At 37.2% G+C, this 72089-nt stretch overlaps 2 protein-coding genes and 2 non-coding genes across 4 annotated transcripts; 1 reads left to right on the top strand and 3 right to left on the bottom strand.

Annotated features, from left to right (window-relative positions):
• Positions 1-18372: 18372 nt before the first annotated feature.
• On the top strand, positions 18373-18479 carry LOC113738302 (small nucleolar RNA R71). The gene has a single exon (XR_003460088.1). It is a non-coding gene; the product is annotated as a small nucleolar RNA R71 (small nucleolar RNA).
• A 2352-nt stretch (positions 18480-20831) lies between these two features.
• On the bottom strand, positions 20832-21550 carry LOC140038352 (uncharacterized). Its single transcript, XM_072083685.1, has 2 exons — positions 21461-21550; positions 20832-21089 (listed from the first exon to the last, which is right to left on the bottom strand). Exons 1-2 carry the CDS (start codon positions 21494-21496, stop codon positions 20832-20834), a joined length of 294 nt encoding a protein of 97 aa, XP_071939786.1. The 5' UTR covers positions 21497-21550.
• Positions 21551-39710: 18160 nt separating this feature from the next.
• Positions 39711-40824, bottom strand: LOC113736198 (uncharacterized). The gene is made up of 2 exons (XM_027263049.2): positions 40676-40824; positions 39711-40304 (listed from the first exon to the last, which is right to left on the bottom strand). The coding sequence occupies exons 1-2, from the start codon at positions 40709-40711 to the stop codon at positions 40011-40013; spliced, it is 330 nt and encodes a 109-aa protein (XP_027118850.1). The 5' UTR covers positions 40712-40824; the 3' UTR covers positions 39711-40010.
• A 27663-nt stretch (positions 40825-68487) lies between these two features.
• Positions 68488-68594, bottom strand: LOC113738301 (small nucleolar RNA R71). The gene has a single exon (XR_003460087.1). It is a non-coding gene; the product is annotated as a small nucleolar RNA R71 (small nucleolar RNA).
• Between the last annotated feature and the right edge of the window lie 3495 nt (positions 68595-72089).

Genomic DNA, 72089 nt, shown 5'->3' with positions numbered 1-72089 from the left:
AGTTCTAATCTTGAGGTTGATAGTTGGGGATGGGAAGGGGTGTAAAGAGTGGAGGGTGATAGGGTATGTAATTGCTATTAAATTTATGAATATTTTCCTTTAATTTTGACCAAATATTGTAATAATTGATGGATTCTATTTATATTTGAGAATTGATGCTAATTTTAGGAATAGGCCAAGAAAAGGAGTAAAAAGTATATTTGGCAATTGATGCTAATTTCAGGAATATGGCAAGAAAAGGAGTAAAAATTGGTTTAATGAAGATTCTTGGTGTGTTCTGTGTGACCGCACCTAATTCTAGCCTCGGGTTCGAAGAGATCGAGATTTGGCGCGCGTGGCAATTTTCCAATTCAAATTGAAGTTCTGTGAAGTGGTTTCCTTTTCCAAAATAATTGGTTTTCGTTTTGTATTTAGAAACAAGTAACTTACCTTTTGTTAAATTATGGGTATATTTCTCTCGGAGAAAAATTAGAGGAGATTAGATGTATTAGTGGTAGTAGTAATAGCAGGAAACGTTGGTGACGTGAGTAGGAGGGATTCTTGGCCTTCGTGATTTTAAGACTTTGTTTCGGGTACCGAGAGACTATTAGTCTAGGCACCAAGCATAAACCAAACGAAGAGCTTTTCTCTCCGCCTTTTCCTGTTTTTTGCTTTTGTTGAATATTCATGCAACATTTATCAATAAAATTGCTTGGATTATTCGTAGTGATAAGTGGCTAAATTTTCTTTTTCTAGTCAAGGAGTAACGAAGGATTCATCGGCAACTATGAGATCTAATTGTTTTTATCTATTTCTTTTATTCGTTAGTATTCGTATGTTTTTTTATTTAATTTCTCATGATTGTTTGATTGTTTGAATGTCATGAGTGTTTGATATTTAATTCAACTTAACAATCTAATGATAGTTAGGATAGTTAAATTCTTAATTGTTTAATTGTCTTAAATTAGTGGTGACTAATGTGATTGGTTTCATGTTAGAGAAACATATGATCTAATTTAAATAAACTCCAATAGTGTGTTTATTGATTAAAACATTACTTTTCTAGTTTTTAATGCAATCAATAAATTAAATTATACGGACGTACCTAGAGTTGTTTCTTGATTAGGAAAGTAGTTAATGAATGTACATTAACTATCGAGATATTAAGGAAAAGTTGGTTATCATCACATGTTTGGCAACTTTAACCTGTTTATTAACAAATAAATGAAATAATTATTGCATTAATGAGCAGGTGTATGAATCACTTCCGAAATTATATCCTTGACTAGAGCTTGTTTATCAGTTAATCTTTTTTTTTTTTTTTCAGGTTTGGATTCATTTTAAGTAAAACTTAACTAGTTATTAGACTTCATAACTAGTCATGAATATAGTACCTAGTTGACACACAAAACTCAGGGATTGAAAATTGCTTGCAAGTAACAGAGGAACAAAATACACAGATACAAATTCAAACACAGACTGCTGTTTTTATTTATTTAATGGTGCATTTTACTCGTATAAGTGCAGCTTTGACATACTTGTACAAGGACACAAACTCAAACACTAATAAGAATGGAAATAGATATTTGTAACTGGTGACTATCGAAAACTTGCGACTATCGAAAACTTGGTCGCAGAGGACCAGACTCCTTGTATTTATGGGCCTAAAAATGTGATTCTGTACCCCATAAAGTAATTTGTGATGATGTAGGACCGAATCACAAAAATCATGGTCCACCAGCATGGAACACGTTTTTACACGTCCATGATGAGGTCGGCGTGAAAATATACACCAACGTAACCTTAATTACTATAGCTAAGCCTGTAATTTTATCGTATTATTTTACCATCCTTCCCACTTTTGGCTTGATGCAACTAGGCAAGATTGGTCCAATGGCTAAGAGCTACCAGGTTTATAGTTTGAATCCTGAAGTTGACAGTTGGGGATGGGATGGAGTGTGGAGAAGGGAGGGAGGGTTAAAATAAATAAAAAAAAAACTTTCAGCTTGAATATGCATTTTGTATTTGATTTCATGTATTTCTTAATGAGTTGATGTAAAAGAAGATGATTAACAATTACACCAAAAGAGCAAGTCATTTTCTTAATTGGTTATTAAATTTTTAAATGGAAATTCCATTGGTTTGTAATCATTTTTACACAATAAAAGCAAGAGAACGTCAAGAAGTTGTGTTTCAATGCCAAATTGCAAAACTTTGTTGCCAACAATCAAAAAATGTATTGAACCGAATGAAAGAAAGCAGCTTTCTCATTTTGGAAATACGACAATCTATTGTGAAGATAATGTAGATTCGAATGTTCAAAAACAGCCATTATGCATGCCAATTAACGAAACTACGCTACTCATTCTATAAGAACCATGCCAGAAGTATAAAAAGTGTTCGTTTCTGATATAAGCTCAAGTTGTGGATATTTCTGTAGGTGCTTTATATTGTTTTTGAGTCAATTTGTGAAGTTAAATGGTGCAAGTTGCTTATTTTAGTCTTTGATTTGCACCTTAAGTTGATAGATGAATTAACTATGATTTTGTCATTTTACTCGCAAAATCTCTTTGTTTTGTAGGGTAAAATGAACAAGATCAATTGGAAGTGAAATGGTGGACTAACAAAGCGATGATTAGAAACTTGAGAAATTACAACAGTAGTTAAAAGATGTGGTGCAACTCAAGAACTTGAAAGGATGAAAGAAGAAAAGAATCTAAAATTGGGGTTTATGTTGTAATCTAGGAATCTGCATATAGGGTAATGCATAATTTATTGAAGATTGAACTATTTGAGTGCGTACGAATAGGAAATTATTTGGAATAATATTTTGGAATAACATCGTAACACTCTTTGTGATATGATAGATATGAGATTAAAAAGGTGGCTAGAAAGATAAAAAGATAATTAGAAAACGGATTTATGATGCAATTAATTTTTTTTTTTTATTGTTGCAAATAACTTCATATCCAAACAAAGATGTTTTCCTGATCCTTGTGTCCTTTTTATTTGTCTATGCTTTTAGTAACTCGGCATATACTCTCCTTGTTAGAGTTCTTTTTCTGGTAAATCTTGCAATAGGACTTCAGTAATTTATTTTCTTCAAAGAGGGAATCTTTAGTTCACTAATTTATGAATTTATAATTTTTTACTTCTTTAAATTTTTATAGTAAACTCATAATAAATAATAACAACATTTATAATGTTCAAAATAAGGAGGATAACCAAAGATTTTAATATATTCTTTATCGTTTTATTGATAGACTTAAGCTAAACTCAAAATCATATATTTGTAAAACCTCTACAGGCTTAGCTGCAGTGATATTACATTGAGTTTAGAAGGTAACTATACGGACTTTTGGGGCTTTTCACCAACCGTGTTGGGGACATTTAGGAACTTTTTGGAATTGTGTTGGCCAAAATTTATATTGAGAAAGCAAAATCATATACAGACTATGAATGAGGATGCAAGTTGAGGAGAGCTTTTATAAGGATAAATCGAGAGTCAAATGGTTGAAAGAGGGTGATGCCAACACTGCATTTTGATCAATGAATTCCTGTAAGCACATAGGATCGATTGTAGTAATAAATTACCTGTAGTATTCCAAAATAGAATCTAGATGAACGAGTTAATTTTCTCTACTTTAATTATTCTAGACAAATAATAAAATTCAAATTCATAGGGGTTTCAATCTATAACTAAAAAAAATGAACAAATAATCAAGGCAAATTAAATAGAGTTGAGAAAATGGTTTGCAAGAGTCTAGGGTTTTAGATTTTTATGCAAAATTTAAATTAATCATCCCATTATTTTTCCCAACATGCCAACAATGTATTACACGCAAATACCTTAGATTATCTCTAGATATACCTAAGTTATGCTTAATTAAATCGCATGTCTCTCTCGAGATCATAAGTATTTAATTAAACCCTTTAAGATCTTAGGTGATATAATTGCGTCATACAACTGCTAACTTACTCTCATAATTAGATTAAATATGTTTATTTATCTAGTGCACGGTTGTATATCTCTTTTTAGTTTAATACAAGCACTAAGGGCATGTCTATAGTGGCCAATCACAAACATGCAATCACAAATTTTACCTAGAAAATTTAGTGTCATTTAATTAATTTAAATGTTCAATTTTTATTATGAAACAGTCTAAATATATTAAGATATGATTCCATTAATATGAAGTACTGATAGTCAAATTACAGACATCAAAATTACATGTTTAATGTTCTTTCCAGGTTTGCTGGGTTTTGGGGACATTAAATGTTAAAATATCCAAAATTAAAAGTTAAAATATCCTCAAAGCCCATTACATCCACCTGCATTGAGAACCAAAGGGAAATTACCAGGTGGTCTTTAATTTTTAATTTGGGGTTTTAAGCTGGATGCCTAAGAAATGCAGCCTGAGCTTGGACAGAAGTTAACGGGTCGAGTGAGAGTAACCAAAAATTATGAATGGGTCGTAGTCAAGCTTTCATTGACTAAAAAGACGTTTACATAACCCTACCAAACCCATTAATTAAATGGGGTTTTATGGTCCACCTATCTGCACCTGGTACCTAATTAAATTCAGGCAACCACTTGACCCGCCCATTTGGACTGCCCTCATCCACAAAATAGTGATCTTACTTTCAGGATAAAGAAGGCTGCATACTTTATATCTCAAGAAAAATGCTTTTTAAAAAAATATATATATCTACCACGTTATCATTATATACATTAGTAGATTTAATTTGGATACATGGCACATCATCCTAATTTAAATTTGAATGTAGCCTCGTTAACACACACACACACACATATATATATATATACTAGGGGAAAAATTTTTATTTAGTATTAAGTAAAGATAGTTAATAATTATTATTTAGTATTTTGTAGCATAAGAATTGAAGTATGACAATTTTATTATGTGATATTAAATAGAAAAATCATAAATTACATATTGAGTGAAAAAAATAATATGCAACAAAATATAATTATAAAATACGATTAATCACTTTGCGTCTAATCTAATAGAATAAAAGATCTACTTATATCTACTCATGCATTTTAGGGATGTTAAATTTTGTCGTTAAGTTTGAATTTGATCTTGATTTGAGGGCAGTCTACCTCATTATCTTGTCATATAAGTGAGATTTGAAAAATTAGCATACTTGAAGAAATCATTGCTAGTGGAATTTCGGTTCTTGCAAGCCAAATTCTTGGATTTATATTGATTCCAATGACATATCATCATGAAAGCTCCACATTGACAAATCAATTAATTATGATTTATTGTATGATTTAGGACATATAGCAAAGCATCTCTTTCTCGATAGGGGTTACAATCACAAAACATCAGTTTTTGACCTAGTTGCAAAGATATACAATAACTAACACGCTAATCTAGATGAATAATTACCTCAAAAAAGTACTAAAACATCTTAACCCACTCAATTCAAGAAAAAAATTAAAAGTAATGAAGTACATACTTTAGATTTGCAGCCAAATAGTTTTAAAGTAGATAGTTAAACATATTGGCAAATCAAATGAAGTGAAAAATTGCCTAAATGGAATCATAAAAAAAGTAGCAAATGATTTGAAAATTATCGTAACTAATAGTTAAAACAACAAAAGAAGTAGATGCAATCTATTAATGAAAAAATTTATGATGACAAACTTATTCTAAACCACAAATAACAATTAATAAATGTGATCTCCTCCCTATCAAGCCAATCTAACATGGGCAATTGAATTAAAACACTAAAAAAATTATTGCACATACAACTTACAAGATTGCAAATTTCTTACAACCAAAAAAGTAGATTAGCTAAAGAAAACAAACCTATTGAGAAAGATGTTGCAAAATGGGAAAGAGTAGTAGCTAATATAGCAACATCTGAATTCAATAGACTACATGATTGTAGTGGAACAAAGTTATAGGTAAATGAAATGAATTTGGATAGATGGGGGTTACTATGGTAACGGCCAAGAAACCAAACTTGTGTCTTAACATCTATATATCATAAGTTTGCAAATAATTGTTGAGAAAGGCTTTAAGAAATTAAGAGACGTAGATGTTAATACAATTAAATGATTAAAAGGATTTTTATGTAATTTCACTAAAACACAAGCTGAATTCAATTGTACCGAATAATTAATTGAATATCGAATACTGTCACATGTTAAACTTACTCATAGCTTTAAATGTCTGAGAGGACATTTAAGTAATTATAAAAAAAAACCAAATCAGTTATAATGATTCATATTAAATATTCCAATTTCACCTCAAATACTCTCATATTTCCAAAATAGCCCCATCCTTGGGATTGAAATCTTTGCCCTAAATTCATTCTTATATAGTATAAGGATATATACATATGTTTTTTTTAGTGTAAGTAGGAGGACTCGAACCCGAGACCTTCGCTTGCACTTCTTTCCCCTGTATCACCCAACCCATCCCTCTCCCCTATACGTATGTATATATATGCATGTGTGTATATATATGTATGTATGTATGTATGTGTGTGTGCAACAATCCAACCCTTTCTTTCTTCTTTTTTTCCCTTCTTTTTCTTCTTCTGCTTCGTAATTATCATTAGGCACAAATCATACGAGTAATCAACCATGTTTTTTCTAAATCCAATTTTATTCTTGTTGATAATCGTAGTCCCCTTTTTAATCTTTATATTCTTGTCCAGAACATCCATCCTGCATATCGTGAACAATTGGTGGCGGAGTTTAGCTGACAAATTTTACGTGTACCAGTTGTACAGAGATCCAAAAACGGAAATTTAGCTATGGCCTGCATATGAATTCCCAGTGACACTTTTGATCACTCGTCGTCTTGCCACATTCAACCGCTGATGGGTCAAGAAACAACTTTTTGTTAACTCGCTGGCCTGAACAGTCTTCATATTTATGAAGAACATCCAAAATATACTTCAAAGAAGAACCAAAACGTCATCGGCTTGTGTTACTCCCAATGTATCAACTAATCTTTCATTTCTTTTTAAGGTTTGGATTCATCTTAAGTAATACTTAACTAGTTATCAGACTTCATAACTAGTCATGAATATAGTACCTAGCTGACATGCAAAACTCAGGGATTGATAGTTGCTTGCAGGTAACAGAGAAACAAAATACACAGATACAAACTCAAACTCGTACAGCTGTTTCTATTTATTTAATGGTGCATTTTTGTTCGTACAAGTGCGCCTTTGACATATTAGTACAAGGACACGTACTCAAATACAGACGGATTTTTTTATTTAACGGTGCATTTTTGTTGGTAGAAGTGCACCTTACATTACACACTAGTACAACAGTGGGAGGATGTTTGCATGCCAGCAGTACATCATCCATGCATAAACTGAAAACCACACCATAAACACTAGATAATTAAAGTACTTAAAATCGTCGATCCTCACTCCTCAGCTGATCAAGAGTAGTGCTTGATTAATTATTGTTATGATTGTACCAGATGAGGTCATAAGTGTGACCACCGCTCACTGACGGGATATTTTGTATCAATGCAAGTTTAATTCCGATTTTACACCCGTTGGACTGCAAGTATACAGGTCGCAATTGTAGTACAAGATGTATATCGGGTCGATCCCACGAGGAGCAATTCAAACAATTACTAAGCCCTTATTTTCTCTATTATTTAGACTAACAATTAATTTGAGCAGAGAAAATCTAATGCTGTAATCTACAAATCTGATATACAAATCTAGTTTAACAAATGCTGAATGCAAATAGAGAAATTTCACTTAAGGAAGATTCTAGGGATGTAGATTCCACTTATGGCATAAACAACACAAATGAATGGATTTACTTCTTGCTATTATTCTTGCTTAACCAGAGATTCATTTCCAAAGTTTCCAAGACTCATTTTCATGATGAAATGGCCTAAAGCAATATAGATTTCCCTATTTTCATGGTGAAATACTACTACTACTCTGTTTTATTTCATGAAATGCTAAGTAATCCACCTAAGTGTATCTCTATTTTCATGAACATACAACTCAAGCTCTACTCATGTGTTTCCATTGTTATTACCAATTCTCATTGAACAATAACAACTATAACCAAACTATTGGTGATCAATCAATAGCAAGTAATCACAGCTACACAAGTAGACAAGTTAATACAAGATATAACAAGTGTAAATCACATTCAATTTATACTATTTAGCCATAAGTTTCATCTACTCCCTAGATGAAGAAAGTTAGCTACTCATGTATGATTCAACAATCAGAATCACAAGTTTATTGCTGCAAAACATCATACAGTACAAGTATAAGAAAGATGAAAGAAAGCTTAGCCAACTGAAGGTGAAGCTCTCTAATTCCTGCTATGCTCTTGCACAATCTGATTACAAGTGAAAAACTCCAAAGACAAAATGCTTCTCCAAGACTCCTAACTAGAGAGAAACTTGTTACAAAATGAAAAACTAGCTACGTATGGTAATCCCCTGCTTCTCCTCTGTGTTTCTGCATAAAAGGTGGAAGAAATTCCATTCCTCTCACTTCATAATTTCCTCCACTCAGATTTTGTAAAAAGAAGTCAAAGATATGATATTTCCTTTTGTCCATACTCATTTGGTCTTTTCTTTTGTTGCAGAAGCATGTGCCACCGATTTCTGTCCCTCAAAATAGCTGGAAAGTTGTGAAAAAGGTAAAGAAAAACGGCTGTTGCACTTGCTGAGGAGAGAGACAGATCCGAGCCTCGGATCCGAGGAGTGAAAATGGATCCGAGCTCGGATCCGAGGGATCCGAGGGATTTCGTAATGGATCCGAGGTCGGATCGTCCTGACCTCGGATGCTCTCCGCCAGAAGTACAGACGAGGGTTCGGATCCATCTTGTGCACACGGATCCGAGCTCGGATCCGTGTTGACCAATTTCCAGTTTTTCACTTCTTCTCTTTTTTCTACATTTTTGCTCCTAATTTCTTGTGTACTTTGTCCTCTGGATGACCCTTACATTTCTTTGAACTTGTGCATGAATTTCATACATCAATTACCTTCACAAATTCACAAGATTAACGCATTAATTCACTCATTTATCAATTTTTTGAAACCTTAATCAATATTTAAGCAATTATCACCAAAAGAGTTCAAATATGGCTTAATCTTCTCAGAACATACCAAAAATTAATGCCAAATTCATACAAAATGTACGTTAAATATTCACTTATCAAATTCCCCCACACTTGAATCATTGCTTGTCCTCAAGCAATTTTTTTTTTTTTTTTTTTTTTTTTACAACTTACTTCAACTATTTTAATAGATAAAACAATATACGTACTTTTGTCAAATTTAATTCCTCAAAAACCTAGAAACCAATCATTATGCCATTTCTCAGATTACACTAAATACTCATAATATTTAATTAAATAAAAATAATTATGCCTTAATTTCAACAAATTCAAATCAATTCTCTCATTCTATCCTAATTTCACAAATAAGTAAATCACATAGTCAATTTTATGGCCTTCCTTATCCCAAAACTTATCAATTTAGAGGGATTTATTCACATTTCTTCTTATTTAAATAATGAAAATGTCTTTTTACGCGAAAATCAACACTTTTAGGTGAAAATTCCCGGTTACTCAACATTTCACTTATTTAAATTGCTAAGCATACTCTTAATTCCAATACCTTTTTACGCGAATGTCGACATTTGTAAATGCCAACCCCCGGTTACTCAGTATATGAATCATTGGAGTAGAAAAATAATAATATTATTCTTGTTTTTTTTTTTTATGACATATAATTTCTTTTTCCCTCTAAGTATAATTAAAGGAAGAATTTGGCCTTGTTTTTGACTATATCAATCACTTACTTATAAAATTAAGTAAAAATGATAAATCTCATTAATTTTGCAAAATTCTAAGCATAATTTTTCTTATTTAACCAAATATACTTTCTAAAATGTAAATATCCTAATTGCATAATAATTCATTCCAGGCCAAATAAGAACTAAACTTTTCCAAAATACACATAGCATTTTATCCAATGGAAGAATTAGACACTTAAAATTTTAACATTTTGGCCATTTTTATGGAAGAATTGTAATGAAATCCTCATGACTATCTCCACATATAATTCCAACATTTTTAAGCCATAAACAACTAAAATCATGCATTTCAACACACAATCACCCATAAGATAAGTAATGCCTCCCCCACACTTAAAATCTACAATGTCCTCATTGTAGAGGAAGGTAAAAGAACTGAAACTTCCCTCAAAATAGGTGGTGATGCCGTTTGAATCTTTTAATCATCACGCTCATCCATTTTCTGTCCAAAATGAGAGAACAAGGGTACCAAATACCATAAGTAGCACAAAATGATTTAAATTAAAGAAAAATAAAAGCTACAAAGTTTGTCTTAACAAAAGAAAAGAAAAATAAAGAAATAAAAGGTCTAATGCGCTAAAAAGCATCATGGCTGCTGGGAACGAGGGTCTACTGCCTCCTCGGCTCCATGAGGACCCTGTGAGGTACCAATATGGCCCTCCTCCTGATGAGGTGTCGGTGTAGGGGACCGTCGAATATGAAAATGATCCTCGATCGCACGAAGACGGCGATCATGTCGGTCGAGTCGCTCAGTCATCATCCGTTCCGTCTGGTCAATGCGCTCGACGACTCGCGTCTCCATACAGCAAATAGCATTGAGAAGCTCTTGCCACTTGGAGCGCGATTGAGGAGGTGGTCGTGGAACCGGAGGAGGAAGAGTCTGCTGTGCCTCCGTCTCTTGAGTTTCCGCTTGTGGTTCAGTGTGAGGCGGAGGCTGAGTGGAAGTCGATGCTTCTCCTGTGTCCCGGACCAAAGTAGCTCCAAAATCAGTAGAAATACCCAAGGATTTGAGTAACGAATCATTTACCTCGTCGGCCGACCTAGTTACCACAGCTCTCTGGGTTCCAATGGGAATCTTGAGCTTCTCAAAGATGAGGGATAGCAGCCGAGGAAATCCAAAACAAGTCTCGCCGGCCCTCATACGAGCTGTGGTTCGCATATAGCTGATGATAATGCTGGGTAGAGGAATACCAGTCAACTGCCTACCCACTCCATGTATCATTTTATCCAGAAAATAGAGATCGCTATTTCGGATCTCCCGTTTGCCACTCTTTTTCGGTACCACATTGAAGGCAAAAAGGTAGAAAATCAGGTGGTACCGATGCTCGAAGGAGTCGGCATATACCGTGAGTTTTTTCGAACTTCCTCGCTCACGGTATTGACCCTTTAGCCGTCCCACGGCCTCTCCCACTTCCCAAGGGTCTCGAGCTTTGAACTCCTTGGTCAATTTGACATCTTCGCCTTCATCTTTGAGTTTGGTGAATTGTCTCAATGTATCGCGATTGAGAGCCACTCTTCTTCCTCGAACCCACGAGACGATGAGGTTGCCACTGTGACTTTGTTTATTTTCTACATTGGCGTAGAATTCCCTGACCAGATTGGGATAGTAATGTTTTGGCAAATTTAGTATAGTCTCCCATCCGAGTCGCTTAAATACCGTGGAGATGTGGTAGTGTGCATCCACCTCCGGTGCCAAATGTTTTTCAACGATAATCTCTTTGTCCAAACCAGCCTCGTACCACTGTTGATTCTCGAGCGAGGTGAAACGAGTGGTATCATAGTCAGGAATTGGCTCGTCACGGCTAGTGGATGCAGTTTTCCGGCGAGATCGAGGTGGTGATTCAGGCGAAGGGGATTCTTCCTCAGGCGACTCCTCATGCACAGAAGGTGTATGTTCTTCACTTGACGATGGTGTAGGAGTACGAATACGAGCCCTCCTTGTACGAGCCATAGCACCTATAAACAAGATGAGTATTTATTAGAGACGATAGAAACTCTCTCATACATGTTAAATAAGAATTTAAGAAAATTTCGGCAGAGTTTCCCCTTGAAAAAGGGCTAAACTCCCTGCCAAAATGTACCCAAAATTAAACAAATAAACTTTCTAACAATTGTCAAATCCAATTCCCACACTCAGAAAGGATATTAGCAGTAAAGAAATCATTTCATGCATATTAAGTGCAAACAATTTTAAATTATATCCATTTGCAAGAATGAACACTCAAACACTTGAGAATATCTCCAATCCATTTCATAACACTCGTTAACACTTAAGTTAACGACATATGAGTCCCAATTAATCCAAATACTAATTATTTCAAGTAAAAGTGGTTCAATGTGCTTAACTTGATCGGGAACACACACTTTTACCCAATGGGCTATTGCTCTAGCATATCATTTTCAATTGGTATAACAGTGATTTATACCTCTCTGAACAAGTTCATATATTCACAGAAAGCAAAATTCACAAGTTTAAACCACTAACATGCTCAAGCCCAAAAATTGAGAAGGAAATCTCAAAACTATCACCAAATCCATAATTCTCACACAAATAAGCATGAAAATAATTATAGCAACTGATTTGAGCACAATGTATCACAATTATATCACGAATTTGCAACAATTAAGCTATTAGCAAAATATATTGAAAAACTAAAAATATACAAAAATGAGAGATATAAAATGTCACAGAAATTCGAAATGTGTTACCTCAAATAGATGGAGTGATGATGGAGGATGATAATGATGCAAAAATGGAGAACAACCAAGCCCAAACGCGACCTCAAATTGCAAGATTTCAATTCGGCCCTAATTTGCGTTTTGAAGATCAAAACCCCTCAATTTGATGTTTTTGATTTCAAATTGTTAAGGGTTAATGCTCAGAAGAGGTTAGTGAAGGTTTTTGTTGTGAAAAATTGGGAATGTTATGGATGAAATGGAAGATTGGAGGAAAGGGAATAGGGTTTCGAAGAGAGAAAAAAAAGGGAAATCTGGAAAAATGAGGAACCGAGGCCTCGTTTCCTTTCTTATCGTGAAAGGATCCGAGGTCGGATCCTTTCTGGAAGGGCTCGGATCCGATAGGGCTCGGATCAGCCCCAACAGAAACACAGACGAGCCCTCGGATCTGTCTGGGTTGGAATGGATCCGAGCTCGGATCTATGGATCCGCGGTCGGATCTGTCTGGGCTTTTAGGATCCGAGCTCGGATCCTTGTGTCTCTGCAACAAATTGCAGAAACTGCAATTTTTTTCAAACTTTTTCTCCCTTTTTCGGCCAATTCCAAATTACACATTGGACATCCCTTTTCTCAATTCCAACGTCCCATGCACATGTAATATACCATAAACATAATATCCAACCTCTCAAAACACAACAAACACATCTACATTGAAAATCGAGGGGTGAGGTTCTTTGATCATTTTTGCATTTTTACACTAAAATGGCATTTTTGAGCATTAAATGTATATCAAATGAGTCCATGAGCCTTTATAACCATGATATCACCAAAACTCACTTAAATATACTTGAAATGCACAATGTATGTATATGCATGGGAATTTTGAGCACTTAAAACACAATTTGATAAGAAAAACTCCCTTTTACACATATTCTTCAAGTGCACCTCCGAGATGGATGATAAAACTCCCGTACCTCCTACAAACAAGTGAAATACATCTAATTAGTCAATTAAATCACGCCAAAATGTAAGAAACACCTAAAAACACACAAATACACTATTATTATTGGGTTGCCTCCCAACAAGCGCTTTTGTTTATAGTCGTTGGCTCGACAATCCTATAACTTCTTTAATTCTCCTTTGCATTTCCTAAGGAGTAAATTACCCCTTTAGGAACTTTTTCTCCTGCCAAATAGAGCTTCAATCTTTGGCCATTTACTTTGAATGGAGCACCATTTTCTCCTTTTATTTCCACTGCTCCATAAGGAAACATGCGAACCACTTCAAATGGACCGGACCATCGAGACTTAAGCTTTCCAGGAAATAATTTAAGCCTTGAGTTAAACATCAAAACCTTTTGCCCTTCTTCAAAATGCTTAGGGAGGATATGTTTATCATGCCAAAATTTCACTTTTTCTTTGTAAATCTTGACATTCTCATACGAAGTCAACCTCAATTCCTCCAATTCGCTTAACTCAAGCATTCTCTTTTCACCTGCAGATTTAAAATCAAAGTTAATTGCTTTAACAGCCCAATAAGCTCTATGTTCTATTTCCACAGGTAAATGACATGCTTTCCCATAAACAAGCTTATATGGAGACATTCCCAACGGCGTTTTAAATGCCGTTCTATACGCCCATAAAGCATCTTCAAGCTTGTTTGACCAATCCTTTCTTGATCGGTTTACTGTTTTTTCCAAAATGATTTTAATTTCCCGGTTGGCCAACTCCGCTTGTCCATTAGCTTGAGGATGATAGGGGAGTGACTTTTTATGCCTGCACCCATATTTAAACAACAAAGTGTCAATAGCTTTATTACAAAAATGCTTACCTTCGTCGCTTATTATTGCCTTTGGGACTCCAAACCTACAAAATATGTTCCGTTTCAGGAACTTAAGCACAACTTTAGCCTCATTAGTTTGTGAAGGAATGGCCTCCACCCATTTAGAGACATAATCAACTGCTAAAAGGATGTACTTGTTATTATATGAGCTAGGAAATGGTCCCATAAAATCAATGCCCCAAACATCAAATAACTCAACTTCCAAATATGTAGTCAAAGGCATTTCATTCCTTCTTGAGATATTACCGGTTCTTTGGCATTGATCACAACTTTTCACCCAATTTCTAGTATCTTGGTGCATAGTAGGCCAATAAAATCCAGATTGCCATATCTTTGCTACAGTCTTAGTAGTACTAAAATGACCTCCCGTTTCAAGAGTATGACAATGCATTAAAATGCTATGTACCTCCTCCTCCGGAACACATCTTCTAATTATTCCATCTGCACAATGTTTGTAAAAGAATGGTTCCTCCCAAAAGTAATGTTTAGCATCATTTAAGAATTTTTTTCTTTGATGAGAATTCAAATCATTAGGTATCACTCCACTAGCTATAAAGTTAACTAGATCAGCATACCATGGTGACTTATAAATTGCCATTAAAAACTCATCTGGAAATTCTTCTTTAATGGACAAATGGTCATCTTGCTGCATGTTCTCCAGTCTAGAAAGATGATCTGCAACTAAATTCTCGGATCCTTTTTTATCTTTGATCTCCAAGTCAAATTCCTGCAACAATAAAATCCATCGAATTAATCGCGGTTTTGCATCTTTCTTATTTAACAAATACTTGAGTGCTGCATGATCAGTATAAACGATAACTTTAGATCCTACTAAGTATGATCTAAATTTATCCAATGCAAAAATCACTGCTAGCAACTCCTTCTCTGTTGTTGCATAGTTAACTTGAGCTTCATTTAACATTTTACTTGCATAATAAATGACATGAAGTCGCTTATTATGTTTTTGCCCAAGAACAGCCCCAACTGCAAAATCACTTGCGTCACACATTAATTCGAATGGCAAGCTCCAATCCGGTGATGCTATGATAGGTGCGGAGACAAGTTGCTTCTTTAACCTATTAAAAGCAAGTAAACACTCATCAGTAAATTGAAAAGGAACATCTTTTGCAAGTAATTCACATAAAGGTTTAGCAATCTTGGAAAAATCCTTAATAAACCGCCGATAGAATCCCACATGTCCAAGAAAGCTACGAATGCCTTTCACATTGGTTGGTGGAGGCATTCTCTCAATAACCTCTATTTTGGCTTGATCAACCTCAATACCTTCTGAGGAAATTTTGTGGCCTAACACAATACCTTCACAAACCATGAAGTGACATTTTTCCCAATTGAGTACAAGGTTTGTTTCTTCACATCTCTGCAAAATTAGATCTAAATTGTTAAGACAATCATCATAAGTAGATCCAAATACAGAAAAATCATCCATGAAGATTTCCATAATTTTCTCATTAAAATCAGAGAAAATTGCCATCATGCATCGTTGGAAAGTGGCCGGTGCATTGCACAATCCAAAAGGCATCCTTCGAAATGCAAAAGTACCGTAAGGACAAGTGAATGTAGTTTTCTCTTGATCTTCTGGTGCAATGACTATTTGATTGTATCCTGAAAAACCATCCAAGAAACAATAAAATTCATATCCGGCCAATCTTTCTACCATTTGATCAAGAAAAGGAAGAGGGAAATGATCCTTCCTAGTAGCTGCATTCAATTTTCTGTAATCAATACAGACTCGCCAACCAACCACAACTCTAGAGGGAATCATTTCATCATTTTTACCATGTACTATGGTTATCCCCCCTTTCTTTGGTACTACATGGATAGGAGAAATCCACACACTGTCAGAAATTGGAAAAATTATACCTGCATCCAACCATTTAAGGATTTCTACTCTTACCACTTCTTTCATGTTTGGATTTAACCTTCTTTGAGTCTCAACCACTGGTTTAGAATTTTCTTCCAATAAAATCCTGTGCATACAAATAGTTGGACTAATTCCTTTGATATCAGAAATTGTCCATCCTATAGCCTTTAAATGCTTCCTCAAAACACGTAAGAGCTTGTCTAATTGTTCCTCATTTAATGCTGAATTTACAATCACAGGCAGTGTCTCTTTTTCTCCAAGAAATGCATATTTGAGGTGCTTAGGCAGCGGCTTAAGCTCAAGCTGCGGTGCTTTCTCACATGATGGTGGAGGTAGCCCTTTGCTCAGTCCTAACGCCTCGTATGCATTTCTCCTTTTATAAGGAATTTGTGCCTGCAAAAATTCAGTCATTTCTTCAATCTGTTCCTCTTGTATACCTATACCATTAAGACAAAGTTCAAGAGAATCATTATCAAGATTTACTTGACTCATTTCTAATGCCAATTCATCACATATGTCAACCGAATAAACATGGTCGGTAAAAGAGGGATATTTCTCTACTTTACTCAAATCAAATTCCACTTCCTCTTCACCGATTTGAAACTTAAACTTACCTCGTTTGACGTCTATTATTGTACCTGCAGTGGCCAGAAATGGTCTACCAAGTATAATAGGTACATTTACATCTTCCTCCATATCTAAAACAACAAAATCGACAGGAATAATAAATTTCTGCACTTTAATGAGCACATTTTCCAATATGCCCATTGGATGTCTAATAGACCTGTCAGCCAATTGCAAGGAAATGTTAGTACGCTTCAACTCTTTCAACCCCAATTGCCTAGCCACAGTTAAAGGGATCAATGACACACTTGCACCAAGGTCACAAAGTGCTTTAGAAAATTCTACATTACCGATAGTGCAAGGAACTGTAAAACTCCCTGGATCTTTCAATTTGGGTGGCAATTTGTTTTGTATGATTGCACTACATTCTTCTGTTAATGCAATTGTCTCACTGTCTACCAACTTCCTTTTCCTGGTCATTATCTCCTTGAGAAACTTCGCGTACGAAGGAATCTGCAAAATAGCATCCACAAAAGGAATGTTAATATGTAATTGTTTAAAAATGTTGACAAATTTCTCAAATTCTTTGTCATTTCTTGAAGGCTTCAATCTTTGAGGGAATGGCACCGGTGGAGGAATTGGTGTTGCATCTTCCATTTGCAGTTCATTTTCCTCTATCTTTTCTTTCCCTTTTTCTTCCTTGCTTCCCTCTTTTAACTCACTCAATTTCTTATTCTCTCTTTTTTCAAACTCTCTTCCACTTCCAACTACTGGCGGCTCAACTAATTCCTTACCACTACGGAGGGTTATGGCCTTCACATGCTCCCTTGGGTTCACTTCAGTTTTGCTAGGTAAATCCCCTTGGTTGCGATTATTAACCGCATTGGCAATTTGGCCTAATTGGACCTCAACATTCCTGTACATATTGGTGAGTTGGTCCATTCTTCCCTCAATTCTTTCAAACCGTTGAGTAGTGGCACTAGCTAACTTTTCAATTTTATCATTTGATGCATTAGCTAGCTTTTCGATTGCCAATTCCCAAGCTGGTTTGGACTCATGCAGTGTTTGCTTTTGTTGAAAACCTGGTGGATTAACTGGTCTTTGTTGGTTCCCTTGATCTTTCCATCCAAAATTCGGGTGATTACGCCATCCTGGATTATAAGTATTGGAGTATGGATTGTTTTGGGGTGGACGGTTGTAATTGTTGAGATATTGAACCTGTTCACTGCTAGAACACATAAAATCATCATGATCTCCGCCGCAAATGGTACAACTTGCAACAACTACTCCTTGATTAGAACTAGAACCAACTTGCCTATTAAGCATCTTAACCACATTATCCATTTTTGCACTTAACATATTCAAGGTATCTACTTCAAGCATACCTGCGGTTCTCCTTGAATTACCTCGTTCGTTTGCCCATTGGTAGTTGTTAGCAGCCATTTCTTCGATCAATTGCTGAGCTTCCTCAGCTGTCTTTCCCATTAAAGCTCCTCCCGCTGCTGCATCTACATGTGTCTTTGTTGGATAGGTGAGACCATTGTAAAATGTTTGGACTACTAGCCAATCGGGTAGACCATGATGAGGGCATCTTCTTTGCAATTCCCGATAACGCTCCCAAGCTTCATACAATGTCTCTCCTTCCTGTTGAGAGAAACTTGTTATATCCATTCTCAATTTAGCAGTTTTTCCAGGTGGAAAGAATTTATTAAGAAAAGCCTTAGCTAATTCATCCCAAGTAGTAAAAGTATTTGGAGGATGAGATTGTAGCCAAACCTTAGCCTTGTCCCTTAGTGAAAATGGAAACAATCGAAGTTTAATCGCATCTTCACTAACACCATTAAACTTAATTGTATCACAAATTTCAAGAAATGTTGACAAGTGAGAATTTGGATCCTCAGTAGCATTACCTCCATATTGAGATTGTTGTACCATTTGAATCAGTGATGGTTTTATCTCAAAGTTATTAGCGTTTACCGTTGGTCTTACAATGCTAGTTTGAGATCCTTGTGCTCCCGGTAAAGCAAAATCTCGCAGAATTCTCCTATTTGATTCATTTTCTGCCATTTCTTCCTCAAATTGTAATTCTATCAAAATATCTTCTATTGGCTGCCAAACCTCTTGTTCCTCTTGATGTGATGTATTCCTCCTTTGTCTGCGTAATGTTCTTTCAATTTCCGGATCGAAATGTACAACTCCTCGATTTGATCGGTGCATACACTACAAACAAAAACAAGAGAAAATTTTTATACTTTTAATTCAACAACTTGAATAAAGATAATGAAATTTATCTAAATTAATAGAGATGATGAGGCCCTAATATTGCCGCTCCCCGGCAACGGCGCCAAAAACTTGACGGGATATTTTGTATCAATGCAAGTTTAATTCCGATTTTACACCCGTTGGACTGCAAGTATACAGGTCGCAATTGTAGTACAAGATGTATATCGGGTCGATCCCACGAGGAGCAATTCAAACAATTACTAAGCCCTTATTTTCTCTATTATTTAGACTAACAATTAATTTGAGCAGAGAAAATCTAATGCTGTAATCTACAAATCTGATATACAAATCTAGTTTAACAAATGCTGAATGCAAATAGAGAAATTTCACTTAAGGAAGATTCTAGGGATGTAGATTCCACTTATGGCATAAACAACACAAATGAATGGATTTACTTCTTGCTATTATTCTTGCTTAACCAGAGATTCATTTCCAAAGTTTCCAAGACTCATTTTCATGATGAAATGGCCTAAAGCAATATAGATTTCCCTATTTTCATGGTGAAATACTACTACTACTCTGTTTTATTTCATGAAATGCTAAGTAATCCACCTAAGTGTATCTCTATTTTCATGAACATACAACTCAAGCTCTACTCATGTGTTTCCATTGTTATTACCAATTCTCATTGAACAATAACAACTATAACCAAACTATTGGTGATCAATCAATAGCAAGTAATCACAGCTACACAAGTAGACAAGTTAATACAAGATATAACAAGTGTAAATCACATTCAATTTATACTATTTAGCCATAAGTTTCATCTACTCCCTAGATGAAGAAAGTTAGCTACTCATGTATGATTCAACAATCAGAATCACAAGTTTATTGCTGCAAAACATCATACAGTACAAGTATAAGAAAGATGAAAGAAAGCTTAGCCAACTGAAGGTGAAGCTCTCTAATTCCTGCTATGCTCTTGCACAATCTGATTACAAGTGAAAAACTCCAAAGACAAAATGCTTCTCCAAGACTCCTAACTAGAGAGAAACTTGTTACAAAATGAAAAACTAGCTACGTATGGTCATCCCCTGCTTCTCCTCTGTGTTTCTGCATAAAAGGTGGAAGAAATTCCATTCCTCTCACTTCATAATTTCCTCCACTCAGATTTTGTAAAAAGAAGTCAAAGATATGATATTTCCTTTTGTCCATACTCATTTGGTCTTTTCTTTTGTTGCAGAAGCATGTGCCACCGATTTCTGTCCCTCAAAATAGCTGGAAAGTTGTGAAAAAGGTAAAGAAAAACGGCTGTTGCACTTGCTGAGGAGAGAGACAGATCCGAGCCTCGGATCCGAGGAGTGAAAATGGATCCGAGCTCGGATCTTCAGGATCCGAGGGATTTCGTAATGGATCCGAGGTCGGATCGTCCTGACCTCGGATGCTCTCCGCCAGAAGTACAGACGAGGGTTCGGATCCATCTTGTGCACACGGATCCGAGCTCGGATCCGTGTTGACCAATTTCCAGTTTTTCACTTCTTCTCTTTTTTCTACATTTTTGCTCCTAATTTCTTGTGTACTTTGTCCTCTGGATGACCCTTACATTTCTTTGAACTTGTGCATGAATTTCATACATCAATTACCTTCACAAATTCACAAGATTAACGCATTAATTCACTCATTTATCAATTTTTTGAAACCTTAATCAATATTTAAGCAATTATCACCAAAAGAGTTCAAATATGGCTTAATCTTCTCAGAACATACCAAAAATTAATGCCAAATTCATACAAAATGTACGTTAAATATTCACTTATCACCGCTCTCCAGTATATCAGCAACCAACGCTACGTCGCAATATGTGCCCTTATCATCCTGAGCTTTAATGGCAAGCATGTAGTAAGTGGCACCAGAAATGCTCCACCAGAAGCCGAATTCCACATTGATGAAAACCAGATCGGTCCCGGCCTGCTTATTGTACGTTACAACTGCAAATTGTGCAATCTCAATCACCTTATCGTCTTTCGGTTTGACGGTTGACGCCACAGGAATAATAGGTTCGTCTTTCTGCAAACCCCAAACATTTTTCAGTAAGAAAACCCAACACAATTGAGTTCCCAAAATCAGTTAGAGTCCTTTCAAACAAAGGAGCAACCAGAAAACTAAATCCAACCAATCAATTCATAAGAAACGACATTGCTCGGAAGAAGCTTATTTATCAAACAATTCAAGAGACCGCAGCATGTAGACAACTAGAAACATAAAATATTGCTAATCAAGTCGACTCAAGAATGTTGAAATTACTTTAATTTGCAACTCCTCATACTTTTTCAAACGTTTCTATACGAGTTGTTTATAAGTTGACTCCGAAAACCATGCACACACAAACTTGAAAAACAAAGAAATCCAGTCTAGCAAGGCATACAGTCACTATTCACCTGTCCACTGCCAGTACCAGATTTGGCTGCAGCCATATTCTTCTTAAAGGACTAGCTAGCTAACTAATAAGAATGGAAATAGATATTTGTAACTGGTGACTGTCGAAAACTTGGTAGCAGAGAACCAGACTCCTTGTATTTATAGGCCTAAGAATGTGATACTCTACACCATAAATTAATTTGTGGTAATGCCGGACCTAATTACCAAAATCATGGTCCACCAGCATGGAACACGTTTTTACACGTCCTTGATGAGGTCAGTGTGAAAATATACACCAACTAGCCTAATTATTATAGCTCGGCCTATAATTTTATGTCATTATTTTATCATCATTCAAACTTTTGGCGGGCTTGATACCACTCTGTAGGGTTGGTCCAGTGGCTAAGAGCTATCAGGTTTATAGTTTGAATCATGAAGTTGACAGTTGGGGATGGGATGGAGGGTTGAAATAAAAAAAAAAACTTTCAGCTTGAATATGCTAATTTCAGTCATGTAATAACTTATGCATTTTGTATTTGATTTGATGTATTACTTAATGAGTTGATGTAAAAGAAGATGACTAACAATTACACCAAAAGAGCAAGTCATTTTCTTAATTGGTTATTAAATTTTTAAATGGAAATTCCATTGGTTTGTAATCATTTTTACACAATAAAAGCAAGAGAAAGTCAAGAAGTTGTGTTTCAATGCCAAATTGCAAAACTTTGTTGACAACAATCAAAAAATGTATTAAACCGAATGAAATAAAGCAGCTTTCTCATTTTGGAAATACGACAATCTATTGTGAAGATAATGTAGATTCGAATGTTCAAAAACAGCCATTATGCATGCCAATTAACAAAACTACGCTACTCATTCTATAAGAACCATGCCAGAAGTATAAAAAGTGTTCGTTTCTGATATAAGCTCAAGTTGTGGATATTTTTGTAGGTGCGTTATATTGTTTTTGAGTCAATTTGTGAAGTTAAATGGTGCAAGTTGCTTATTTTAGTCTTTGATTTGCACCTTAAGTTGATAGATGAATTAACTATGATTTTGTCATTTTACTCGCAAAATCTCTTTGTTTTGTAGGGTAAAATGAACAAGATCAATTGGAAGTGAAATGGTGGACTAACAAAGCGATGATTAGAAGCTTGAGAAATTACAGCAGTAGTTAAAAGATGTGGTGCAACTCAAGAACTTGAAAGGATGAAAGAAGGAAAGAATCTAAAACTAGGGTTTATGTTGTAATCTAGGAATCTGCATATAGGGTTATGCGTAATTTATTGAAGATTGAGCTATTTGAGTGCGTACGAATAGGAAATTATTTGGAATAATATTTTGAAATAACATCGTAACACTCTTTGTGATATGATAGATATGAGATTAAAAAGGTGGCTAGAAAGATAAAAAGATAATTAGAAAACGTATTTATGATGCAATTAATTTTTTTTATTTTTTTATTGTTGCAAATAACTTCATATCCAAACAAAGATGTTTTCCTGACCCTTGTGTCTTTTTTATTTGTCTATGCTTTTAGTAACTCGGCATATATATACTCTCCTTGTTAGAGTTCTTCTTCTGGTAAATCTTGCAATAGGACTTCAGTAATTTATTTTCTTCAAAGAGGGAATCTTTAGTTCACTAATTTAGGAATTTATAATTTTTTACTTCTTTAAATTTTTATAGTAAACTCATAATAAGTAATAACAACATTTATAATGTTCAAAATAAGGAGGATAAGCAAAGATTTTAAAATATTCTTTATCGTTTTATTGATAGACTTAAGCTAAACTCAAAATCATATATTTATAAAACCTCTACAGGCTTAGCTGCAGTGATATTACATCGAGTTTAGAAGGTAACTATAAGGACTTTTGGGGCTTTTCACCAACCGTGTTGGGGACATTTAGGAACTTTTTGGAATTGTGTTGGCCAAAATTTATATTGAGAAAGCAAAATCATATACAGACTATGAATGAGGATGCAAGCTGAGGAGAGCTTTTATAAGGATAAATCGAGAGTCAAATGGTTGGAAGAGGGTGATGCCAACACGGCATTTTGATCAATGAATTCCTGTAAACACATAGGATCGATTGTAGTAATAAATTACCTATAGTATTCCAAAATAGAATCTATACGGACGAGTTAATTTTCTCTACTTTAATTATTCTAGACAAATAATAAAATTCAAATTCATAGGGGTTTCAATCTATAACTAAAAAAAATGAACAAATAATCAAGGCAAATTAAATAGAGTTGAGAAAATGGTTGGCAAGAGTCTAGGGTTTTAGATTTTTATACAAAATTTAAATTAATCATCCCATTATTTTTCTCAACATGCCAACAATGTATTACACGCAAATACCTTAGATTATCTCTGGATATATCTAAGTTATGCTTAATGAACAGAGTCATAAAATAGGGTATCAAGTTGGCTAGATATATGGTGACATCACTCTAGGTTTTCTCTCTGGGTAAGTCCGTGCGCTTTGGTTGGCTGCCGTGCGTGCCGCCATGGCGGACACCGCTACCCTTCAGCCTCTTGCTGAAGGGAAGCTTCCAGATTCCTTCCCTTCTTTCCAAGCAAAATCTTTTTCTTCGCTCTTTTCGTCTAGGGAGCCTTCTTGCGTGAACGTGCGAGCAGACAAGACTACGAGGAGAGGGGAGCCTGCTGTAGTTTTCTCCTCGGCTGACATGGCTAGGGCTGCAGCGCCTTTTACCCTTGCTCTAATAGGGAAGTTCTCCAGGGGTAGGCCGGCCATGGAGGACATCCGAAAATTTTTTAACACGCTGGACTTGACGGCGGTTTCGGTAGGTTTGTTGGATCCTCGTCATATCATCATTCGCCTCCAAACTGAACGGGACTTTCACAGAATCTGGGGGCGGCACATCTGGTATATATTGGGTTATCCGATGCGGGTCTTCAAATGGACACCCTCTTTCCATGTCGATAAGGAGCCTTCGATTGTTCCTGTTTGGTTCTCCCTTCCCAAACTCCCGATACATTTGTTCAATAAGGAATGCCTTTTCCATATTGTTTCACCCCTGGGTCGGCCACTCTTCATGGATGCAGCAACGAGCTCTCTATCCCGTCCGAGCGTGGCCAGAGTATGTGTGGAGGTTGACTTGGTGAAATCACTGCCACGGAGAGTATGGGTAGGTTTTGGGCAGGGGGAGAGTGATGGTTTCTGGCAGGCCCTTGAGCCTGAGGGGATGCCGCAGTACTGTGGGTATTGTTTTCGACAGGGGCATAGCGAACACGAATGTAGAGTAAAGCACCCCGAGTTCCGCGAGGTGCCGCCAGCGGCAAAGGTTTCTGAAGTTTCCACAGGTGCGTGGCATGAGAGGAGGCCACGGCTGGAATTTCGTCCAAAGGTTACCCAGGAGGTTCCGCAAGATTCTGTGAAGGCAATGCCTTTGGAGGGGCCGGGGATAGCGGAGGAGCAGAAGGGGAAGGGGGGAGTGGTGCTTGGCGCTGCTGGGCAGATTTCGTCGCCGCTTGCTGGCGGGGAGGCAGGGTCGCTGGTAGTGACCGGCGCTGGGGAGTCGGTGGTGATGGATAGGTTGGCGGAGGGGCCCCAAGAATTAGCAGCTCCTTTGCGGGTGGAGGAACAGGGGGGAGAGGACCTTTGTGGCCAGCAGTCGGTTCTCCAACAGGAGCGGAATTTCGCTGGTGCGGTTGATAATCAGCTGGGAGATCAGGCTGTTGCTTCGACAGCTATGGCGGAGACAGGTTCGAGGATGGACATGTCAGAGGAGGGGAGCGAGGTCGGTGATGTGGGGTTGTCTGGTGCAGAAGTTAGTGCAGGGAGCTTATCGCCGCGCGGGCAACCATCAGGTAAGCAACAGGATGAGGGGTCTTTGGTGATTGACATTTTTAATCTTGATCCTATAATTCAGCAGGTACACGAACAGGTGAATAATGGGGAGGTTTTTAGTTTGGTAGATAAGCCTAAGCCGAGGGGTACTCGGCTCCAAATCCCGAGTGACCGTGCTTTACGTTCTAAATCGAAAGTCTCCTCTAACTCATTTGCATCCTTGTCTCATGATTAATCTGCTTTTTTGGAATATTCGGGGTATCTCGCGATCCCCAAATTTTCGTAGGTTAAAACGGTTAATTGATGAGTTTTCAATTCCTTTAGTGGCTATTTGTGAGCCTAAGGCGTTACCACGCGACATTCATTTGTTTAGTGCACGCCTCAGGATGGATAGATGGATCATGAATAACCAGGGGTCTATTTGGGTATTTTATAAAAATTCCTTTGACTGTTCTCTTGTGGGAGAATCCTCCCAGCACGTGTCTCTTAAAATCATTTCTCCGATTTTCCCAGTTCCAGTGTATTTTTCTTTTGTCCATGCAAAATGTAATGAGCAGGAGCGAGCTTTGCTGTGGTCAGCTCTGATAGCGGAAAACCTGGCGGAGCACCCTTGGATGTTGGCAGGTGATTTCAATGTTACTGTTAGCGCGGATGAAAAGAGGGGTGGATTGCCTTTTCGGGTTGACGAAGGGGTGGAGCTTAGAACGTTCATGTCGATGGCGGGTGTTTCGGATGTTGGTTTTCTGGGGTGCCCTTTCACTTGGTGTAATAATAGGGGGGGTCTGGCCCGTATCTGGAAGCGCCTGGACAGAATGTTTGTCAATCAAACGGCCTTTCTCTCTGGGGTGCAATTTCAGGTTCAACATCTAGGGAGGGAGCCTTCGGATCATGCCCCCCTTCTAATGTCTTCGTCGACGAGGCGAGATAACAAGCCTAAACCTTTTCGATTTTTGAATATTTGGACGACGAAGCCTGGGCTGTTGGATGTCATTAGGAGGAGTTGGGCAGTTCCTTGTTCTGGGCGCCCTTTGAGTCGTTTAACCGCTAAACTGAGGAATGTCAAACGGGACTTGCAAGTTTGGTCTCGTGAGCAGTTCGGTAACATTTTTGACGCGGTGAAGAGGGCGGAGGGCGAGGTAGCAGCTGCAGAGGACGCTTTTGGAAATGAGCCTTGTCAGTCGCATTGGTTGGCACTCCAGGAGGCTCGTGCTAGACTGAGAAATTCTCTGGTGAGAGAGGAAGGGTATTGGCGGCAAAAGGCAAGGGTCAAATGGCTTAAGGACGGGGACAAAAATTCTAAGTATTTCCATTCGATTGTGGCGGAGAGAAGAGCTAAGTCCATCATTCACCGAATTAAGAATGACCAGGGGGAGTGGGTATCGGATGAAGGTCAGGTGTCTGCCATGGGGGTGGAGTTCTTCAAATCCTTACTTTCGGAGGAGCCTGCCACTGGGTCATGGAGGATTTTGGATGTGATTCCTAAGGTTGTGTCCGATGTTCAAGTTGCTGATTTGGAGCGGTTTCCATCGCACGAGGAGATAAGGGAGGTGGTGTTTAACATGGATGGGGAGAGTGCGGGTGGGCCAGATGGTTTTACAGGAACTTTTTTCACCTTTGCGTGGGAGGTGGTGGGCAAGGATTTGTGCGACGCAGTGTTTAGTTTCTTTTGTGGGCATGAGTTGCCGCGGAGTGTTTCTTCGACGTGGATTGTGCTGATTCCCAAGGTAACCTCCCCGCAAGATTTTAGTCAATTTCGGCCGATAAGTCTTTGTAACTTTGTCAATAAGGTGATTTCAAAATTGTTGGCCAACCGTCTATCAAAGGTGCTGCCTGGTATTATCTCCCCGCAACAGAGTGGGTTTGTTCAGGGAAGGCAGATATCCGAAAATTTTTTATTGGCCCAGGAGTTGTTATCTGATATTCGGAAATCGAATCGTGGGGGTAACGTAGTTTTGAAGTTGGATATGGCCAAGGCCTACGACAGAGTTTCGTGGCCTTTTTTGTTACAGGTCTTGCGTAGGTTCGGGTTCGGAGAGCGGTGGATTGATATGATTTGGAGGTTGATTTCGAATGTCTGGTTCTCGGTCATGGTCAATGGTGCTCCTCAAGGTTTCTTCCAATCTAGTCGAGGGCTAAGGCAAGGGGACCTTATTTCTCCAGCTCTTTTTGTGATTGGTGCCGAGGTCCTATCTCGCCTCTTAAATTCTTTGCTTTCCTCCCCCCTCTTTTCACCGTTTAGTGTACCTCATGGATGCCCGAAGGTTACGCACCTGGCTTATGCCGATGATGTGGTTATCTTTTCAAGTGGGCTGAAGAGGTCAGTTCGTTTGGTTATGAAAGCTCTGGGAGATTACTCTTCGGTATCAGGTCAGCAGGTGAACCATCAAAAGAGTTGTTTTTTGCCCCATAGCAGGTTTCCCAGGGCGAGAAAACGTATGCTTGGAGAACTCACTGGGTTCCCCTCGCGGGAGTTTCCAGTCAAATACTTGGGTTGTCCCTTATATGTTGGGCGGAGGAAGAAAGGTTATTTTTCGGAAATTTGTGATTCCATACTAGCCAGGGTGCTATCGTGGAAGGGGAGGTTATTGTCGCACGGTGGTAGGCTGGTCCTGATCAGGAGTGTGCTATCTTCTATGCCTCTTCATATTCTTGCGGCATCCACTCCTCCCAAGGCCATCTTTGGGTTACTGGAGAAGACTTTTGCTAATTTTCTCTGGGGGGCCTCCGAAGGGGGGCTGCGTTTTCACTGGATCAAATGGGAGCAGTTGTGTCAGCCATATGACAGGGGAGGTGCAGGTTTGAGGTCGTTGAGGGATGTGTTCGACGCTTTCTCGATGAAACTTTGGTGGCAGTTTAGATTGCGGAAGTCTTTATGGGCTGAGTTTTTACATTGTAAATACTGCCCAAATTTCCACCCTTGCTCTGCGGACGTCTCGCCGGGGAGTTCTTGGACTTGGAAGAGATTGATATCTATTCAGGGGGTTGCTGAGCAGCAGATTCGCTGGGTCTTGTCCAATGGATCGGCAAGTTTTTGGCATGATGATTGGTTAGGACAAGGTCCTTTATGTCGCCAGGTCGACTCTTTCCAGGAATATGCAGTATCCGATTTCGTGGAGCATGGTCGGTGGAACGTGCAGAGGCTGTGCTCTGTGCTGCCCAGCTGGTGGGTGGGGCAGATCCTGCGTGTTGAACCTCCCGCTGAGACGCATTCGGACAGAATGGTCTGGTCTCCCAGTACCTCAGGCGATTTCTCCCTATCGTCGGCCTACCAAAGTGCTCGTGAGGTTGGTAACAGGTCTTGTCTATACTCCTCGCTCTGGGGTCAGGAATTGCCGAGTAATGTGTCCTTCTTTATGCTGCGTCTGCTGGGGGCTAGATTGCCAGTGATGGATAGGTTGCAAAAGCTTGGGGTTGTCGGGCCGTCTCGCTGTTTTTGTTGTTCCTTCCCATGTCAGGAGTCTCTGGATCATATTTTCTGCACTGGGGAGGTTCCACGGCAAATCTGGGAGTCTTTTGAAGTGGTGGTGGGAGGGTTTGGGGTTTCCTCGACAATACGACATAAGGTGATTGGTTGGTGGTTGAAGCCTACTCGGAACCCGTTTCTTCAGTTTCTTTTTCGTGTGCTGCCGTCTTTGATTTGTTGGCATTTGTGGAAAATGCGGAATAAGTTTGTGTTCGAGGGTCAGAGTTTGCCTGTTGCTATAGTCAGTGATAGAATTTTTTGTGATCTGCGAGACCTATTCCAGATTAGGTTTAAGAATACTGTTTCTTCTTGCCGCGGGTGGCCGAGTTTCTTTGAATCTGTGGCTGGTTTGGCACGTCGTTATCAGGTGCAAATTGTTCGTTGGCGGTGTCCGAAGCAGTCGGTGGTGAAGCTAAACTCTGACGGTTGCTCTAGAGGTAATCCTGGCATGAGTGGAGGGGGAGGCATCATTCGTAACTATGAGGGAAGGTTTCTGCTAGGGTTCTCATGTTTTTTTGGGGAGCTAACAAGTTTGCAGGCGGAATTGGAGGCGCTTCTTCATGGGATTCGGTTGGCCGTAGATCGGGGATACAGTGCTTTGCACATCGAATCAGATTCATTGGTGTTAGTTCAGATTATTCGGGGAACGGTGAGGTGTCCATGGCAGTTGCAACGAGGTTTACAGGAGGTGTTGAATGCTAAGGGGTTGTTTAGAGAGATTTCTCATTGCTTTCGGGAAGCGAATAGGCCTGCGGATAGATTGGCCAATGTGGGTGTGGACGCTGGGTTTAACTCAACATATGTTTCATTTTCTGAGTTGCCTTGCCTGGTGAGGGGTGATGTTAATCTTGATCGGTTAGGCGTTCCGAACATTCGTAGGAGTAGAGCTTCTTTAGCTTGTTAGGCAGTAGTTGGTTGCTGTCTCTCTTTGTACTCTTTTCAGTTCATAAATAAAGATTAAAGTGAAAAAAAAAAAAAAAAAGAAGTTATGCTTAATTAAATCGCATGTCTCTCTCGAGATCATAAGTATTTAATTAAACCCTTTAAGATCTTAGGTGATATAATTACGTCATACAACTGCTAACCTACTCTCATAATTAGATTAAATATGTTAATTTATCTAGTGCACGGTTGTATATCCCTTTTTAGTTTAATACAAGCATTAAGGGCATGTCTATAGTACGTGGCCAATCACAAACATGCAATTAAATCAAAAATAAATAAATCAAGACAAAAGTAAAGAATTTAACTAAGATAAGTAATCAAATCTCCTTCATAAAACTCTAAGCCTAGAAAATTGAGCTCAACATATTCATAATTAAAACCAAGAATTCAAAGAAAAGATACAAGCAAGAAGATAAAGTAAAGAAAACTTCTCAATTTTCTATGCTTTGGTCCCCGTCTTGATCTTCCTTTTTTATTCTTCCACGCTTCATCCTTGATCTATCAAGAAAAGAAGATGTAAAAAGGATGAACTAATGTAGCCTAATATTTTCTGACCTCCAAAAACGTCCTCGATAGCGCTTATTTATAGTTTCTTAAAGTAGTATCTCAAATGGAATAGGATTGGGTTTATTGGAACTAAAAAATAACATTTTCGTATATTTTTTCAATAAAGTCCAGCCCAAAGTTTGGCACCGAACATTAGGATTACAGGAAGCTCGGCCTGAAGACCGAATGCATAGTCGGCGTCGGTTATAACAGAGCCATGAATGGATCACTATAGATCTACATGTGGATCATATTTGAAGCCAAAAAAACTCGATCAAAGAGGCTGAATCAACTCTTGCAAACATGAAAGTTGTAGTCCTTTAAATTAGCTTTCCCATGCCATAACAATCATATCATTTGGAGATCTGGACACTAAGATATGTCTAAAATACTGAAAACTAATCAGAAGAGCATCATAGCAAAACTATATTTTAGTATTTTGGATTGTTTGTTATGAAAACATGAGAACTGGACTTTGATATCTCATAAAAGTTGTAGATCTTTCTCTTACTTCAAAGTGAATCAAGAATTATATCAATCCAATTTGTGTAACTCAAGTTATTGCCAAAATAATGAAACATGTCAATCCAGTCAAACCCCTTACTCTTCAAGTATTCTTCTTCCATTGCTTCTTCGCCATATTTTTGTCTATTTTCTGTCCAGTCAAGATTTTCACTTATTAGACCAATATAATAACAAAATAAAGTAGTTTCCATTCAAAATAAAGCTCAAATAACATAATTAACTAGCAACTTATACATATAAATACACTACATTTTATACCCTATCACATTTTTCCATAGAAAGTTGAAAATTTACCATTCTCACAACAAAATCTTAAGTCTCACAAACTCTGAGTATATAAGGCTTTACAGACTGTGAAAATGTGAAGAGGGAAGTAGTTGGATATTATTTGTAATCATTTTCTAAACATGGTTCCTTCTCTGAAACTATGGAGCATAGGTTATCCAAGATTATTAAAAATAGATTAACCAAAAAGCAAGGGGCAAAGTTGATTCAGAAAATTACTGACTTAGAGATTCAGCAAGCTTTATTCAGCATGAAAGAAGGTACTTCACCAGAGCCTGATGCTTTCACTGTGGATTTTTTCAATAAAAATTGATGACTATTAGGTGCTGGTTTGATTAATGCTATATAGTACTGTTTTCATACTCAGCATATGGCTATAGGATTGAATAGTACAATCATCACTTTGGTTCCCAAGATAGCTTCACCCGTGGGAATGAAGGAATATGGTCTTGTTGCTTGTTGCAACGCACTCTAAGAAATATATTCTAATTTCTAGGGTGCTTACTGAATTATTTAAACAAATTTTGGAAGGTCTGATATCTAAGAGGCAAAGTGCCTTTTTAAAAGGTTGAAATATTTCAGATAATGTCCTATTGATGCATGAGTTGGTGAGAAATTATCATAAGAAAGGGAGAAAAGCAAGATGTGTTCTGAAAGTTGACATCACGAAAGCATATGATACAGTTAGATGGCTGTTTCTTTTTCACGGTTCTCAAACTTATGAACTTCTCCTCTACCTTATTTATTGCGCAAAAAACTGTGCTATGACTACTAGATTCTCTCTCAACCTAAATGGCTTCCTTGTTGGCTAATTTGCAAGTTGTAGAGGGTTGAGGCAAGGACATTTTATATCTACTCACCTTTGTCTTGGTAGTAATGGAAGCGTTTTCTCAGATTATGGATGCAAACATTGAAGAGATGGGGTTTGAATACCACCCCAGATGTTCAGAGATGAAATCATACCATATTTCCTTTGTTGATGATTTGTTCATTATGGCTATTCCATCTCATAAATCCTTGACGAGATTTATACTTGCACTCTAATTTTTAAACCTAATTCCCTTGTTAACGGATCGTGTATTGTAGTACAAAGGAAATAAGGTCGAATCCCACGAGAATCACTCTCAACTACTAAGGTTTTTTGCTCACTTTATTATCTAAACTACTCAAGAATTTTAACTAAGTGAAACCATCAAAAGCTAAAATAATGCAAGGCAAATTAACAACTTGAAGAAACTCAACTAAAGACAAATGTCCTAGGGTATAGATTCCACTAAATGTACCTAACTATGGATGAAATAGCCAATTATCACTCATGGTTTTGTCTTGCTAAGGATGTATTTCACTCAAGTCTTCAGAACTCGTTCTCGCCAATGAACTGAACTTAGCCAACACTATACTTTCCTTACTCTCATGGTGAAATCTAAAGTGAAGACTTAATCTAGATCTAGAAATGCCAAAAATATCCACCTAAGTGTACCATTATTTTCGTGTGTCTACTCATTAGGTTTACCTATTCTATTTCATCATTGTTAATTATTCTCATAGATTAACAACAACTATCATGGTTTGTAAATGGTGATTAAGCATTTACAAGTGTTAAAGTAAAAATAAATGAACTAGCAAGTACAAGATATAACAATAATCAACTTTATTCAACCATAATCAAGGCACAAATAGCTTCATCTACCCCTAAAACAAGAAGATTTAGCTAGACATAGTAGATTTAATAATAAAACTCATGTCTTCAATGTAACTAAGAATTAATGGCACAACAAAGAGAGTAAAGAGAAAGAAATACTTATTCAAGTGAAGAAACAAGATCTTCAAGTTTCATCATTTTCATTGCAATAAAAAATACATTGTTCATCAAGAGTTCTTCAAGTTTTTGAAGATAAAAAGAAAATTAGATCTAAAACTATCAGTAAGCTAAAACTAAAAAAAAGAGAAGAAAAAGCTCTCTCTCTTGTCAAGAACTAATCTCCCTCTCCAATAACATGTTTCTTCCTTGTTAAGAGTCAACAAAAGAAACTCTTAGATCCTCCAAAAGTTGGTACAAAATGTCTTTTTGTGTCTTGTCCACAAAAAAAAAAAAAAGAAAGAAAAACCATGCAAGTTGGTGAGTTGCAGCTACCATGAATTCCTGGATCAAATCCCTCGAGGGATTCTCCCAGGGATTGTGCAGAACAAATGATTTGCTACAAAATGATTCACTGGCCACAAACTGTGGGAGAAACCGCAGGCGGATTCTCCCGCGGTTTCTCTCTAGTTTTTTTTCTTCTTTGTTTCCTTCTTTCTTTCTTCCAAGCTTCATGCTTTCCTTGCACCATTTCTTTTAGCCATTGTTGTGACTCCTCAAGCTTCTCATCCCAGCTCATTGCACGTCCAATTAAGCTTAATCATTTTTCCTACAAAACCAAAGAAATTTGCAAGTGAAATGATAAAATCACAACTAATCCATTAATCACTTAAGGTGCAAATTAGTGACATAAAATGGACAATTTATACCAATTAATCTTACAAATAGACTCAAAATCGATATGGGATTCAGGCCACTTTGAAAGAATTCTCTGAGATGTCGAGTCTTCAACCAAACCTGGCTAAATCAGAGATTTTTGCAGCCGGTGTATCTAACTAGCAATGTGTGAAGTTGAATGAAGCTGTGGGGATTCGCTTGGGACACTTTCTAGTTTGATACCTAAGTGTTCCTTTAATATCTACTAGGCTAAGTGCTATTGACTGCTAGCCTATTCTTGATAAAATAGGGGCTATAATTAAAAGTTGGGCAGCTTGGAAACTCTCTTATGGAGGAAGGCTCATTTTACTTGAATTTATACTTAATAGCCTTTTTGTTTATTTGTCCTCCCCAAGTTGTCTGTTGCAAAGGTGGAGAGTATTTTGAATGCCTTTCTATGGTCTGGAGTGGAGCTGAGGAGTGAGGACACATGCAAAAGTTATTTGGGCAGAAGTTTGTAAACCAAAGTATGAAGGAGGTCTGGGATTGACATATTTCAAACTATGGAATAGAGCTTGATGTGCATGGGGCATACAAAATTAAACTCAATACGTAGTCAAATTTTACATTTATAAATTTTTAAATACCCTACACAAGTTTTGACCGAGATAACTTTATTCCTTTGCAATCCTATAGATATGAGAAAGAGTAGCACTTTCCAAACATTAAGACTAACAATTTTTGGTCGCTTCATTACCAATCTGAATATATAGCTAGATCAAGTTAACTTTGGGCCAAAGCTTTTTAAATTCATTAGCTTTTGGATGTAGCATGAGTTTTTTGATGTCCTGTTGGATTCTTGGCAAGCTGATCCTGGAGTGTTAATAAATCCCATACAGCTTATCTGTTTTGAACTAAAACAGCTTATGGGTAAGCTTCAAGAGCTGAATAAAAGAGACTATAACCACATCTCTGGTGGAGTTCAAAGCAAAAAAAAAAAAAAAGCAACTGATAATAGTGCAGCAGCATATGCAATAGCAACCTTTTGATCCGGAGTTAATTGCTGCAGAGAAAGTTGTTATCTAGGAATACACAAGATTGATTCTCGCTGAAGAGGAGTTCTATAAGGATAAGCCCAGAGTGTAGTGGCTACAATTCGGTGATAAAAATTGATCCGCTATTTGTGCTACTGCATAGGATCGATTGTATAATAAAATCATCTCAGATCTAGCTATTTCTTCGCTTCAGTCGTGCATTCTCCTTTTGAATTGACTTTTCCTAGGTTAGGAGTGTTTTCTCTACTATAATTATTATGAGAAGACAATGAAATTTAAATTTAAAGGATTTAATTTCTAATTAAGAGGTAAAATAAATGATCAAGTCAAATAAAAAAGATGCGAGAAAATAATTGGCAAGAGACTAGAGTTTTAGATTTTGATCCAGAATTTGAATTAATTATCCAACTAATTTATTAACATGCCAAGAATGTATCATGCAAAGGTGTTTTATATTATCTATTAATACATCTAAATTGTGCCCAATTATATCTTACATCTCTCTCAAGACCATAATTATTTAATTAAACCCTTTAAGATCTTAGGTGATTTCAATTATGTTATACAAAATCTAATCTATTCTCATAATTAGGCTAAATATATTTATTCATCTTATGCATGGTTGTATGTCCCTTTTTAGTTCAACACAAAATCTAAGAGCATGTCTATGGTGATCAAGCATAACATATAATTAAGTCAAAATAGATAAATTAAGGCAAACGTAAAGAATTTAACTAAAATAAATAACCAATACTTTTTAATAAAATCCAACCCTAGAGACAAATTAGTTCATCATATTCATTATAAAAATCAAGAACTCAAAGACTAAATACAAGTATGAAGATAAAAGTAAAGAAAACTTCTCAATTTTCCTTGCTCCAATCTCCGTCTCGATTTCTCTTTGATCCCGTGCCTTGAACCCATTCTTGATCTCCCAAGAAAGAGTTTTATGTGATGAACTGATGCTAGTCTAATGTGTTTCTTCCCCTAAAAATAATCTAAATAACTCCTATTTATAGTTTCTTAAAATTTTAGCCCAAATATGATAGGGTTAGACTTCTTGGAGTTGAAAAAAATCGCGAAGGCACCAATTCCAGATGAAGAAGGAAACGGTCTCTACGTAACCAATCATCCATAATATCAAATAAATCATTTTCGCCTTTGGTAAATTTACCAAGGGCTATAGTCATAGCGATCCTTCTATTCAACTACTTCGACCATTTTGGAGCACTTCATAGCATTTTTAGAGGATTCAATCTCTTTTGTATGATATCTCTTGCACTGTCCCACCCCAATGCAATTGGTTACAAAGATAAAAATCTTTTATTTATTGGCCCATAAACTCACCTTGATAACTCAAATTTTTATTCCTAGAGTAGTAGATTCCTACTTAGTAAGTATATTAACCGCAAATTGTCTTATTATGACTCATCAATCAGATGATGAATATCTTTTCAAAGAACAACCAACCCCCTCTCTCATGCCCAATTGACCCTCAGACCTAACCCCTCGTTTGTTCCATTAATAATTAATGTTATTATTAGATCTTGTTTGGGATATTGAGAAAAATAAAGAAATATAGAAATTCTTTTAATAAATTAAAGTCTTTTATTAATTTCCGTGGGCCGGTCATTGGGTGAAGCTCAAAACCATAACAACCAGAAGAAGTTCAATGTGAAGACCATTTTGACATCTGGAGCCGGTTATTGAGAATACATGCACAGATCGCTATGGATTTGCCTATGGATCCTTAGTAATCCAGCAACCCTTGTTTGTTCATTCTTCTTCTTCTTTTATTGCTGCTTTTCTTGATTGTCTTGCCAAGATTGGTCCATTTTCTTTCCAATTGAGCTCTCTACCTATTAAAATAACATAAGATCAAAATTAAACAATTTCTATTCAAGTTGTAGCTCAACTATCACCGTTAACTAGCAATTTGTACATATAAAGATAATGCAATTCATACCCTATCAAAAATACTGCTTTTTTTCTACAGAAAGATGAAGGGTCATGTTGCCAGGAATAAGATACTCTCTCTTAGAAATGATGAAGTTGATGTTGTTGAGGACCATGAGCAAGTTAAAGAAATTGCAGGGGAATTTTATCAGACTCTGTTTAGTAAATCTAACTCTTAGTACCCTGATTTGAAGGGCAAGCTGCAACAGATAAATGCCAAAACCATCACTAGTGATCAATTCGACTTTCTCCAGGCTAGTGTGTCAGCTGAAGAGATTAAACATGCTATGTTTGCTATGAAGGACGGTAAAGCTCCAAGCCCAGATGGCTTTAGTGCACAATTTTTTTAAAGAAGAATTAGCATGTAATTGGTGATGAAGTAATTCGAGATGCTCAATCTTGTTTTGACAAGAAGTATATGCATTATCCTTTAAATAGTACTATAATTACACTGGTCCCAAAGTTGCGGAATACAACACAAATGAGGGATTTCAAGCCTACAGCCTGCTGTTGTTTGCTATGTAAATGCGATTTAGCATTGCTAACTAATAGGTTGAAAGTTTAATTCCTCGAATCATTGATGAATATCAGAGTGCTTTATAATAGGAAGAAGTATAGCAGATAATACACTAGTAATGCATGAATTGGTGAGAGGGTACTGCAAGAAAGTTGGATTAGCTCGTGCAGTGTTGAAAATAAAGTGAGGAGTGAAAGAAATGCTGGATAGTCAAATTACAGGCTTCAAAATTACATGTTTAATGTTCTTTCCAACTGTGCTGGGTTTTGGAGACATTAAATGTTAAAATATCCAAAATTAAAAGTTAAAATATCCCCAAAGCCCACCTACATTGAGACCCAAGGGGAAATTACCAGGTGGTCATTAATTTTTAATTTGGGGTTTTAAGCTGGATGCCTAAGAAATGCAGCCTGTGCATCGACTGAAGTAAACGGGTCGAGTGAGAGTAACCAAAAGGGAAAATCGTTCAAAACGTCCATCACATTTTGTAAAATAACTTTTTTCATCCCTCACTTTTAAAAATGTAATTTTACGTCCCTTACAAATTCACATTGGTGAAATTTTGTCCCTATTTAGGTTTTCGACTAGTTTTTGGTCGGAATTCACCACGTGCCTAGCTTGCACGTGATCATATTTTAAGGGCAAAATTGTCAAATCAAATTTTATATAATTCGATTCATAGTCCCTCACATTTCATAAAATAAAATTTTTCGTCCCTTATATTTCACAAAATGAATTGTTTCATCCTTCCCATTTTTCCAAATGAATTTTTTCATCTTTTATTGATCATATGTGTGAATAATTTTTTTTAAATCTATGTATATATCTATTTGATTTCACTTGAACAGTACGAATAGCATGCGAAATCAAATAGAGATATAGTACACACTACTCGTACTGCTCAAGTGAAATTAAATAGATATATACATGTGTTTAAAAAAATTTTAAGTTTTTCACGTATATTCATTTTCTTTAACTCGAAATTTGAAAATAAAGATGGCATTTAATCCTAAATATTATCAAGTGTTTATATCGAATTAAATTTGGATAGAAAAAGTAAACAAAAGAAAAGTATGACAAAAAGAAATAAGTGATTAGCACTTTCAAATTTTAAGACAATCACAATACAAGTAATTCAACTGTTGGTCTTAAAAGTGTCGAGTAGAAATTTCAGATTTAAACTGAAATTTGTTAACATAATTATAGAATTCGAGTTAGGACCCATTAATTATATGACCTTATTATACAACTCAATAAATAAATTATTACCAAAAGAGAAAGGTCAAAAATATTGAATAGGTTCAAATGATGAAATCATATAAATATATAAGTGGGTTTCAAACAAAATTATTAGTTTTAAACCCCTATATATATCGATTGAATAGCATGTGTATAGCTATGATTAGCCTGTTTAGATGAAATCCAATAGAGATAAATTACATGTTACTCATACTGTTTAAATAAAATCAAATAAACATATACGTGGGTTTATAGAAAAAAAAGCTATTCGTATACATGATCAATGAGAGATGAAAAAATTCATTTTGAAAAATGTGAGCGATGGAAAAATTCATTTTTTGAAATATGAGGAACGAAACAATTCATTTTGTAAAATGTTGGGGATGAAAAAATTCATTTTGTGAAAATGTGAGGGACTATGAATCAGATTATGTAAAAATTTGATTTGACAATTTTGTCCTTAAACAATGATCACATGCAAGTCACGTGGTAGATTCTGGCTAAAAACTAGTCGGAAATCTAGGTAGAGACCAAATTTGGTTAATGTGAATTTATAAGGGACGTAAAATTATATATTTAAAAATAAGAAACGAAAAAAGTTATTTTGTAAAATGAGAAACGTTTTGAATGATTTTCCCCAATCAAAAATTATGAATGTGTCATCGTCATGCTTTCATTGACTAAAAAGACGTTTACGTAACCCTACCAAACCCATTAATTAAATGGGTTCCATGGTCCACCTATCTGCAGACTGCACCTGGTACCTAATGAAATTCAGGCAACCATTTGACCCGCCCTTTTGGACTGCCCTCATCCAGAAAATAGTGATCTTACTTGCATATATAAATATATACACACATACATGTGTGTGTGTAACAATCCAACCTTTTTTTCCCTTCTTTTTCTTCTTCTGCTTCGTAATTATCGTTAGACACAAATCATACAAGTAATCAACCATGTTTTTTCTAAATCCAATTTTATTCTTGTTGATAATCGTAGTCCCCTTTTTAATCTTTATATTCTTGTCCAGAACATCCATCCTGCATATCGTGAACAATTGGTGGCGGAGTTTAGCTGACAAATTTTACGTGTACCAGTTGTACAGAGATCCAAAAACGGAAATTTAGCTATGGCCTGCATATGAATTCCCAGTGACACTTTTGATCACTCGTCGTCTTGCCACATTCAACCGCTGATGGGTCAAGAAACAACTTTTTGTTAACTCGCTGGCCTGAACAGTCTTCATATTTATGAAGAACATCCAAAATATACTTCAAAGAAGAACCACAACGTCATCGGCTTGTCTTACTCCCAATGTATCAACTAATCTTTCATTTCTTTTTAAGGTTTGGATTCATCTTAAGTAATACTTAACTAGTTATCAGAGAAACAAAATACACAGATACAAACTCAGGGATTGATAGTTGCTTGCAGGTAACAGAGAAACAAAATACACAGATACAAACTCAAACTCGTACAGCTGTTTTTATTTATTCAATGGTGCATTTTTGTTTGTACAAGTGCACCTTTGACATATTAGTACAAGGACACAAACTCAAACACAGACGGATTTTTTTATTTAACGGTGCATTTTTGTTGGTAGAAGTGCACCTTACATTGCATACTAGTACAACAGTGGGAGGATGTTTGCATGCCAGCAGTACATCATCCATGCATAAACTGAAAACCACACCATAAACACTAGATAATTAAAGTACTTAAAGTCGTCGATCCCCACTCAGCTGATCAAGAGTAGTGCTTGATTACTTTTTCTTATGATTGTACCAGATGAGCTCATAAGTGTGAGCATTGCTCTTCAGTGTATCAGAAACCAATGCTGGGTCGCAATATGGGCCCTTATCATCATGAGTATTAATGGCAAGCAGGTAGTCAGTGACATCAGAAACGCTCCAGCAGAAGCCGAATTCCACACTGTTGAATTTCAGACCGGTCCCCGCCTGCCCATTGTAACTATCAACTGCAAATTTTGCCTTCTGAATCACCACATCGTCGTTCGGATTGACGGTTGACGCCATAGGAATAATAGGTTCGTCTTTCTGCAAACCCCAAACATTTTTCAGTAAGAAAACCCAACACAATTGAGTTCCCAAAATCAGTTAGAGTCCTTTCAAACAAAGGAACAACCAGAAAACTAAATCGAACCAATCAATTAATAAGAAACGACATTGCTCGGAAGAAGCTTATTTATCAAACAATTCAAGAGACCGCAGCATGTAGACAACTAGAAACATAAAATATTGCTAATCAAGTCGACTCAAGAATGTTGAAGTTACTTTAATTTGCAACTCCTCATACTTTTTCAAACGTTTCTATACGTGTTGTTTATAAGTTGACTCCGAAAACCATGCACACACAAACTTGAAAAACAAAGAAATCCAGTCTAGCAAGGCATACAGTCACTATTCACCTGTCCACTGCCAATACCAGATTTGGCTGCGGCCATTTTCTTCTTAAAGGACTAGCTAGCTAACTAATAAGAATGGAAATAGATACTTGTAACTGGTGAGTGTCGAAAACTTGGTAGCAGAGAACCAGACTCCTTGAATTTATAGGCCTAAAAATGTGATACTCTACACCATAAATTAATTTGTGGTAATGCCGGACCTAATTACCAAAATCATGGTCCACCAGCATGGAACACGTTTTTACACGTCCTTGATGAGGTCAGTGTGAAAATATACACCAACGTAACCTAATTATTATAGCTAGGCCTATAATTTTATGTTATTATTTTATCATCATTCAAACTTTTGGCTTGATACCACTGGGTAGGGTTGGTCCAGTGGCTAAGAGCTCCCCCACTATCAGGTTCATAGTTCTAATCTTGAGGTTGATAGTTGGGGATGGGAAGGGGTGTAAAGAGTGGAGGGTGATAGGGTATGTAATTGCTATTAAATTTATGAATATTTTCCTTTAATTTTGACCAAATATTGTAATAATTGATGGATTCTACTTATATTTGAGAATTGATGCTAATTTTAGGAATAGGCCAAGAAAAGGAGTAAAAAGTATATTTGGCAATTGATGCTAATTTCAGGAATATGGCAAGAAAAGGAGTAAAAATTGGTTTAATGAAGATTCTTGGTGTGTTCTGTGTGACCGCACCTAATTCTAGCCTCGGGTTCGAAGAGATCGAGATTTGGCGCGCGTGGCAATTTTCCAATTCAAATTGAAGTTCTGTGAAGTGGTTTCCTTTTCCAAAATAATTGGTTTTCGTTTTGTATTTAGAAACAAGTAACTTACCTTTTGTTAAATTATGGGTATATTTCTCTCGGAGAAAAATTAGAGGAGATTAGATGTATTAGTGGTAGTAGTAATAGCAGGAAACGTTGGTGACGTGAGTAGGAGGGATTCTTGGCCTTCGTGATTTTAAGACTTTGTTTCGGGTACCGAGAGACTATTAGTCTAGGCACCAAGCATAAACCAAACGAAGAGCTTTTCTCTCCGCCTTTTCCTGTTTTTTGCTTTTGTTGAATATTCATGCAACATTTATCAATAAAATTGCTTGGATTATTCGTAGTGATAAGTGGCTAAATTTTCTTTTTCTAGTCAAGGAGTAACGAAGGATTCATCGGCAACTATGAGATCTAATTGTTTTTATCTATTTCTTTTATTCGTTAGTATTCGTATGTTTTTTTATTTAATTTCTCATGATTGTTTGATTGTTTGAATGTCATGAGTGTTTTGATATTTAATTCAACTTAACAATCTAATGATAGTTAGGATAGTTAAATTCTTAATTGTTTAATTGTCTTAAATTAGTGGTGACTAATGTGATTGGTTTCATGTTAGAGAAACATATGATCTAATTTAAATAAACTCCAATAGTGTGTTTATTGATTAAAACATTACTTTTCTAGTTTTTAATGCAATCAATAAATTAAATTATACGGACGTACCTAGAGTTGTTTCTTGATTAGGAAAGTAGTTAATGAATGTACATTAACTATCGAGATATTAAGGAAAAGTTGGTTATCATCACATGTTTGGCAACTTTAACCTGTTTATTAACAAATAAATGAAATAATTATTGCATTAATGAGCAGGTGTATGAATCACTTCCGAAATTATATCCTTGACTAGAGCTTGTTTATCAGTTAATCTTTTTTTTCTTTTTCAGGTTTGGATTCATTTTAAGTAAAACTTAACTAGTTATTAGACTTCATAACTAGTCATGAATATAGTACCTAGTTGACACACAAAACTCAGGGATTGAAAATTGCTTGCAAGTAACAGAGGAACAAAATACACAGATACAAATTCAAACACAGACTGCTGTTTTTATTTATTTAATGGTGCATTTTACTCGTATAAGTGCAGCTTTGACATACTTGTACAAGGACACAAACTCAAACACTAATAAGAATGGAAATAGATATTTGTAACTGGTGACTATCGAAAACTTGCGACTATCGAAAACTTGGTCGCAGAGGACCAGACTCCTTGTATTTATGGGCCTAAAAATGTGATTCTGTACCCCATAAAGTAATTTGTGATGATGTAGGACCGAATCACAAAAATCATGGTCCACCAGCATGGAACACGTTTTTACACGTCCATGATGAGGTCGGCGTGAAAATATACACCAACGTAACCTTAATTACTATAGCTAAGCCTGTAATTTTATCGTATTATTTTACCATCCTTCCCACTTTTGGCTTGATGCAACTAGGCAAGATTGGTCCAATGGCTAAGAGCTACCAGGTTTATAGTTTGAATCCTGAAGTTGACAGTTGGGGATGGGATGGAGTGTGGAGAAGGGAGGGAGGGTTAAAATAAAAAAAAAAAACTTTCAGCTTGAATATGCATTTTGTATTTGATTTGATGTATTTCTTAATGAGTTGATGTAAAAGAAGATGATTAACAATTACACCAAAAGAGCAAGTCATTTTCTTAATTGGTTATTAAATTTTTAAATGGAAATTCCATTGGTTTGTAATCATTTTTACACAATAAAAGCAAGAGAACGTCAAGAAGTTGTGTTTCAATGCCAAATTGCAAAACTTTGTTGCCAACAATCAAAAAATGTATTAAACCGAATGAAAGAAAGCAACTTTCTCATTTTGGAAATACAACAATCTATTGTGAAGATAATGTAGATTCGAATGTTCAAAAACAGCCATTATGCATGCCAATTAACGAAACTACGCTACTCATTCTATAAGAACCATGCCAGAAGTATAAAAAGTGTTCGTTTCTGATATAAGCTCAAGTTGTGGATATTTCTGTAGGTGCTTTATATTGTTTTTGAGTTAATTTGTGAAGTTAAATGGTGCAAGTTGCTTATTTTAGTCTTTGATTTGCACCTTAAGTTGATAGATGAATTAACTATGATTTTGTCATTTTACTCGCAAAATCTCTTTGTTTTGTAGGGTAAAATGAACAAGATCAATTGGAAGCGAAATGGTGGACTAACAAAGCGATGATTAGAAACTTGAGAAATTGCAACAGTAGTTAAAAGATGTGGTGCAACTCAAGAACTTGAAAGGATGAAAGAAGGAAAGAATCTAAAACTGGGGTTTATGTTGTAATCTAGGAATCTGCATATAGGGTTATGCGTAATTTATTGAAGATTGAACTATTTGAGTGCGTATGAATAGGAAATTATTTGGAATAATATTTTGGAATAACATCGTAACACTCTTTGTGATATGATAGATATGAGATTTAAAAGGTGGCTAGAAAGATAAAAAGATAATTAGAAAACGGATTTATGATGCAATTAATTTTTTTATTTTTATTGTTGCAAATAACTTCATATCCAAACAAAGATGTTTTCCTGATCCCTGTGTCTTTTTTATTTGTCTATGCTTTTAGTAATTCGGCATATACTCTCCTTGTTAGAGTTCTTTTTCTGGTAAATCTTGCAATAGGACTTCAGTAATTTATTTTCTTCAAAGAGGGAATCTTTAGTTCACTAATTTATGAATTTATAATTTTTTACTTCTTTAAATTTTTATAGTAAACTCATAATAAGTAATAACAACATTTATAATGTTCAAAATAAGGAGGATAACCAAAGATTTTAATATATTCTTTATCGTTTTATTGATAGACTTAAGCTAAACTCAAAATCATATTTTTATAAAACCTCTACAGGCTTAGCTGCAGTGATATTACATCGAGTTTAGAAGGTAACTATAAGGACTTTTGGGGCTTTTCACCAACCGTGTTGGGGACATTTAGGAACTTCTTGGAATTGTGTTGGCCAAAATTTATATTGAGAAAGCAAAATCATAGACAGACTATGAATGAGGATGCAAGCTGAGGAGAGCTTTTATAAGGATAAATCGAGAGTCAAATGGTTGAAAGAGGGTGATGCCAACACTGCATTTTGATCAACGAATTCCTGTAAGCGTATAGGATCGATTGTAGTAATAAATTACCTGTAGTATTCCAAAATAGAATCTATACGGACGAGTTAATTTTCTCCACTTTAATTATTCTAGACAACTAATAAAATTCAAATTCATAGGGGTTTCAATCTATAACTAAAAAAAATGAACAAATAATCAAGGCAAATTAAATAGAGTTGAGAAAATGGTTGGCAAGAGTCTAGGGTTTTAGATTTTTATACAAAATTTAAATTAATCATCCCATTATTTTTCTCAACATGCCAACAATGTATTACATGCAAATACCTTAGATTATCTCTGGATATATCTAAGTTATGCTTAATTAAATCGCATGTCTCTCTCGAGATCATAAGTATTTAATTAAACCCTTTAAGATCTTAGGTGATATAATTACGTCATACAACTGCTAACCTACTCTCATAATTAGATTAAATATGTTTATTTATCTAGTGCACGGTTGTATATCCCTTTTTAGTTTAATACAAGCACTAAGGGCATGTCTATAGTGGCCAATCACAAACATGCAATTAAATCAAAAATAAATAAATCAAGACAAAAGTAAAGAATTTAATTAAGATAAATAATCAAATCTCCTTCATAAAACTCTAAGCCTATAAAATTGAGTTCAACATATTCATAATTAAAACCAAGAATTCAAAGAAAAGATACAAACAAGAAGATAAAGTAAAGAAAACTTCTCAATTTTCTATGCTTTGGTCCCCGTCTTGATCTTCTTTTTTTATTCTTCCACACTTCATCCTTGATCTATCAAGAAAAGAAGATGTAAAAAGGATGAACCAATGTAGCCTAATATTTTCTAACCTCCAAAAAAGTCCTAGATAGCGCTTATTTATAGTTTCTTAAAGTAGTATCTCAAATGGGATAGGATTGGGTTTATTGGAACTAAAAAATAACATTTTCGCATATTTTTCAATAAAGTCCAGCCCAAAGTTTGGCATCGAACATTAGGATTACAGGAAGCCTGGCCTGAAGACCGAATGAATAATCGGCGTCGGTTATAACAGAGCCATAAATGGATCACTATAGATCTACACGTGGATCATATTTGAAGCCAAAAAAACTCGATCAAAGAGGCTGAATCAACTCTTGCAAACATGAAATTTGTAGTCCTTTAAATTAGCTTTCCCATGCCATAACAATCATATCATTTGGAGATCTAGACACTAAGATATGTCCAAAATACTGAGAACCAATCAGAAGAGTATCACAGCAAAACTATATTTTAGTATTTTGGATTGTTTGTTATGAAAACATGAGAACTGGACTTTGATATCTCATAAAAATTGTAGATCTTTCTCTTACTTCAAAGTGAATCAAGAATTATATCAATCCAATTTGTGTAACTCAAGTTATTGCCAAAATAATGAAACATGTCAATCCAGTCAAACCCCTTACTCTTCAGGTTTTCTTCTTCCATTGCTTCTTCGCCATATTTTTGTCTATTTTCTGTCCAGTCAAGATTTTCACTTATTAGACCAATATAATAACAAAATAAAGTAGTTTCCATTCAAAATAAAGCTCAAATAACATAATTAACTAGCAACTTATACATATAAATACACTAAATTTTATACCCTATCACATTTTTCCATAGAAAGTTGAAAATTTACCATTCTCACAACAAAATCTTAAGTCTCACAAACTCTGAGGATATAAGGCTTTACAGACTGTGAAAATGTGAAGAGGGAAGTAGTTGGATATTATTAGCAATCATTTTCTAAACATTGTTCCTTCTCTGAAACTATGGAGCATAGGTTATCCAAGATTATTAAAAATAGATTAACCAAAAAGCAAGGGGCAAAGTTGATTCAGAAAATTACTGACTTAGAGATTCAGCAAGCTTTATTCAGCATGAAAGAAGGTACTTCACCAGAGCCTGATGCTTTCACTGTGGATTTTTTCAAAAGAAATTGATGAATATTAGGTGCTGGTTTGATTAATGCTATATAGTACTGTTTTCATACTCAGCATATGGCTATAGGATTGAATAGTACAATCATCACTTTGGTTCCCAAGATAGCTTCACCTGTGGGAATGAAGGAATATGGTCTTGTTGCTTGTTGCAATGCACTCTAAGAAATATATTCTAATTTCTAGGGTGCTTACTGAATTATTTAAACAAATTTTGGAAAGTCTGATATCTAAGAGGCAAAGTGCCTTTTTAAAAGGTTGAAATATTTCAGATAATGTCCTATTGATGCATGAGTTTGTAAGGCCCAAAGACAACCTAAGATGGGGGTGAATTAGGTTGATTAAAAATACTTTATTAAGTTTATGCACTTTTTCTTTAATAAAAAATTTACCTTCTTTTCAAGTAGTGATCAGCCAAATAAATTTAAAGAAGAGAGCAATGTTGATCAGAAATAAGAATGTATATAGGCAATGAGAATTTTATTAAACTAAAAGGAGTAAGATAGAGTATCAAACCGATTGTCTACCAAGCTTTCCTCAAACTTGAAAACCAATCACAAAGATGAGCACCTTCTCTTTGATGAAAAATAATCAACTCAATGTACAATGAAGGGATCACTTCCTCCTTGCCCCAAGCCTCACTTAGTCAAGCTAGGAAGTTTTACTATCACTCAGAAAACTCTCAACAAAGCTACACTATTGAAAATTTCAAACACAAGAGAAGTGCTACAAGAACTTCACACTACTTGGAGAACAAACCTTGCTTAGGAGACTATTTTCTAGCTAAAATATCTCTTGAGATCTTGTAAACAAAGTGTGCAAAAGTCTCTCTCTGGTTCAGAATCGTTTGTATTTAAAGGGGACCAAAAATGGGTTTCATTAATGCTTCCAACGGATAGAAGGCAGATGAAGAGTCAGCTAGCCATTGGGGCTGTCGGACATCCGACAGCTTAGTCATCGTCTGATCCCATCGTCCGAAAATTAGGGCTGCAAACGAATCGAGCCGCTCGCGAGCGGCTCGAGTCGAGCTCGAGCTCGAGCTCGAGCTCAAAATATTAAGCTCGTTAGCTCGCGAGCCGGCTCGCGAGCTTGGGTATATATATATATTTTTTTTATTTTTATTTAATAATAAAATTACGTATATTATATATATTTTTTTTATTTTTTATTTTCATAGTAAAATTACGTATATATCCTTAATATTTTATTATTTATTAAGAAAAAAATATTATTTTATTTATTTTTTAAAAAATAAAATAATTATTTTTTATTTTTTTTCGAACTCCAGCTCGAGCTCGAGCTCGGCTCGACTTGATTCGAGTCGAGCTCGAGCTCGAAATTTGCCGGCTCGTCGAGCTCGAGCTTGGTAAAATTTAGTCGAGACTCGGCTCGATTAGCTCAAAGCTCGACTCGGCTCGGCTCGTTTGCAGCCCTACCGAAAATCAGCCAAGTTGTTGACAGGTTGTCGAAGCCTGTGCAATAATAAAACCTGCTCAAACTAAAAGTAATTTCTGTAGATAACAGTAAGCAGGGTCGAATCCACAGGGATTGGGAGTAATTGTTCCTTTCCAAATTCACAGTGACAAATGGGGTGTTTTATATCAGGAGTGACAATTTAAGCAATTCAACTAAAAATAAAATGATAAAAATAAAATAGCCAACTAGAAATTAAATAACAATTTACTAAAATCTAATAAGTGATAATTAAGGATCTAGCCAAGGAATAACTTCAGCAATGGTTCACCTAGTTGATCATTGAAGCAAAGACAATTCCAATTATTCATCAATAAATAGGTTATAACTACCAAACAAGCGATGGCAGTCAACCCCTCCTTACTGTGTCGGTGATCAAGGTACGCCCGTTAATCACTGCTCTAATTGAGAAATAATCCTAGGTACGCCCATAGAATTTAATTCCCCAATTGCCTTACGTATTAGAGAAGCCCTATTCTGACCAAATAACGCACTACCAGGGTTATTTTAGATTAGCCCGCGTATCCCCCTGACACGACTCTGATCGTGCCAGTTGCCACTATTTTGAGGTAATTAAACAATTACGGATTTAATACTCCAATTGACAATAGATTACCTAATCAATTAATTATCCGGATCCAAGACAACCAATTAATTAAATAACCATAAGCATAGTAATCAGGGAATATGCGAATACCAATAAATAAAAGGAAAAGTTTAAATTAAATCGATCTCACAATTTTTAGGCGAACCAGAGCCTTCGTTGCTCCTTGACTAGAAGGGAAAAGTTAGTTCATACTTGATGAGCTAAACCCACCAGAAATTGTAAAGAGAGCTGCGGCCATCAATTCAGGAAATGCCCAACTTCAATCCGGTCAAAACAATAAAGCACAGTAAAGTTGCAGAGTACAATGGACTGTCCTTGCTTGTCGGCTCATCCGACGGAAGAAGAAAAAGAAAACACCTAAAAGCTACTAATGGAAAAGTCAAGGCTGATCCTACTTTTTCCTCACATACGTGAGAATGGCTATTCCAGGCTAAGCCAAGTCAAAATTGAAACTAGCTACAGGACGAAAAAAACTCCAAAACAAAGCCAGCCCCCAATCTGATCCTCTTCTTCTTCTCTTTATTGCGGCAGCTCACAGCAGGAAGAGAAGCCCTCCGTCCGTCATTCCTTTGCGAAAATTACCAAAATGGGCGTGACATCTCCCGTTCCAAAAGTGCCCTTGGGACAAGCTTTATTATCTGAATTCTTTTCCTGTCAATTTGGCACCTGTTATCATATTTTCGTTCTACTCCCTGAAATATACGTAAATTAAGAAAAATGAGTAGAATCCAGCAATTAATCCACATCAAGTCAGGTAATAGGGGAAAATAAAAATAAAATAAATAGATAAATTTTAGCCTATCAATTCCCCCCACACCAAAACCATGCTTGTCCTCAAGCATAAGACACCAAAATTTGATAATGGTCATTGCCCAATCTACCAAACTGCAGCCGCGAGAGAGCAGCGGTCAGCGCAGGGGCAGAGTCGCGCAGTTGGGGTGCGCGTAGGTGGTGATGGGCCGCGATGTGCGGCAGCCGTGGCGGAGTGGAGCTGTGAGAGAGAGACGCACAGAGCAGCCGCAGCGCGCGATTTCAGCAGCGATGGCGTCGGCTTGGGCAGAGCGCGCAGGCGGAGCTGGGGTGGTCGGCGTGCGTCGCGGTTGGGCGGCGCAAGTGGATGGCAGGCGATGGAGATCTGCTGGTTGGCAGCAGTGGAGGCGTGGGTTGCGACTGATGGCTGCGGATCGAAGAGAGAGGGGGAGAGCTCGCGGCGTGAGCGGAGCTGGTGGGACTGATGGCGCGGCGCTCGGTCGGCGTGCACAGAGAGAAAGGGAGCAGCGGGGCCGTGAGTGTGTGGCAGCGTGCGTGAGTTGGGCGGCGGGCAAAGGGAATCAGACAACAGAGAAGAAGAGGAAACAAGGGAGAAGAAAGAAAGAAAAGGGAAAGAAGAAAGAAAGAAAGAAAGAAAAAGAAAGAAAAGAAAGAAAAGAAAAAGAAAAAGAGAGAAATTGATGTTTTTTTTTCAGTTATGAGGCTCTTTGAGCCACGGATATAATTTTTCGTTCTTTTTTTTTTTTTTTTTTTTTTTTGAAATTTGGAAACTAAAGCTACGGTGATAAGAAATGTTTATTCTATTTTTTTCTTTTTTTCTCTTTATTTTTTTGAATCCTTACCTTTCCCGCGAACGTGACGCGGGTGCGTCATGAGGGCAAGAGAGCTCCCAGAAGTTTGTGAAGTTTCTGATCGTGAGCTTCCTGCACATCACCACGCGGGCGCGTCATGACTGAAGGGCACCTATAAATCAGCAAAAATGAAAATTGAAACCCAAAATCAGTCGAATTCAAGGAGAATACATCTAAACTACCACACGAAAATGAACAAACAATTAAAAGGAACAATTGGGTTGCCTCCCAAGGAGCGCCTTTCTTTAATGTCTTTGGCTAGACATGGTAAAGTGTCACTGATTAAGACACGGTGGTGCGTCTAGATGTACTGCCTCCACTTCTCCACCTGAAAAACTTTCGTAATAGTGTTTGAGACGGTGTCCATTCACCACAAACTTGTTGTCTGTCTTAGCACTTCGGATTTCGACTGCACCATATGAAAAAACGTGAGTAACAATAAAAGGTCCAATCCAACGGGAACGTAGCTTACCTGGGAATAGCTTGAGCCTTGATTGGTATAGGAGGACCTTCTGACCAACTTCAAATGTTTTTCTTGAAATTTGTTGGTCATGAAATGTCCGACTTCTCTCCTTGTACATTAATGCATTTTCTTAGGCCTCGTTCCGAATCTCCTCCAATTCTTGCAAATCCAACTTCCGTTGGGCACCGGCCTCCTCTAGATTCATGTTGCATTGCTTTATCGCCCAAAAAGCCTTGTGCTCGAACTCCACTGGAAGGTGACACGGCTTCCCAAATACCAACCTATACGGTGACATCCCTATAGGAGTCTTGTACGCCGTCCGATAGGCCCAGAGTGCGTCCTCCAACCTTTGGCTCCAGTCTTTTCTATCGGGGCGCACCATTTTCTCCAAAATGGATTTAATCTCCCGATTCGATACTTCCGCTTGCCCATTAGTCTGCGGGTGGTACGACGTTGAGACCCTGTGGAGTACACCATACTTGCGAAACAACGCAGCTATGGTTCTGTTGCAGAAGTGCGTTCCCCTATCACTGACAATAGTTCTTGGCATTCCAAATCGCACAAAAATATTAGACCTGATAAAATCTGCAACTACTCTCGAATCATTAGTCCGAGTGGCTTTAGCCTCCACCCATTTAGACACATAATCAACTGCCAGCAAAATATATAAAAAACCAAATGAAATAGGAAAAGACCCCATGAAATCTATACCCCAGACATCAAAAATTTCAACAAAAATCAACGGGACTTGGGGCATTTGATCCCTACGGGCTATATTACCTACCCTTTGACAGCGATCACATGACTTACAGAACACATAGGCATCCTTAAACAATGAAGGCCAATAAAATCCACTTTCAAAAACCTTATGAGCAGTTCTCTTGGGTCCAAAATGACCTCCACAGGCAAAAGTATGACAAAAAGCTAAAATTGATTGAAATTCCATTTCACTTACACATCTTCTCATCACTTGATCTGCACACCTCTTCCATAGGTACGGGTCATCCCAGATGAAGTACTTGGCGTCGCTCTTCAATTTATCCCTCTTCGATTTTGGCCAACCTGCAGGAAAATTACCAGTTACCAAATAATTGACCAGATCAGCATACCAAGGCAACTGAGAATTTAAAGAAAATAAATGCTCTTCAGGGAATGCATCTTTCAACGCCTCGCTATCCTCCCCAACTGGTATGCGACTTAAATGGTCTGCTACTAGATTCTCTGAGCCTTTTTTATCTCTTATCTCTAAGTCAAATTCCTGCAGTAGCAATATCCACCTGATGAGCCTCGGTTTGGCATCCTTCTTGGTCATTAGGTACCTTAATGCCGCATGATCAGAAAATACGATTACTTTAGCACCTAGCAAATATGACCTGAATTTTTCTAAAGCAAAAATAACTGCAAGAAGCTCCTTCTCAGTAGTGGAGTAATTCAGTTGAGCTCCATTCAGTGCTCGGGACGCATAATAGATGACGTGGGCTGCCTTTCCCATTCTTTGCCCCAACACAGCCCCTACAGCATGATCACTGGCATCGCACATGATCTCAAATGGTAGACTCCAGTCAGGGGGCTGGATGATTGGGGGTGAGGTCAACAACTCTTTCAACTTGTCGAAGGCTTTCTCACATTTGGCATCAAATTCGAAGGTCACCTCCTTTTGTAGGAGTTGGAACAACGGGGCTCCAATTTTTGAAAAATCCTTGATGAACCTCCGGTAAAAACCTGCATGTCCAAGAAAAGAGCGTACCTCCCGCACACTAGCGGGGTAAGGCAAAGCAGATATAATATCTATTTTAGCCCTGTCAACCTCGATGCCCTTAGACGATACAATATGACCCAGGACTATCCCGTGCTCAACCATAAAATGACATTTTTCCCAATTAAGCACAAGATTAGTCTCTATACACCTTATCAGGATCAATTTCAGGTTATTTAAACATGTATCAAAACTATCACCATACACACTGAAATCATCCATGAAAACTTCAATTATCTTCTCCACATATTCAGAAAAAATACTTACCATACCCCTCTGAAATGTTGCAGGTGCATTGCACAACCCGAATGGCATTCGTCTATAGGCAAAGGTCCCGAACGGGCACGTGAAGGTTGTCTTCTCTTGATCCTCTGGTGCAATTGCTATCTGAAAATATCCTGAAAATCCATCCAAAAAGCAATAGTAAGCTCTACAAGCTAAACGTTCAACCATTTGGTCAATGAAAGGAAGAGGGAAATGGTCCTTTTTGGTGACGGCGTTCAGCCTGCGGTAGTCAATACACTGCCTCCATCCAGTGGGTTTTCGCACTGGCACGAGTTCACCCGTTCGGTTGGCCTCTACCGTCACTCCTGCCTTCTTTGGGACTACCTGGATCGGGCTCACCCAAGGGCTATCTGATATTGCAAAAATAATCCCCACATCTAACAATTTCAAAATTTCCTTCTTCACCACCTCCATCATGAGGGGGTTAAGCCTCCTTTGAGCCTGTCGTACAGGTTTGGCATCCTCATCTAGTCTAATCCGGTGCATACAGATGGCCGGACTGATCCCCTTAATGTCCGCAATTGTCCAACCTATCGCCTCTCTATGCTCTCTAAGGACCCGGATCAGTTTCTCCTCCTGGGTTTTTGACAGTGCCGATGAGATAATCACCGGGAGTGTCTCATTATCACCCAGATATGCATATTTCAGGTGCTCTGGTAGAGGTTTCAACTCCAGTACAGGTGCCTGCACCACAGATGACAATACCCTCTGGTGAGGTTCGGGAGTAAAAATAGGTAAGACTTCATACCTTTTCGTGGTGATCTGCAATGAGTGTAATGCACCTATTGTGCATTTTAGATCTTCACTCCACTCCACCTCAGGAGTTGTCTCCAACTCGAGGTACTTGGTCAAAGCTACCTCCAACTCATCCCTGCCAACAGTTTCAAATACTTCCTGCACCGCAGGGTCAATAGCACTCACAGAGAAAACTGAGCTAAAGTTGGAGTTTGAGGGATATTTCATAGTATCAAAGATATTAAAGTGCACAGTTTCCCCATCAAATTCCATGGATAAGGTACCCTTATTAACATCAATTTTTGTTTGTGCTGTGCTCATAAAGGGTCTACCTAACAACAAAGGTGAGGGATCGGAGGAATGGTCATCATCCATATCAAATACATAAAAATCAGTTGGAAACACCAAATCATTTACTTTTACCAACACATCTTCAATCAACCCATCAGGATATGCATTAGTGCGGTCAGCTAATTGAATGATTATTCCAGTTTCTTTTAATGGACCTAACTTCAGAGAAACATATATAGATTTAGGCATGACATTAATTGATGCTCCCAAATCCAACATGGCCCTTCTAATCACAGTGTTCCCTATCCTACAGGGGATAGTAAACATACCTGGGTCCCCGCACTTGGGTGGAAGTTTTCTCTGCAGGACCGCTGACACATTCTCCCCAACAATGACCCGTTCATCTCCCCTCAACCTCCTTCGGTTGACACACAAGTCCCTTAGGAATTTGGCATATTTTGGTACTTGTTTGATCGCGTCTAACAGGGGGATATTTATCTCGACCTTGCGAAAAACCTCCAAAATCTCCTTTTCCTTATCCTGCTTCTTTGGTTTTTCTAACCTGCTAGGAAAAGGAGGCGGGTTAGTTTTAACTGTAATTACTGGGTCAGGAAGTACCTTTAGATCTGCACCATTGCTGTTCTCCCTTTCAAGCTCATTTTCGATCTTTTCCTCATCCTTATCCTTAGGGATCACAGGTTCAGGCCCCTTAATTTCTTTCCCGCTCCTTAGGGTCATGGCGCTCACATTCTTCGGGTTCAACTCAGGTTGAGATGGCAGCTTCCCTTGGTTCTGGGAATCCAAACGGTTAATTGTTGTGGCCATTTGACTTATCTGATTCCTTATATCCTGCATTTCGGAGTCCGTCCTTTGCTGATTTTGCATAATGGTTGCCTCCATCCTTTGCTGATTTTGCATAATGGTTGCCTCCGTCCTTTGCTGATTTTGCGCCATGGTTGTCATCATTTGTTTCATCATCTCCTCCCAAGATTGACCAGAGCTTGAGGGCGGAGGTGGTCGGGGTTGGTACTGCTGCTGGTACCCTGGTGGCTTATTTGGCACAAAGTTAGACTGCCTGTTCGGTGTAAAGTTGGGTTGCCTATTCCCTCCATAACTGAGGTTGGGATGATCTCTCCACCCGGGGTTGTAGGTGCTTGAGTAAGGGTCGTACTGCTTCCTTTGCACGGGCGCGTGGTCAGCCATGTTCACCTGTTCTGCAGTTTCTTCCTGAATCATTGGGCACATATCTGCAGAGTGACCTATACCAGTGCAAATCCCGCATACCCTGGCTTGTGATGCATTTCTCACAGCCTGTTGCCTAACAAACGCGGTCAACTCAGTTAGCTGCTGCTGCATGGAGGGTGTCTCTACCTCATTCACCCTGCGTATTGAAAAATCCTCCCTCGTACCGAATTGTTGTGAATTCTCTGCCATCCTCTCTATCAACTCCCGTGCTTCTTGAGGGGTTTTGTTCACCAGTGCCCCTCCACTCGCAGCATCAATTATGCTCCTGTCCCCGAAAAGGAGCCAATCATAAAAATACTGTATGATCAATTGCTAACTTATCTGGTGTTGGGGGCACCTGTGCAACAAGTTCTTGTACCGTTTTCAATACTCATAGAGTGACTCCCCTGAATGCTGCTTGATCCCACAAATTTCTTTCCTCAGACTTGCAGCCCTGGATGCAGGAAAATATTTATCCAAAAATTTTTTCTTCAATTGGTCCCACGTGGTGATGCTACCTGGTGACAGGTAGTACAGCCAGTCCTTCGCAGAATCTTTCAAGGAGAAGGGAAATGCCCTCATTTTTATCTGCTCTTCTGTAATGTCCGGGGGCTTCATACTGTTGCACACGACATCAAACTCCTGCAGATGCTTATACGGCTCCTCACCTGGTAAACCATGAAAAGAGGGTAAAAGAGAAATCAGACCAGATTGTAACTCAAATGAAGTGTTTTCACTCAAACTCGGGAAAGTAATGCACAAAGGCTGCTGATTTAAATTAGGGGCAGCCAACTCCCTTAATGTTCGTGCATTAGCCATGGAGATTTCTTCTTGCTCCGAGTCACTCGAAGTGCCACCAAATGAATCTGTTGGTTCAACTCCTGACTCAGGTCTCTGAGATGTAGCACTGGAGTGCTCCTCTCTGAGCTGTCTGGTTTCCTTTCTCGTTCTACGCGCGGTCTTCTCTACTTCAGGGTCAAAAATCAAATCACCTGTACGAGAAGATCGAGACATACACTAGAAGAAAATCAGAAAATTAGGACAAAAAATGAATTTAAAAAGAAACAAATAATAACGCCAGTCCCCAGCAACGGCGCCAAAAATTGACAGGTTGTCGAAGCCTGTGCAATAATAAAACCTGCTCAAACTAAAAGTAATTTCTGTAGATAGCAGTAAGCAGGGTCGAATCCACAGGGACTGGGAGTAATTGTTCCTTTCCAAATTCACAGTGACAAATGGGGTGTTTTATATCAGGAGTGACAATTTAAACAATTCAACTAAAAATAAAATGATAAAAATAAAATAGCCAACTAGAAATTAAATAACAATTTACTAAAATCTAATAAGTGATAATTAAGGATCTAGCCAAGGAATAACTTCAGCAATGGTTCACCTAGTTGATCATTGAAGCAAAGACAATTTCAATTATTCATCAATAAATAGGTTATAACTACCAAACAAGCGATGTCAGTCAACCCCTCCTTACTGTGTCGGTGATCAAGGTACGCCCGTTAATCACTGCTCTAATTAAGAAATAATACTAGGTACGCCCATAGAATTTAATTCCCCAATTGCCTTACGTATTAGAGAAGCCCTATTCTGACCAAATAACGCACTACCAGGGTTATTTTAGATTAGCCCGCGTATCCCCCTGACACGACTCTGATCGTGCCAGTTGCCACTATTTTGAGGTAATTAAACAATTACGGATTTAATACCCCAATTGACAATAGATTACCCAATCAATTAATTATCCGGATCCAAGACAACCAATTAATTAAATAATCATAAGCATAGTAATCAGGGAATATGCGAATACCAATAAATAAAAGGAAAAGTTTAAATTAAATCGATCTCACAATTTTTAGGCGAACCAGAGCCTTCGTTGCTCCTTGACTAGAAGGGAAAAGTTAGTTCATACTTGATGAGCTAAACCCACCAGAAATTGTAAAGAGAGCTGCGGCCATCAATTCAGGAAATGCCCAACTTCAATCCGGTCAAAACAATAAAGCACAGTAAAGTTGCAGAGTACAATGGACTGTCCTTGCTTGTCGGCTCATCCGACGGAAGAAGAAAAAGAAAACACCTAAAAGCTACTAATGGAAAAGTCAAGGCTGATCCTACTTTTTCCTCACATACGTGAGAATGGCTATTCCAGGCTAAGCCAAGTCAAAATTGAAACTAGCTACAGGACGAAAAAAACTCCAAAACAAAGCCAGCCCCCAATCTGATCCTCTTCTTCTTCTCTTTATTGCGGCAGCTCACAGCAGGAAGAGAAGCCCTCCGTCCGTCATTCCTTTGCGAAAATTACCAAAATGGGCGTGACATCTCCCGTTCCAAAAGTGCCCTTTGGACAAGATTTATCATCTGAATTCTTTTCCTGTCAATTTGGCACCTGTTATCATATTTTCGTTCTACTCCTTGAAATATACGTAAATTAAGAAAAATGAGTAGAATCCAGCAATTAATCCACATCAAGTCAGGTAATAGGGGAAAATAAAAATAAAATAAATAGATAAATTTTAGCCTATCAGTTGTCATTCGGACGTCCGATGGGATTTTTATCGTCCATCAGCTTCTGCGTCCGAACGTCGTCAGAGAGTCATCAAGACTTTGCGAAATTTTTCGGACGTCCGACATGATCGTTGTGCGTCCGAGGCGTGCATCCGATCCTCCCGGACGTCCGATGCTTCCTCACGAGCGCTCGACAGAGTTTCCTTCTTGATGTTCTTCATCCTTTCCAATGTCTGACATTTTCCTTTCGGACATCCGACATGAGTGCCCTGTTTTTGCTTCTTCTTTTGATTGATTTTCTTTCCTTGACACCTTTATACCTGATTCTCTAAAAAGCAAAACACTTATATTTGAAGAGAATTAGATAAACATTTCAAAGTGCTTTGTGATCATCAAAATCAAGAATAACATTCTCCCCCTTTTTGATGATGACAAAATAATGGTTTCAAATGAAATTTGATGATTATAAATAGGTTCCCCCTTTCTCATGCAATCGTAGAACAAAAAATTGAAAAACTCCCCCTCACTTGGCTACTTCACAGATTTATTCAATCATCCAAAAACAGTTAAGGAACCGGACATTTTACCAACTGTCCAGACAATTCAACACATCCTGCATATCCATACGCACATATCCATATCCATATGATACCATCTCTCCCCCTTTTTGTCATCACAAAAGTCAAAAGGTAAAGAGACATTACAAGAACCAGTAACATGAAAAAGAACTAAACATTCTTAACAAAATAGCTTACGAGCATCACAAACATTACATCCACATATCCAGTTTTGAACATTACAAGCACCAGAATCAAAGAAACAAAAGAGTCCGAGGCAACCATCTAACATCCAGTAAATAGAAAACAGTCAAACAGAATGCAAATGATCCTAATAGGGCTAGTGATCCTAAATGGTAAACTAAGTGGACCCAGGCGTCCTTCGAGTAAGCAGATACTGAGAGAGATCCTCCTCCTCAGTGTCTTCATCATCTTCAGCATCTTCACCAACTGGTTTCTTGCCTTTGTCAGATGTGGAAGGATCATGAGGTGCCACGGGAGTAGAGGTGAGGTTGATGGGAGCAGGACTCATAGAGCGAATAGGAGCTGATGAACTTGGATCATTAGAGCGTGGCTCTTTGCCATAAGGAACTTCCTCAACCACAGGTGGGGGAAAGAGAAGATTCTTTTTATCCACGAAGTCTGCTTGTTGCTCAGATGACATGGTGAGCATGAGATCATGTTCAAGAAGTAGAACATGTTGTTTAAGATCTCGAAAGAGCTCAACCACTTCAGAATTTGAAGAAGAAGATGCCTTAGTGGCAGTCTTCCTAGGATGAATAGAAGTTAGTGCAACAGAGGATGAAGTGCGAAGGGATCATGTGTAGCCTTAGATCTAGGTTCATTAGACGTGGCCCCCTTATAAGCCCACATATTTTCCCTAAAGACAAGATTCTTGCGCTCAAAATAAGCCTTAGTAAAGGCAGAAGAAAACGTTTCTTTGGGACAAGCACCAAGGATGGGTACTTTGTAAAACTCAAAAATCTTCTGAAGAAATTTTCCATAAGACAGTTTTCTACGAGAATCAGTGGTAAAACGAAATAAAAACTTGCACATGACAAAGCCAAAGTCAATACGAATTTTTTCTCGAAAACAATAAAAAAGATACAGCTCCATTTTATTGGCATCTGTCCTATGATCATCGGTAGGTACAAGCAAATTTGAAATGATTGAGAAAGCAATGAGATTCACAGGAGTAAGGTCATTTAGTTTTGCATCAGCAGGGGCAGAAAACTTCTTTTGAAAATAAGACAACATCTTAGCACTATCAAAGTGATTATCAGCAGTGGGATGCTCTTCATAAGAAAAGAAATTGGCAATTTTACTTTTGCATCCTAGTTCTATAACAATATTTAAAACAGCATTCACAATCTCAGGATCAAACACTAAATCTACCCCATTTACCCAGGACATAATTTCAGTGTGGTCAGTGTCTTTCCTAAGATTGGCAAAGAATTGATATAGCATTTCAGGGTAATAAACGTTAGGCATGGAAATGATATGTGACCATTTCTGGAATTCAAATAGACGCAGAATGGATTCTAAACCTATCTTGCGAAATTCAGAGGGATTTATGGTACGTTGAGGAATGAAACCTTTTTGGGATATCCAGAAGTGTTTTTCTTTGGCAGCATCATCAAAGAATGGGGAGACTGTGGTTGATTGGGAGAGCGGTTGAGGTAGTCCCCTGTCCGGATTCAGGCTGAGCGGAAGGCTGTTGTGAGGACTCGAAAATTTTCTTATTTTTATAGAATATTACTGGAATATTTAAATGATTATTCACTCATTTTCTTCGAATTATTTATTTCGACCATTTTAAATCCATTTATATGGAATGACGCCTCTTTATATTTTTAAAACGTTTTGTTGAAAAATTCGCTTTTCAAAAATTTGTTTAGTCCGGAACGACGGGTGCACGTTTTTCTAGGTTATACTTGAATCGGGAATGTATTAATATTGGAGAATTAAGAACGATCAATAATAGATTAAGAAAGGTTAATGGAGGAATTAATACTCAATTCACGTGAGGACTCGTAAAATTATTATTTTTAAAAACCCCTAATTTTGCCTCAATTAATTATCTATTTGAATTTTTACCACGAATAATATTTTCTAACCTTTTCAGACCTAAGTACATGGTTTTATAGTTTCGTTATATTTCTAAAGTGTCTCATTTTAAAAATAAATAAAATAAAAATATAGATAAATAAACAAATATTTTCTTATAAGTTTGTTTAGCGAAAAAGTGAAAACGTGTCTAAACACTTTAGCCAATTGGGAGTACAATAGGCTCAAAAATTTGAGACCTATACAATGGTCCTAAAATAGACAATTTTAGGTTTAAACACACAAGTAATAGCTAGTGGTACGATCGTTATAAGAATTTCTCAAAGGTTTCAATTTTATTGCGCCTAAATTAGAAATACGTGTTTTCACGTGCGCGCTTAATTGAGGGACTTTGGACCATTATTTTGGGACAATTAAGAATGAATAATAGTTATATGAATGTAAGTGCCCTAGAGGTTTAGTGCACTAGTGCAACAAACGTAAGAGAAATCGAACACAAAACGCGCGCGTAGGGCACTAGTTGTAATTGATTTGACGTATTTAAAATATTAGACGTCAAGCGTCTTCTGTACGCAAAGGAAACCAGAACCGCATCTCATTTCTTCTAGCTGCAATGGACGGATAGCTTCAGCCGTAACAGCTTCACCATTCCTTCTACAAATTCACCAAATCACTACCAAAACCTCCATAGATTCAACCAAAACTTCACATACACTTAACTCTACACTTGGACAACACTTTAAGCTGAAAAAGGGAGGAGCTTCACGGTTTTCTTCAGGCTTCAAAGGGACCGAAATTTTCTGATTTGAACAACCATCAAAGTAGGTAATGATCAACTACCTTAAACTTGTCTTATGGAGGTTGATTTATGCATTTGAGCTGAAATCTTCACTTTAGTAGCTTGTATTGTTGGAAAAAAAGTGGGCTCTATGAATTCCCACTCTTGGGTTGTTGCTGATTTTGTGCTTGATGAAGTTTATGATATCGGATCAGTGTTTAAGTTAGTGATTTGTTGAAGGAAAACTGCTGGAAACTCACGTTGAGTGCAATGGCCAAGTTTGACCATTTTACCCCTGCTCTGTTCGGTCACTTTAATGCAGAAATTTGAGGATTTAATGGCTTGATTGTGTTGTTTATATGTTGTAGTAGTTGTGTAAAAATTTTCATTGAAAAATACTGAGTTTTGGTTGGTCAAACGAATTTATTCCCAAAGCTAGTAATCTGGAAAACGGTTTCGTCGTAATCCAGACCAGTGTTCATGTTTCGTCCATAACTCCGTACTCCGACGTCGAAATCGAGTGCCGTTAGCGGCATTTGAAACTAGACGTTCCTATGTTTCCAACGGTGTATAATGCACATTCTGGTTCCATGTGTGTGAACCGTACCATTCATCTGAATTCAGCTATCCTGTTTCTCCGTTCTGCCGAAATGATTTGATAATGCTGCAACTTTAGGCTTAATTTCGAACCAGTTGCATGCTGAAACTTGAAACGATTTCTTCTGTGAAAGTTTAGCCCTGTGAATGTATTTTCTAACACTATCAACCATTCCCAATTCCGAGTTAAATTGAGGGAGTTATGATCAAAATACGGCGACTGCCTCGTTTTTGAAAATCTTAGATTTGGACAGATTGCCTTAAGGATTTTTCCAAACTTTGGTTGATTGATTAACCACCTTTACGAGGGTATTTTTCCATGAAATTTGATAGAGAGATACCCTTCATATGGAAGTATTATACTGCAAAATTTGGTGTCAATCCAAGTCCGTTTCGACACTTAATAAAAGGTCCAAAGTCGGAACCAAATCTGGAAATTTTGTAACAGTCTTGAATTTTTCCCAACTTTGAGCTACCATATCTTGGTGCTCGAAACTCCGATTCTTGAGTCGCTTATTCTGTCCAAAACTTTACTTGTACTTCTAATTGAGTTATAAGTTACAAGGGCCGGTTTGCAACGAGTGATTTTTGCCGAATTTCCAAAGTTAGCGAAAAACCAACCCCGGCTCAATCCTGGTAATCTAGAACAGCAACTTTAGGCTCATTTTTGAATACCTTTCACTTAGATTCATGGAACAGTGTCTTCTAAGGACTTTTAGCACTTTGAAAGACAATTCCAAAGGTATCAAATTTATCAAGTTTCGACTAGTAGAAAAGAAGTTATGATTTTTCAAAGATTTGACCAAAAATCGAAAATTCTGAAATTTCAAAGGAAATCCACGCGGGAACTATTCCACCAGAATCCGGCCTTGAATCCGGCCAGTTTCTGGTCGGATTGTCTGCCGGATTGGTGGTGAAATTTGAAAAAAAAAGGGAGGTTAGCCACTGCCTCCAATCCCGCCAGGTTCCGGCCGGATTGTGACGTGGCCTGCCCTCTTTCGATTTCGATCGTTCGTTTTGCAATTGTTTTGCTCGTACTCGATTCCAACCAATGATTTTAAGGATAATAATCCGATTTTTACTTGAGTCCTGCACCCCTTTGAGAATCCAACTTCAAAGACAGGTCAAACGAAGTTTTCAAATATTTCCGAACCTTACTCGTGTCCAATCTTTCTCACCACTTGGGGACCTATAGTAATTATCTAATATTCGATGTTCAGGCACACACGAGGACCTCCAAGAGGACCCTACCGTGGAAGTTTGAACTCTCTCTCCAACCTACTTGCTTGCATAACTTGGTGAGTCTCAAGTGTATGCCTACTTGAACTCTAAAGTCTTGATTCATGCTTGACTTACCTGATTACATGCTTAGTCTATTTGATTTTAAAAAATGGAGTCGAGTGTGTACTTAATCGCACTCGTTCTCATTTGGCACAAATGACTCATGTCTAACATGTTCTGCCTGGTTTACATGACCTACAATACATGCTTAAACCTGTTGAATGCTTGAATATATCCCATGGTATGCTATGATTGCATACGTCGATGGAGTGAATCTCCTCGACATTTACATGATACATGGGGGACGCCCAAACTCATAGGCCGACCTTGGAACTCGAGCCGGCATGGGCTTGGTCGGGAACCTCGGTGAACCATGAGATTCACATGATAAGCTTGATCTATTGAGAGATCTCGCTTGGCATACTCGTAAAGTATCGCCTTATAAATGTCGTGCGGGCCCGAAGCGGTGTATGGTTGACGGATGAGAAGTAAGTGGTGAACTGCGGATATGAAAATATTAACCCGGTTGACGGAGAGTCATCACGGGGAGATATACAAATGACATCGGCAAATGTGGAACTTAGCTCCTGAGAGCTTCCATATCCTTGAATTGTTTCTGGTTACATTTTGTTGGCATTATTAATTACTTGCAAGCTATTACTTGAATTGTTATTTGGTTGTTATCTGGACTACGTGTCTGCATGTGTGTTCTTGGCCTCACGAGCGTTTTTGCTCACCCTGTAGATTTGTTTTCCTTAACAGGTGTGAACTCGGAGGTGAAATGAAGAAACCCTCCTGATGTACTTTTGTTTAGGGTTTGCTATTACTCTTGGTTATGCCTTTGGTTTTGGATTGTACTTTTGGGTATGGAAATGTAACTTTTGGGGCGAAATGTATTTTGTATACCGACGTGTGGATTGAATAATGGATGACGATTATTAAGCTTGAACGCTTCCGTATTTATTGTATCTAAGTTATTGGCTTGTATTGTGTGGTCCGGCTATAAGTTGAATGGAATTGCTTGAGTTCTGGCGAGAGTTAGGCAGGCGTTCCGCGGATACCCTTTGGTTCGCCTTAGGGAGAAGTGGGGGCGTCACAGCTGTGAAGTTTGAGCCTTTACTGCCCCCTTTTTGACACATTTGGAGGATCTTTTGGCCCTAGGAGAATCAGCATCTTCATCCCTGAGTGTGTGTTTGCGTCCGGCAGACACTTTTCCTCCTCTAAGTTTCACCATTGTGTGAAATGCGTGAGATGTACGATGCTAATGATGCACACAGTAGTATGGGAGGGAATCACACAAGAATTTTGGGGTAAACTAGCCTTGAAGATGATTGAGCAGAATGGTTATGAGAAAATAGGGTTTTGAGGGAAATTTGGGAACTGTCGAAATGTGATGAGATTTGGTGAAAAGATCAGGAAAATGAACTCGCAATGATCCGAAAAAGTTTTTGCTTGAGTCAATTTTGGAATAAGTGCTTCAGAATAGCATGAATTGAGAGTGAAAGGGGGAGACAGTTTTCGTCCGAGTGAGAAGAGAAGAAGAAGAGTCTGAAGCAAATGAGGAGGGAAGTTACTTTAAAAAGTGTACCGTTGCACTGTCGGACGGCCAAACGAAGTAGTGCGTCCGACAGTTTCGTCCGAACAGGTACTTTCTGGAAAAATAGCTGAAGAACATTATCGGACGTCCGTTCATCTGCTTTCGGACGTCCGAAAGCTTAGAACAGAAAAATTTTAAGATGATTTTTCGATTATCCCTAATTTTGATCTTAGATGAATGAATTGTTCCAGTGGCAAAGCTTTTGTAAAAATATCAGCAATTTGATCTTTAGAACAAACATAATTCACACAAATTTCACCTTTGTGAACAAGATCGCGAATAAAGTGGTGCTTTATATCTATATGTTTTGTCCTGGAATGCTGAATTGGATTTTTGGTCAAATTGATAGCACTAGTATTATCACAGAATATAGGCATGCAGTCATATAACAATCCAAAATCATTCAAGGTATGGTTCATCCATAAAAGTTGAGCACAACATGCACTAGCGGCAATATATTCCGCTTCGGTTGTAAACAAAGAGATTGCATTTTATTTTTTGCTAAACCAAGAAACTAAGCAATTACCAAGAAAGTGACAAGTTTCACTAGTACTTTTTATGTCCACACGACAACCACCAAAATTCGCATCCGAATATCCATATAGAGCAAATTCACAAGATCTAGCATACCAAAGACCATAGTCTAATGTACCTTTCAAATACCTAAAAATCCTTTTAACAGCGTTCAAATGTGATTCTTTTGGACAAGATTGAAATCTAGCACACAAGCAAACAACAAACATAATATCGGGTCTACTTGCGGTTAAATAGAGTAGGCTTCCAATCATACCTCTATAGTGCTTTTCATCCACATGTTTACCTTCTTCATCTTTGTCAAGTTTTGTAGAAGTGCACATTGGAGTTCCAACTTGTTTTGAGTCCTCCATGCCAAATTTTTTCAGCAATTCCTTGGTGTATTTTGCTTGATTTATAAAAATTCCCTCTAGGGCTTGATGTATTTGAAATCCAAGGAAGAAATTTAATTCTCCCATCATACTCATTTCAAATTCACTTTGCATAATGGTGGAAAAATCCTTGCATATATACTCATTAGTAGCACCAAAAATAATATCATCTACATATATTTGTACAATAAGAAGATCATTTAACACTTGTTTAGTAAAAAGTGTGGTGTCCACAATACCTCTTTTGAAATCATTTTCAATCAAGAAACCACTCAATCTTTCATACCAAGCTCTTGGAGCTTGTTTTAGTCCATATAATGCTTTTGAGAGTTTAAACACATGACTTGAAAATTTTGTATTTTCAAAACCGGGGGGTTGATCCACATATATTTCTTGATCAATAAAACCATTTAAGAAGGCACTTTTAACATCCATTTGAAATAATTTGAAACCTTTGAAGCAAGCAAAAGCAAGAAGCATTCTAATTGATTCTAATCTAGCTACGGGAGCAAATGTTTCATCAAAATCAATTCCCTCTTCTTGTGCATATCCTTTAGCAACTAATCTAGTTTTATTTCTGATAAGAGTTCATTTTACGTATTTTTAAGTGCATTTTATTAGTTGATTTTGAGTTGATTATTTAGTTTTATAATTAAAATAAAGAGGTTTTTGGTAAAATTATATACTTTTGGTAAAAGTGGATAATATTGCATTTTTAGTGATTTTAATGGTAAAACCTTCATTTTTATGCAGGAATGATGACTCAATCACCAAAGGATGGCAAATGAGGTGAAAAATAGAGATTTGGTTATGAATTTAAGTGGTGAAAAGAAAAATGAAGTGAAAAACGTTCAAGTGAAGAATTGCACTTCAAGACAGTTTTGACACTCTTCAATATTTTGATCATATCTGGAGCTACACTTATCGGATTGAGGTGATCTTTATACCAATTTAAAGCTAAGAAATAGATCTACAATTTGTATGAAGACATCGAAATCCAGTTCTGCCATCTTCATGGACAAAAATCTGGAATACAGAAGCTGCACCCTGTGGTCGGAATCTGAAACAGGGGTTTGACCAGGTGATAGTATTTCGATCATATCTCAGGCTACAAAACTCCGATTTGGATGATTTTTAGAGCATTGGAAAGCTAACTCAAAGGACTACAACTTTGGTGTTTTGTACAAAAACCAATTCGGCCTGCATCATGGAGAAAATCGCAGTTGAAATAAGGTCAAAGTAAAAATGCGAGTGAGAAAAACGCGAGTTGTAGCCGCGTTTTGTGTAAGTGCGTTTTGTAGCCGAAATTCTGCAAATTGCTCAGCCATTTTCTCTTGTGTTCATACTACTTTCCAGCTATAAGATGCAAGGAAATTCGGTGCACATGCTTCAGAAGTCAAAAGGGCAAGAAAGGTGGCTTATTTTCAAGTCAAAAACATTGGTTCTTGACAATTATAACAAAGTTAGATTTGGGGAATCAAAAGTTGGAATTTGACTTGGAAAAATAAGCCTTTGAGTGTTTTTTATGCAGAGATATAGGGAGAAGCCTAGCATTACCATACGTAGCTAGTTTTTCATTTGGAAACATTTTTTCTCTCTAGATAGGAGTACTTGGAGAAGCATTTTTTGGAGAGTATCACTTGTAATCATATTGTGCAAGAACATAGCAGGAATTGGAGAGCTTCACCTTCAATTGGCTAAGCTTTCTTTTATCTTTCTTATACTTGTACTTTATGATGTTTTGCATTAATAAACTTGTGAGTTTGATTGTTAAATCATTCATGAGTAGCTAAACTCCTTCATCTAGGGAGTAGATGAAACTTATGGCTAAATAATACTAATTGAATGTGATTTACACTTGTTATATCTTGTATTAACTTGTCTACTTGTGTAGCTGTTATTACTTGTTATTGATTGATCACCAATAGCATGTTTATAGTGTTATTATTCAATGAGAATTGGTAATAACAATTGAAACACATGAGTAGAGCTTGAGTTGTATGTTCATGAAAATAGAGATACACTTAGGTGGATTATTGAGCATTTCATGAAATAAAACGGAGTAGTAGTAGTATTTCACCATGAAAATAGGGAAATCTATATTGCCCTAAGCCATTTCATCATGAAAATGAGACTTGGTAATCTTGGAAATAAATCTCTGGTTAAGCAAGAATAATAGCAAGAAGTAAATCCATTCATTTGTGTAGTTTATGCCATAAGTGGAATCTACATCCCTAGAATCTTCATTAAGTGAAATTTTTCTATTTGCATTCAGCATTTGTTAAACTAGATTTGTATATCAGATTTGTATATTACAGCATTAGATTTTCTCTGCTCAAATTAATTGTAAGTCTAAATAATAGAGAGAACAAGGGCTTAGTAATTGTTTAAATTGCTCCTCGTGGGATCGACCCGATACACATCTTGTACTACAATTGCGACCTGTATACTTGCAGTCCAACGGGTGTAAAATCGGAATTAAACTTGCATTGATACAAAAATCCCGTCAAGTTTTTGGCGCCGTTGCCGGGGAGCGGCAATATTAGAGCCTAATCATCTCTATTAATTTAGATATTTTCATTATTTTTATTCAAGTTGTTGAATTAAAACTGCAAAATTTCTCTTGTTTTTGTTTGTAGTGTATGCACCGGGCGTCTCGAGAAGTTGCACTTTTCAATCCAGAAATTGAGAGGACACTACATAGACAAAGGAGGAACACACTACAACAAGAGGAACAAGAGATTTGGCAACCAATAGAGGAAATCTTAATAGAGCTTCCATTTGAAGAAGAAATGGCAGAAAACGAAGCAAATAGGCGAGTTCTACGAGATTTTGCTCTACCGGGAACACAAGGATCTCAAACGAGCATAGCAAGGCCTTCGGTAAATGCTAACAACTTTGAGATTAAACCATCACTTATTCAAATGGTTCAACAATCTCAATTTGGAGGTAATGCAGTAGAAGATCCTAATACACACTTAGCTACATTCTTGGAAATTTGTGATACAATTAAAATGAATGGAGTTAGTGATGATGCTATAAGGCTAAGATTGTTCCCATTTTCATTGAGAGATAAGGCCAAACTTTGGCTACACTCTCATGCTCCTAATACTTTCACCGGATGGGATGATTTATCAAGAGCATTCTTAAATAAGTATTTTCCACCAGGAAAGACTGCTAAGCTTAGAATGGATATCACTAGTTTTAGTCAATTGGAGGGAGAATCATTATATGAGGCATGGGAAAGGTTTAGAGATTTCCTTCGGAAATGTCCACATCATGGACTGCCGGAATGGTTAATCATACAAACCTTCTATAATGGTTTAGCTTTTTCTACTAAAACTATTATCGATGCAGCTGCAGGTGGAGCTTTAATGGGTAAATCACCCCAAGAGGCTCATAATTTGATAGAAGAAATGGCAGCAAATAACTACCAATGGGCCAATGAGAGAGGTAATACAAGACGTCACGCAGGTATGATAGAAATGGACACTCTCAATATGTTGAGTGCCCAAATGAATAACGTGATGAAGTTATTGAGTAGACAAGGTGGAGTTAGCCCAAGTTCATCTAATGCTCACGTAGCTTGTTGCTCTTTCTGTAGAGGTGAACATGATATTAATGAGTGTGTTGATTCTGAGCAGGTACAATTTGTCAATAATTACAACCGAAATGCTCCAAATAATCCCTACTCGAATACTTACAATCCGGGGTGGAGAAATCATCCAAACTTTGAATGGAAAGATCAAGGCAATCAACAAAGGCCAACCAATCCGCCAGGATTTCAACCAAGGCAACCCCAGGCTGAAACTAAACCAAGTTGGGAGATCGCGGTGGAAAAACTTGCTAAGGTGACTTCGGATAGATTAGAGCGAGTTGAGGGGCGGTTGGACCAATTAGCTGGGATGTACAGAAACTTGGAGGTTCAAATTGGTCAAATTGCCAATGTGATCAACAATAGAAACCCTGGTGAATTACCAAGTAAAACCGAAGTGAATCCGAGAGAGCATGTCAATGCAATCATTCTTAGAAGCGGTAAAACGGTTGAGGGATTCGATTTTGAAAATTCAGGTGGTGAAAAAGACAAGAAGCAAGCAATTGAAGGGGAGCAAGAAAGTCAAAATGATCATGTTATCATTGATATTGATGCACTTCATCCCAAATTAAATTCTCATTTAAATTCTAATGTGATACCTTTTTCTCACAGGTTGAAGAAAGATGGACAGGATCGGGAGTTTGAAAAGTTCTTCAAAATGTTTAAACAATTGCACATTAACATTCCTTTCATTGATGCTATAACACAGATTCCCTCTTATGCACGTTTCTTGAAAGACATCATGTCAAAGAAGAGGAAAATTGTAGATAATGAGATGATAGCATTAACGGAAGAGTGTAGTGCATTGATTAAGAATAAACTCCCTCCTAAATTGAAAGATCCGGGAAGTTTTTCTATTCCTTGCACTATTGGTCAATTGCATTTTTCTAATGCTTTATGTGATTTAGGTGCAAGTGTGTCACTTATGCCGTTATCGGTTGCCCGGAGATTGGGACTTCAAGAGCTAAAAGCTACCAATATTACATTGCAATTGGCGGATCGGTCAATCACACGTCCCATGGGTATTTTGGAAAATGTGCTCATAAAGGTAAGACAATCTATAATACCTGTGGATTTTGTTGTCTTAGATATTGAAGAAGATGTGAGAATGCCAATTATTCTAGGACGACCGTTTTTAGCCACTGCACGAACTATAATTGATGTAGAAAAAGGTAAGCTTATATTACGGGTTAATGGTGAGGAATTGGAATTCAATTTGGATAATAAAGAAGGGAGTATAGAGCCTACTGCTCTTGTTTCTAATATGCCATATGATGAAAAGGTTAACCAAGAAAGGACCGAAGAAGTTAAATTTATAAATGTCCTTGGTACTAACTTTCATGGTGTAGGAACAAAGGAGGAGAAGATAAGGATGGAAGTTGGCTTAATAAATTCGCCATTCCATGAAGAAAATAGTGAAAAGTTGAGCCAATTCAGCAAAAACAAGCAAAATCCACTCCAAGGTGAAGTTGAGCCTCTCTATGACAAGTCTAATATTCCTCCTTGGCATTTGAGGAAATTGGACTATGAAGATCAATGCATGGTTCACCACATGGTGGATTGGCTCGGGAGTTTCGACCCATGGGGAGAAAATCGCTCCCTAATGCTCTAAAGTGATTCAACTTTTTCAGTCGAGCCAACGACTATAAACAAAAGCGCTAATTGGGAGGCAACCCAATGTTTATGTTATTTGTGTTAATTTTTTGTGATTTTTAGACTTAAATAAGTGTTTTAGTTAATTTGTTGTTTTTGTGTTATAGGGTTGGCAAATGGAAGCAAGAATGACCATTTGAGGTGAAAAGGGCAAACTTTGATCAAGCAACTCAACCCCTCGATTCACGTTAAAGGTGTTTTGATTCATTATAAAGGGGTAAAATGCATGTTTTTAATGTTTTACATTTGTTCCAATCAATAAAATTGACAAACAAATGATCTATGATGCATTTTAAGTCATTGGGGTACCATTTGTAATTTTTCAAAAAGTTGAAATTTTGCTAAAAATCGCAGCAGAAAACGCGTTTCTCAAGAAAACGCGCTTATAAGTCGCATTTCTCATAATCGCGTTTTCAATTCTGCACCTGCAGAGAAGAAAACGCGCCTTCAAAACGCGACCTAAAGTCGCGTTTTAATGGAATTCGCGTTTTCAAGCCTGAATCGACTCAAAAAACGCGACTTCAAATACGCGACTCAGAGTCGCGTTTTCCAACACAGTCGCGTTTTCAGTCCTGCAATATTTGTACAGGAAACGCGACTTAAAAAACGTGAGTTGAAGGCGCGTTTTTAGTCGCGTTTTCTGTGTCTGAATATAGCCTTCAGAAACGCGATTTCAGCTTCATTTTTTCCTCTCTTCTTAATTTTTCAGGCGCGTTTTTCTTCTTCTCTTCTAAGCAACTCACAAATCTTCATTTTTACTCCATAATCTTGCTAGAAAGCATCACCCCAACACCTTTTGAGCTTCATATACCCTTTTTAACCGATTAGAATCCAAGAAAAACACCTAAAATCAGGTTTTGGAGGGATTGAAAGTTAGGGTTCTTAAACTCTAATTTCTTCCATTTGAGGTCAATTGGAGGTTGTTTCATAGGGCTTTTGACATTTTTATCATCACCAAACATCCTTCTACGTGATTGAGGTAAGTTTCTTCATCAAATCTTTTGATTTTAGAAAGTCATTTTTTTTTTATCCTGAGCTATGTGACATCTTTTAATGTCAAAAATTTGATGATGTATTTGACCATTTTTTAATTTATTCATGCTTATTAAGATTGTTTAAGTATGTTTACATGTTTAAATGTAGCAAGTTGTTGGTCATTATTGCTTTCAAAATTCACAATTGCTATATTTGGAGGAAATTGGAAAATGGATTTAGGATGTTTTTGAGTTATTGGTAATAACTAATTATGGTTAAGAATGGTTAGTTGATGATATTTTAGCATGTGCATTGTGTATAGTGGGTAATTTGGTTGATTTGGTGAGTTAATTAGTTTAATTTTTGCCTAAACATGATTATAGCTAAAAGCATATTATTATTATTAATTCTAAATAGTTATAATCATAATTGTTCCTATTTTCACTAATTAAAGTATAATTGATACATATCTTGTGTAATTTGGTGATTTTGGGCAACTTTAGGCAGAAAATATGTCTTGTACGACCATTGAATGATTAGAACTTGAGCAATTGTATT

Source organism: Coffea arabica, chromosome 3e (assembly GCF_036785885.1).
Source record: "Coffea arabica cultivar ET-39 chromosome 3e, Coffea Arabica ET-39 HiFi, whole genome shotgun sequence".
Taxonomy (NCBI): Eukaryota; Viridiplantae; Streptophyta; class Magnoliopsida; order Gentianales; family Rubiaceae; genus Coffea; species Coffea arabica.
The sequence above is the reverse complement of the archived record's forward strand: the minus strand, read 5'-3'. Positions and strand labels throughout refer to the sequence as shown.

Coding starts and splice junctions, on each gene's coding strand:
- LOC140038352 (XM_072083685.1), bottom strand. CDS start 21,496: ATGGCTGCAGCCAAATCTGGTACTGGCAGTGGACAG. Junction 21,090..21,460: donor CTGGTACTGGCAGTGGACAG/GTGAATAGTGAC, acceptor TGGGGTTTGCAG/AAAGACGAACCTATTATTCC.
- LOC113736198 (XM_027263049.2), bottom strand. CDS start 40,711: ATGGCCGCAGCCAAATCTGGTATTGGCAGTGGACAG. Junction 40,305..40,675: donor CTGGTATTGGCAGTGGACAG/GTGAATAGTGAC, acceptor TGGGGTTTGCAG/AAAGACGAACCTATTATTCC.